This window comes from Panthera tigris, chromosome B1 (assembly GCF_018350195.1).
Source record: "Panthera tigris isolate Pti1 chromosome B1, P.tigris_Pti1_mat1.1, whole genome shotgun sequence".
NCBI lineage: Eukaryota > Metazoa > Chordata > Mammalia > Carnivora > Felidae > Panthera > Panthera tigris.
This window is the reverse complement of record NC_056663.1, coordinates 113,908,563-113,980,651: the sequence shown is the minus strand read 5'-3', so window position 1 is coordinate 113,980,651 and position 72,089 is coordinate 113,908,563. Positions and strand designations below refer to the sequence as shown.

Sequence of the window (72,089 nt, the reverse complement as noted above, 5' to 3'; positions counted from 1 at the left end):
TGGAATTTTTATTGTCTTTGCATTGAAATTATATATTAATTGAGAGAGAATTGAAGTATCTTTTTTTTTTTAAAAAAGGTTTATTTATTTATCTTTGAGAGAGAGAGAGAGAGAGAGAGAGAGAGAGAGAGAATGCGCTTGAGCAGGAAAGGGGCAGAGAGAGTGGGAGAGACAGAATCCAAAGCAGGCTCAGTGCTGGCAGTGCAGAGCGCCCGCGTGGGGCTCAAACCCACAGACTGTGAGATCATGACCTGATCTGAAATCAAGAGTTGGATGCTTAACCAACTGAGCCACCCATGCGCCCCAAGAATTAAAATATCTTTAATATGAAGTCAGTAACCATCAATATGGTACATGTTTCTTTTATTCAATCTTCTGTATTTTAATAAAATTTTAGTATTTTTTCCATAAAAATGTCTTGTATATTCCATGTAAGATTAAGTCACAGATACATTACAGTTTGGCTGCTATTCTGAATGGTACTTATGATACTTATTTTCTAGTCAGTTATTGCTGGGATAGAAAACACTATTGACTTTTGTAAGATGATCTTAAATTAAAGCAAACTTGCTGAACTCTCACTAGTTTTAATGGTTTTGTAAATGCTGTTGGATTTTCTATGCACACAATCATATTGTCAGCAATAAACGACAACTTAATATCTTTTATTCCAATGCTTGTGTAGCAGTTATCAGTTGGAACAAACAAATTATCCCCAAACTTATCAGCTTACAAGAGCAGATTTATTAGCAAATAATCTCTAAGGTCGGGAATCCAGGAATCTGACTTAGTGTTAGAAATCACACAGCATTAATTCACCTTCTTCTATTTGTTAGAAGCAACTCACTAAATCCAGTCCAAACTCAAGGACTGAGAAACTAGGGTCCACTTTTTGAGAATTTATGGACATCTTTTTTTTTTTTTTAATGTTTATTATTTATTTTTGAGTGAGAGAGACAGAGTGAGAGTGGGGGAGCAGTAGAGAGAGAGAGGGAGACACAGAATCCGAAGCAGCTTATGGACATCTTTTAAATCATCGCATCTTATAATCTACTTTTTTTCTTATTTTGTATTTGGAAATTTTTATTGGTGAGGACATCTAACAAAAAGTTAAGTAGGGCAGGGATCATGAGAACTTTGTTTTGTTCCAGACCTTAAAAGAACTGAGCGTTTCTAAGGCTTCTCCATCAACTACCATGTTGCCCTCAGTCTTCTGGCAAAACGCTACCTCAGATTAGAGCAGTTCCCTTCTAGTCCTGGCTACTGAGACTATTATTTTATCATAAGTAAATACTAAACTTCATGAAACACTTTCACATTCAGAGATTTTTCTTTCCTTTATTTTTCTTTTGTTTTCTCTTTTAAGAGAGGCTTCCTGGTATTACACCACTGTTAAATTCCTGAGATAAATCTCACCTGGGTTGTTTTTTTTTTAATGTTTATTTATTTATTTTGACAGAGATAGAGAGTGAGAGGGGGAGAGGCAGACAGAGAGAGAGAAAGAGACAGACAATTTCAAGCAAGCACCGCACTGCACAGAGTCTGGTGCAGGGCTCGAACTCACAAACTATGAGACCATGACCTGGACTGAAACCAAGAGTTCGAGGCTTAACCGACGGAGCCACCCAGGCGCCCATAGGTTTGTTTTTCAAATGTTATTAGATTCACATAGAAAGTAAGTTATACAGGATTTTCCCATTTGCATTCATAGGTTGAAGAGGCCTGTACTTTTTTTCTTGTGCTGTCCATAGTGGTTTTAGAATCAACGTTTCTTTATAAGCCTCCTAAAATGAGTTGGGCAGCTTGCTTCCCTTTCTATTCTTCTCGTCAACTAAGAAGTTTTGCAGCATGCTTCTGTTAGAGGCTGACCTTCTTTTCCTTCCCGTATGTCCATCTACTTATACCTGGTTTGATTTAGTTGCTCCTCTAGCCCCTGACTTACTGCTTCATCTCCAGTATAGGGTTCATGCCTTCATTGCTGGCTCTGTGTTCCATACCTAGCAGGGGGCCAACATTTATAGTGCATGGCTCAGATGTGCAATTAATGGTAGCTACTTTATTTTTCATAACTGGCTCAGACTTCCTCTTGGACACTGCACTGACAATGACAGACGTGGAGAAGGGCATTATTAGGGCATGTGGTGGCACTAAAATTTGCCAAGTATAAAAAAAGCATCAGAGGAGCTTCTAGATTAATACAATCTCATTTGGAAGAAATATCCTTCTGTCTTCCTCTTAGGCTCCAAGATGACTTCCTGGGTTCAAAGGAAACTTAACTGTATGTGTGGTGAAGGGGGGAAGGGAGGCTGCTTACTGGCATGCACAGCTACCTGTAGCTGGAAAGACATCAAAGAACCAGAGAAAAGCCCACCTGTGCTCAAACCAGTCTATCCCTCCAGTCATTACAAAGACGCAGCACGCCCAGATGCCTTCTTGGGGAAGTGGGCACGGGACTGGGGGATTTTTGAAAGAAGACAAAAGGCCCTGGTAGGAAGTGTGGACACTGAATTTGACTGAATATTCATCCGAAAGAAAATAAACGAACCTGAATGAAACTTTTAAACTAGAAACACTGAACTTAACTTTAATTAGGTGTATTTGTTTCCCTTACTACACAGGCATATGTAGCTTGAAAGCATGGTCAGTTACAGAAACAACAAATGGTCCAACTTTTACACATTTAAGCGTAGTGTGTACAAAACCTGACCCTACTGTATTTAGACTAACAGATTTTCGCTTGTTCTTGGAACCTCATCCATTAGCAGACCTCATGTCAGCTGGTCTTCCCCCAATCCTAGCCCCTTCCTGGTTTGGCCCCAGAGAAATGTATTTTAGATAGAAAGCTACAGTCTGGCTCTGGCTGTACTGCTCGCCAGCTATATGGTTGTCCTCTCTCTGAATTTTCTAATCCGTAAAATGGGAAGACAAAAGAAACCTTAAAGTCTTTCCAGCTTTATGATTTTATTTTTCTACAATCCCGGCCCCATCCCAGCACTTCTTCTCACTAGGGCATATTTAAACTGGGCAGACAGAACTTCCTAATCAATTATTCCATCTTATTTGCTCCCTTCATTGATTTCTCTGCCGATTTGACTTTGGAACAGGTCATGCTGGGTCTGCAAAGTGACAACTGTGGTCAGCATCCGCCTAGAGTCTGTGGCTGCCCCATATGGCACACTGCCTCTCTCATCTGACTCTCTTCCCTGCTTCTTTGTGAGGAACCCTACTGGCATTTCATACCCTTCAAGTTCTACATCATACAGCCTGTGTGACTCTAAATGCAGGCTTTAAAAATCAAAAGCACCAAAGCAGAGAGTCTGTTTGGATCGGGAAGGCAAGAGTGCACTTTTCTGATTACACTGTTTCCCCAACAAAACATAAATCTGAACAAATGAATCTACAGAATCACTGGTGCTGGGTGAATTCTTCTTTTCTTTTTTGGTGCCTGGTAGGGTTATTTCCCATCTTCCAAAGCCAGAGCCCTAATGAGCTCCAGGGGGACAGAAGTCTGTCAATCACAAGGTACTTTTCAAGTATAGTCATCTCTGCCCCATCAGAGAACCACAAGGCATGAAATAATTAGAAAGCCCAAAGTAACTGCTCTGTTTTACAAGAGCAAAATCCGTGTGTGGATCATTTACATAAACTTGTCACTTCCCATTACAGTTCTAATGTAGGCTGGGTAATAATCGCAGGCGTGCTGGGGGAGGGGAGGTCAAGGTAGGCTGGGCCTCCACACTGGATGCGTAAGGTGCGCATGTGCCGCGCCTCCCGCCGCCCCCACCTTTGTGGACTACTGAATCCATGTAAAGTATCTTTTCTTTTCCATTAAATAAGAACTATTCGTGCTGCTATGGCAGCAGACCCTGTGCTTAAGAGAAGAAAAAAAAAGCTTTTGCATCAAGCTATTGTTAGGGGAGAATTCACTTTGAGGAGCATTTCAAAGCTGATCCGATTGGGGAAAGAATCGTGTTAAATATTTGCGATGAAATATTTATAAGAAGAGCACAAGAGCAATGGACAAAGTTGCCTGGGAAAATAAGAATTTCTCCACATTTGGAAATTTAAGATTGGGGTAGTTTAAATGTTCTAGGGGGAATTTATAGAAGTGCAAATACATGTGTGATGTGTGTTCACAAACGTGCGCGGGCACGCACGCATACACGCACACTCACACACATGGTTGAATGGGTTGATAGGATTTAGGTCAATCTGCATCTGAATGCAGTTTCCCAAATACAGCAGCAATAAGAGGTCACTGAGGACTGTCTTGATAATTGTGTTTGAAGAAGCACTGTACTGATGCCAACAGAGCAATACTTCCTGGACTTCCCGAGGCGGCCAGGAGAGGTAGAAGGCAGCCATCTTATATTATAGGTGCTCTTCTCATACCCACGCCCTGGCGAAGGGACGCTTGGAGGGGACAGATTTCCCTGAACCCTGCCCTTCACTCCATCAGCATAATGCTAGCAATGCCCAAGTATATGCACTGTAAAAGGAAAAAGATTATTTTCTTGAAGCTAGAATGTATGCTCTTAGAAGATAGTATTTCCATCTGCGTGGCTGGTGGATTTTTCAAAAATATTTAGCACCCAAACCCTGCCCACCTGCACATACAATTATGTAATAGAAAGTGATGAATGATGCATCGACTAACGTAGTTAAGAGAAGCCCTGCATCAAGTATGTATACTTTCAATATCTGTGGGGCTCTTCTCTCCATTGGGAAGAGAGAAATGAAGGTATTCTGTCTTATTCAGTGTGTCCAATAAATAAGTCACATATTTAACACTTAGCATTTACCATCTGAGCTTTGCCATCGTTTTGTGTAGCATTTTAGATGACTAAGAAACTAGTGTAGGGTAGTATGATTAGTGTAAGTAACTGAACAGCTAACCAGGTGACCTATCGACACTGTTACTGATGCTATTTTAACATAGGTGTTCTATAGAGAATTTTACTGTAGGCCAATTTTACTAATCAACAAACATAACACTCTGGCCAAAAGAGCACATGCTCTGAAACCACCCATTGCAATAGTCTCTACAGTATATGACTTTGTCTGAGAGGGCCAAGATTACCTAGCGGCTAGGCGGGCAGAGGGAAGATGCACGGGCATGGTAGGGGTCTGAACCACAGCCAGCCTGTTTCTTATCTGAGAGATCACCAAGTGGGAAAGCATTGTGGATGGATTTCAATCAGCTTTTTTCTCCATCCCCCCTCCCTTGCACACAACAAAAGTCTAAATCCCTTTTCAGTCCAGATTGCCCCATTTCCCTGCATGGGCCAGGCAGATTGGAAACATGTTTGTCATTCAGCTTTTCTCCGGGCTAATCAGGAGACACTGGGGTGGTGGGATTTCTGCCTTTCATCTATGGAGCCTGCCTCTAAAAGCAGCCACGCAGAGGCCGCTGGGCCTGCTCGAGAGCCGGGCTGCCTGTCATCTCTGCAGACAGATATAAAAATATTGTTAACCACGAGCCTAAGCAGAGGGTTTAACAGGGATTTGAATCTAAAATGTGATACTCCACATAGACCAACTTGATTTGGTCCAACAGAGCCGAACCCCTTATTCTGTTCTAACAAAGTGTGTCACATAATGGGGGAGATTTTGATGGGATTTACGACATCTCTGTTTCAGGCCTGCTGCTGAATACATCTACACTGTGAATGAACGTTGCTGCTTCCAGGGCTGTCCTGAGGAGAGGCCCCAGCCATCCTACCTCTCAAGTCAAGGTCTTGTTGATGGGACAGCTTTCAAATTCACCAAGGCGTTGTCCTGAGCATGCAGTAGGATCTGGGTGAGGCAGGGGTGCCAGAGAGATGGTTCCACACAGAGCCTTATGTAGTATCAGAGGGCTCTTGGTACACAGCTATTCGCACACCTCCTCTACTGGCGACTTCATGGGACTTTGAACCTGACATTTCTGGAAAATAGCTCCTTGTAAAGACAATGGATACCAATTATGAGGAGGAGGTATACAGTGGTGGTGATAGCCCAAGAGGGCTTGTTTGATTCTTGGCTTCTCCACTCACCATGCGACCTTGGCCAGATTACTCTCTATGATTTGGTTTTCTCACCTATAAAATGGGAATAGCCATAGTATCTTCTCCCTGGAGTTGTTACAAGCAGTGCAGGGGATGGTTAAGCATGTTAAGCACTCAATTTAACCCATAATAAATGTTTAATACATAATGTTGTCAGCTGCTCCTTAGAGATCCGTGGCAGTTGAGGATGGTTTGCAACTTTATCTCCACCGCATGCTGGCTTATTCTTAGCAATTGCTGTCTGGAAAAGTAATGACCAACATTCTCTGTTGTAAACATTAATGATGCAATGACATCCAGTCATAGCCATCCATCAACACTCATGGATGTTGCACAGAGCTTGACACATACTAATATTCTCTTAAATTTAAATTAATATATTAATCTAATTAATTTAAACTTAAAATTAAATTTCAAATTAATTTCAAATTAATAATTTAATATTAGTTACCCAGATGGTTTTGTAAGAAGTGAGACATGAAAGATTTGGTTGAGTTACCCAGTACCCTCCTTGAGCCCATTCTTCTTCCTGCCTTCCCATCTCTGCTCCACAATAAGCACTATTCTGAATTTGAGCTTTAATTATTTCCAGACACATTTCAAAACTTATGTATAGCTATAAAAATGCTATAATATTCTTAAGCAATACTTAGTTTTGTACATCTTGGTTTTTATATAAATGGTATATTGAACACATAAGTCTACCACTGACTTCTTCATTCAAGATTATGTTTTAATATTTATTCATGCTTATATATTTCTATAAATCAAAATGGATAGATTTTTACTCCAGTACAGCCTTCCATTGCATGAGGTTTTGTTTTTTTGTTTTTGTTTTCGTTCTCTTGTTGGTAGACCTGTAGGCTACTTCCAGTTTTCCCTTCTTAAATGATTCTGCAGTGAACATACCTCTGTACGTGTTCTTGTGTGTATATGTGAGTGCTCCTCTGTGGAGTATATTTAGGAGTAGAATTACTAGGTCCTTAGAGATGTACATCTTCATCCTCACTAGATATCACCAGCTTGCTTTTAACACTATCAGAATATGAGGGTTTGCAATGGCATGTAAATGGAAGGGAATATACTAAATAACATTTACTAGCCAACTTTCTTTGAGTTTCCAGGAACTGATTTAGGAGGTGATATTGCTCCTTTCTTATCAGTAGCTATGGAGTGCAAGTTATTTTTTTTTTTCTTTTCCCTTCCCAGGTCTAATTAACCCCTCTGTACCATGGTCCTGGTATAGCCATTGTTGATAATAGAATGTGCCTGGAGAAAACCAGACACTCAACATGGGTCAAAAGGTTAGGAAACAAATAGTCTCCTGGAGTCTTTAAATACTCTTCTTCCTGCAGAGCCCCACTAAAATGAAGCTCCTAAAAATACAACAGCCAAACTGAAAAGGGTTCATTAAAGAATTTCAGGTCTCTAGACTAAGCTCCCTTTACAATAGGGCACAAATACAGAGGCCAATGGGGTAGACAGGAGTAGATGGACAACGCGGCATCCTGGACACTATTTTTACCCACAGTCACTGCAGAGCTTGTTATGGTGCCATAGGGGACAACATTTTACAGAAACCTGCTGGCTTGGTTAAGATTTAAAAGATGGTTGAACTGCAAATAAAATACCAGTCCAGAAATTATTTTGTCTAATTAACGCTGGCAAGGAAGCAAATGAGTTTATTTTAGTTCTGTGTCAAGTTATCATAGGAATAGAAGATCAACAACAAAAAAGAGATATGGACCATTTGCTCTCAATTCTGTGGGGAGGGGGCAAGTCTCCGTGTAGATGACAAAATGGTGGGTATACGTGTAGATGCTACGTGCACACAATGCCAAAGCCAAATAAAATTATTTTCTCAGTACTCGCTATTTTAAATCATGAGTGCCATTACTTCCCTTCATTATTATGCCTAATTGTAAGTTGACTGTACTAGGAAATGAACTATAGTTAATTTGACTGTCAACTAGTGACCAAACTGAAGCTGTAAAGGGCAGATTGCTGGCATTAATTAAAGACTTCTGTTTGGCTTTTAGATTCTTATCTATTTGACCTTGTGCCTTCTATAATCTGGCTGGAGGTTTTCTGGGTCAAATGAGGGCTCTGAGTCACTGGACTTAGCACTCTGCGATAGTTTTCTTTCCCTGCAAGAAAGGAACCAGCCTCATAGTGATAACGCAGAGAACTCCTAGCTTTGCCCTCCAGTTTTCTCAGGCAGATCCTGAATAGGAAGGAGACTTCTCATTTCTTTCTCTCCCCACTATAAAACATCTCTCAGTTTAAATGTGTTTTTTTTTAAACATTTTAAAATGTTTATTTATTTTTGAGAGAGAGAGAGAGAGAGCATGAGTGGGGGAGGAGCAGAGAGAAAGGGAGACACAGAATCTGAAGCAGGCTTCAGGTTCTGAGCTGTTAGCACAGAGCTCAATGCGGGGCTCAAGCTCATGAACTGCGAGACCATGATCTGAGCCGAAGTTGGACGCTTAACCGACTGAGCCACCCGGCCACCCCAAACATCTCTCAGTTTAAAGAGGTTTTAAAGAAATACAGCCAGAACTTGAACACACACTCTGGGGGAAAAACTCCCATTTTTAACCACTATACTGTCTTCTCACATTAGTAGCTGATGCTCAGTAATGCTAAAGGCACGTGCATTATCTTTTCCAATCCTATAACTGTTGTACGATTTAGGTACTGTTATTCTACAAATACCCCAAAACGTAATGACTCTAACAGGGTAGAAGTCTCTCTCACATATCCCGTAGATATATACTTATGTTCCGTATAGTCATCTAAGGACCCAGGATAGTGGGGTGGCTCCTCATGATTGTTGCAGCTGTTAGCATTTCTAGCAGGAGGAAGGGGAAGGAATGAATGGAGGAGTGTTCCTTCAGTATCCCTGTGTCCTGACCTAGAAGTGACCCACCTAATTTCCATTCATATTCCATTAAGATAACTTAGTTATGGCCACACCTGGTTACGGGGGAAACAAGGAAATACAGTCAAGCTGGTAGTCATGTTCTCAGCTATTATTCTACTACTGTGGGAAAAGAGGAGAAAGGATTTCAGCACTGACAATAGTATTTTATTTACAGATGTTCAGGCTTCTTTGAAATCCTAACTAAACTAAACCCACTGGGTCCCTGGGCAACTTGCAGTCTCTACCAGTTATCATCTATATATTACTAATGAGGCAAGTCAGATTCAGCAAGTTGAAATAACCCACCCAATGTCACATTCTTACTAAGTAGAGGCAATGGGATACAAACTCAGGCAGTTTGAGGCTAAAAGTTGAACAGTCAAGTATCATCCTTGCTGGTGGCTATCCAGAATAACTAATTCAATGGCAAGTCATTTTTCTTTAAGTGAATATCTGTTGTGAGGACTCTACTTTATTCTCCTGGAAGAGTGAGGTAATCAAGAATTTCTCATTATGAGAAAAGTGGGGATGAGTCCTGAAGTTTCCATTGTCTGAGTTCAGAAGGCTAAAGCCTACAGAGTGATTATCCTGCCCTTGGAAGTGAGGTTTCTGTGGTACAGGTAAAAACCTCTGGATTTTCGTGGTTAGAGGATATTAAGTGACAAAGAAAGGTATTACTCTAAGTCATCTCTAATTAAGTGCTTTGGTTTAACACACCCAGTCAAGGATATTTTGAGCTGAAGCTTTAAAAGAAATGCTGCCTCTTTAAGTATAAATCACCATTAATGCTTGGATGAAAGGTATGCTGAACTTGTGGGACCATCGTCCATCGTCTCGACTACGGAGCCCATAACATGGCATGCAGAAAGTTATTTTTATCTACATTTATATTCAGAGAGTATGGGGAGAGGGGAAGTGTAGGGGTTGCTGAGAGAGAAGGGAAAAATTTACAGGAAAGGTCAATGGTAATTTTATTTAATTAAATGAACATTGTTAATTCTGAGCCACAAAATGAAAGCTAATGTATAACTCAACATACATGTGACCAAAATGACTAATACCCTCATTAATTCAAACATGGATTGCTCTCAAAATAACACCGTATTCTATCTGTGTGAACTCTTGGGCAAGTTACTTTATCCCTCTAAACACCTTCATCTGTAAAATGGGCATATAAGTATTGTTGACTTGTAGATTTTGTTGTGAGAAATGAATGCGATGATTCGTGTAACAACACTGGCAAAGTAAATGGCGAGTGCTGAATAAATATTAGGGATTACGGACACTCTCCATAGTTCATTTCCCTAGCTGGTAGGGTGGGGGTGTGGATAACTATTTCTGTAAGATGATGCAAACATAGCACTGTGGAGGGGGGCTTGTCCTCACTTCACCGCCTCATTGCGAGTATTAATCCAGAACTTTGCTAATGCCAGCTCTCAAAATCTTGTGATGAACCAAAGATTTCAGTTAAAGTATTTTTTAATCATCCCAGGCAAAAGTAATCACTCTCCTCCCTGTGATGCCTTTGCTTTTTGTTCATACTTCTGTCCTCACGCTTAGCACATTGCGTCACAGATATTTGTTCGCCTCTTTCGACTATTTGCAAACATTACTGGTGATCAGGTGAAATACGAAATCCTCTAGTTTAGGGACGTATTGGCTGGGTCCTGACATGGTGCTGGGCAGAAGGCAGGGTCTCCACGAATGTTTCTTTAATAAGTGGTTAAATGGCCTGGTGGAGGTCGCAGGCACTGTAGAAGAGGAGTCTGGAAATACATGGGGTTTTATTTTTCTGGCTTACCGGTAATCAAGCTATTTCACACTCAGTTTCCTCATTTGAGAAATATTCCTTCCAATGTGCTTCCCTTGCAGAGATGCTGCGATAATTAATGAGGCTCCTTGCAAAGGAGTGATATTCTCTCTCCCTTTGAAGTTTGGTTTTACAAGGAGATCTTTATATACAAGGCTGTAAAAATTCTGTTCTCCTTCCTGCCCTTTTCTTTCTCAAACCCAGAGGTCCAGGAGAGATTATCTGCCTATGAAACTTCCATTTCCTAAATGCCAGCCTCCCTGGAGTCCTACCTGTAGGGTATCTGGGCTGGTCGATCCAAGCCCTCAGGCCTTCCCTTTTCACAAAACAATTTGTGAGCATGCAGACTGGAAAACCCTAACAGCTTGAGGGGTGTCAGCAAATGGGCCAAGGAAAGCACTGGTTCTTCACAGATGCTCTTTACCTTCCCTGTTCTTTCCAGAATTGTCCATTTCTTCACTGAAGAAATGTTTAGGAGGGCTTGTCGGGAGCCATGCTCTGTGCTAGGTGCTGGGCCTTCTGTGATGGCTTGGTGTGATGCACGCACAAGTGAGTTAATATATCACGATGGAGTGTCATACGTCCAACAGAAAGAGGTGAGGGCAGAGTATGTGCAGGTCAAGAGGGTACATAGAGGGGGAGCCGAGGCAGAGGCGATGGTACCTGGGTCAGGTGTGAGGGATAAAGAGGATAGACTAGCTTGGTGAATGTGGACTTGACTTCACCGAGCCTCTATTTTCCTCACCTGTAAAATAGGTATGGTAATGACATGGGGGTTGATAAAATAGGTGAATAAAACAATTTCGCAAAGTATAAAATGCTTTATATATATTATTACTTGTATCTTCCGGATGTCTTCCATAAGGTAGGCAGCGAGGATGTGGTGTGTAGGACACGCAAGGGCTGATGCAATGTTGCCAACATTTTATTCTTCTCCTGGCTGGGTTTTAATTATTTTTAATGTTTGTTTGTTTATTTATTTATTTATTTATTTATTTATTTATTTCTGAGAGAGAGAGAGCACAAGCAGGGGAAGAGCAGCGAGAAAGAGGGAGACACAGAATCAGAAGCAGGCTCCAGACTCTGAGCTGTCAGCCCAGAGCTCCACGCTGGGGCTCAAACTCATGAACCAGGAGATCATGACCTGAGTGGAAGTCACGCTTAACTGACTGAGCCACCCAGGCTCCGCCCCCCAGCTTTGTTTTCAAGATCCCTTCTTGCAGTGAGGACAAGGAGTTCTGGTGGGGAGCTGTCAGAAGGCCGGGGACATGGAACCTGAGGTATAGCCTTTTCGGGCTGGCAGCGATCAGCCAGGGTCGTTTACAGAGGAATTCTAACAGGAATGCAAAAAGAATAATGCACTAGGTTTTAGGTGACTTCTAGTATTTGTAACCTAGTTTGGAGAGCAGCAAAATGTTTTTCTGCACACTTGGGCATGTCCCCATTGGAGCTGAACTTCCATAAACTGTGTCATCTCTAAAATGACAAATACAAGTATGTCACTCACTCCTACTCAACTACAATCAAGTTATCTCCAAATTTACCTAAGCTTCCAGCCCCTTGACCCTTACGTCTCCTCCAGCCCCTTTCTGACTTCACTTTTCCCATTATCCAGTGATCGCTGTCTTGTCAATAGTGTCAACTGTTTGTCCCTTGTCTTTTCAAAGAACTTGTCTCTCCACAACGCAGCCTAAGTCTGTCCAACTGTCTGCTTAAAGTCAGTCTTTTGAATGTCGCTAGAGGAACGCATACGGCTGTGAGATTAGCAATACTACACATTCAGGGTTTCTAACCTCAGCTGCTGCCGAATGGTCTTCTATAACGGAACAATATTTAAAAATATTATTGGATGTATTTTTCCTTCCCTGTAATTCCTGCTGCCACGCACTGAAGCCGGGGCATCCCTTGTTTAAGGGGGAAGGCGGTAGTAACCAGCCATAACAAAGAAGTCAGTGTTGAGCTTCTCCAAAATAGGCTCTTGAAGCTCATTTCAGGGAAAATAGACATGAGAGCCAAGATTTTCATTTGAAAGAGCAGGCTTTGTTGAGAGAAGAGAGGATTTGTGGGTTCCAAGGAAACAAAATAGAGAACTAGAGCATAGTTGATAGAGATAACCATAGAGTAAGGAGGATGACTGATATACTCTGATGTATGGTGGTTTCCTGTCATACCAGAGGGCAACGAGAAAAAGCAAAGCAAAACAAAACAGAAACCCATTCTGGGCTGTGGGGTATGACCTGGTGAGAGAGGCAGAGGAACCCCTGGGAGCTGAGACCCGAGTATGGACTGAACCCAAGTGGGGGAGGGGCGGAGGCCAAGGGAGGGCCAGTGGAGATTTCCTTGGGGAGATTTGGGAACCCTGAAGTGAAATAATTTGCGTAATCCTTCTCAACCAGGACTCTGAAAGAAGCCTGTTCCTGGCACAGTGGTCCTGGCAGAGTGAAGTGGCCACAGTCAAGAAAAGATGCCATCTTTAAGTAGAGAGAAGCCCTGACACAGCCTGGGTCCCTGCCTTGTTCCCTCCCCATGCATGGAAGATATCCCGATGGCCCACGTGCCCCCACTGGGAAGATGAAGGGCAGAGGGTAGCTGGAGGCAGGATGTGAAGGACACTCTTCTCCAGCTACTTTTGCAGTCCTGGGGGCACTCCTGTGCACAGTCCTTGAACACCTGTGTTTTCTCCAGGCCTCGCTCTTCTGGCCCTGCTCATGTCTGACACAGATGAACCTCATATATGTGTTCTGAGTTGAGAGAATAGACTGCTTTATCATTTTACCCCCACAGCCTGACTCGTAATTGAATCTCTGAAAATGTTTCTCAGTTGAATGAATTAACTTCTGTGGGTCCTGCACTGAATCGAACTTTTGCAGCATCTGTGCCACTTTAAGATAACACGGTGTCTTGGGGCACCTGGGTGGCTCAGCCGGTTGACTGTCTGACTTCAGCTCAGGTCATGATCTCGCAGTCTGTGAGTTCGAGCCCCGTGTCGGACTCTGCTCACAGCTCAGAGCCTGGAGCCTGCTTTGGATTCTGGGTCTCTCCCTCTCTCTGCCCCTCCCCTGCCCATGCTCTGTCTCTGTCTCTCTCAAAAATAAATAAACATTAAAAAAAAAAAAAAAGATAACACAGTGTCCTGTATCTTTGGCTTGGAAGTCTTTACAAGATACTTCTACCTGGAAGTATCTCTGTACCTTTTGTTGGGATATTATTGCCCCATAGAATAGTACATTTAAAAACAATTTTTTCAATGTTTATTTGTTTTTGAGATGGAGAGAGACAGAGCGTGAGCTGGGGAGGGGCAGAGAGAGAGAGGGAGACACAGAATCCAAAGCAGGCTCCAGGCTCCGAGCTGTCAGCACAGAGTCCGATGCAGGCTCCAACCCACAGACCTCGAGATCATGACCTGAGCTGAAATTGGATGCTTAACCAACTGAGCCACCCAGGCACCCCAGAATAGTTACATTTTATATTTTAGACAATAACTACTATATTTTCCATCTGGCGGAGGAAATTGAGGAATAAGTAATATAGTTTTTTGGAGTAATACAACATAACTCAAATGTCAGTTAGCTCAAAGCCCCCACCCTTGTGACAGTAGGTTTCTAGCCCTTCCTTGGAGTGTCCATAGGGTATTTGTGGAAATCCCTAGGGGATGCCTTACCTGTGCCCACAGGTCAGGCTGTCAGATATTGTTTCTTCGTAATACCCACTCCACTCTTCTCTGCATTTGGCTCCAAAGTGTCCACACCTGCTAACCACGAAGCCATTTTGAAAGAGTGCTTCTGCCACTGCCCATGATGGGGACGGCAACACTCATGACAAAGCCACGAAATGTTCCATGTTTGGGATATCACAGCAATGCTAGATCCTGTGCAAAAGCAGACAGAATAGCTTTCTTCATAGTTCTGGGCCCCATTTGATCACTGGGCTCCTATGCCTGTGGCCTCACACTTTTATAAGCCTCTGGTTATCTCCTTTCATGAAAAAGAGCTTCATGGAAAAGGTGGGAAACAAACACTACCCCACCCTTTCACACCCCTTTTTGGCCAAGCCCTCACCAAAACTGTCTCTTTTCCAGGAATCAAGCAACAACAGCAACGTTGAGACACTAGTGTATAATAACAGGAGCAAAAAGATGAGTTTAATGGAACAGGGGAGAGAAAGAAGAAAGGAGAATTCTGTCTGCCTATGAGGAATTGAGGTACCAGTTCTTCCAATCCCAAATGCTCTGTTTTCAAAATGCTTTGGGGGGTACCCGGGTGGCTCAGTCAGTTAAGCATCTGACCTTGGCTCAGATCATGATCTTGTGGTTCGTGAATTTTAATCCCATGTCAGGCTGTGTGCTGACAGTTCAGAGCCTGGAGCTTCCTTTGGATTCTGTGTCTCCCTCTCTCTCTGGTCCTCCCCCACTCACACTTTGTCTCTCTCTCTCTCTCTCTCAAAGATAAAAATAAACATTAAAAAACAAAAAGAAAAACAAAAAAAACCCAAAATACTTTGAATATGGTGAGATATAGAATCATGACTGGTGGAAAAGGAGTTTATTCCCTCCCTAGTAAACATAGGAAGAAATGGGAGTCAAAAGAGCGAAGCAGGAAAATAGGAAACACCACCTATTGAAAGATCCCCGTGTCCCGCAGTTCCACAAAGCATGACAGTGGGACTCCTGGGTGCCGAGTTGCTGAAGCTACCTTCACAACTTCCTGATCCTATCGCACCACACACTTGTTCATCTCCCTAGAGATTTTTGCCACTGGCTCCACCATCTATTCTCCCATTACGGTTTGCTGTGTCCTTGGGACTTAACACATTTTATTCATCTGCTAGGTAGAGAGACTTGGCCGGGTCTGCCCACATGTCTCTTCCCTTTGCCCAAGACAGGTTTCTGCCAGGAGGGCCCAGAGTCCAACCAGCCCCAACCAGTCCCGGCCCTCCACCAAGCCTCCTAGATCCAGTAACTCCCAGTCTTGTACCAGGAGTAGGAACAATTCTTTTGGGTTATAGTTTTGAAATTTGATGTTTAAAAGAAAATGGCATGCTAGAGATGGATGGTGGTGATTGTTGTGTAACACTGAACCAAGTGCTTAAAAATGGTTGAAGTGAAAAGAAAAGAAAGAAAGAAAGAAAGAAAGAAAGAAAGAAAGAAAGAAAAAGAAAAGAAAGAAGAGAAAAGGAAAGAAAGAAAGAAAGAAAGAAAGAAAGAAAGAAAGAAAGAAAAGTAAATGAGTTAATTCTTTCAATTCAGGATGTTTAAAATGAAAATTGTAAACATTTACATAATTTCAAAGAGTTTTTGTAACTGCATAAAGATTAAGGAGAGAAATAGAACATAGGAAGATAAATAAGGAAGTATTTGTAAAATCTGTCAGAATTAATAGGTGAATCGGGGCAGATGCACTTTGAGTCCCTTGGCAGTGTACCCTTGGATTTTCAGAGACAACTTCTACTTTTATTAGTATGAGTTTAAGTATTTCTTCCCTTGGTGGAGGCCTATTGCCTGTCAAGAGAGAGAAAAGTTATAGAAACAAAACAAGGCTTTGTGTATCATTCACAAGGGCTGATTTGTTTTTGAAGGAATTTCAAGGAAATGAGGATTCCTAACACTGTGTTTTATATAGGATTTAGATAAGCTTTCTCCTATCACTCCGGTCCCACTTTTAGCAGATGCATACATAATTCTTATTAAAGTTGATGAATCTGCGAGAAAAGGAGAATTTCAGGTCATTTAGAAAAATCACAGGATCCACATGATTCTCAGCTTATTCAAAGGCTCATTTCCAGTGGCCAAATACAAATTCTTCATTTACCACAAACCCCAAAATGTGGGAAGAAGATAGCTGAGTCAACAGGAAATAAAGGAGACAACTCTCAAACTGTGTAGAGAATTAAAATGCTACTGTTCCTACATACAGACATAGACAAGCCCTTGCTTTTAGGAGTGGAGACTGCCTAGCTTCTTAGAAGCTCGGGTAGTGCACAAAGACACTATGGGTCGCTATTAAAGACATTTATTTTCAGTGAATAAAAAATTTAAAACACTACTCCAACACACTATGTGCACAAACCTCTTTGAATTGAGAACAACACTGAGATGCAGTTTTGGTTCCTCATACGAGTGGATTGCAATCAAAGAAACAATAATCTCACCTCCCAATCAAACAAACAGCCTCACCCGAGGCACTGCAGGCCCTTTAATGATAACTCACTTATCATTCTCTGTCTCTGGGAATGGCTACAGAATTATTAGTCTTTACGGATCCAGACGTCAAACCACAAAGGTTTCCATGATTTACCCAAGATCAGCAAAATACGCTCTTCCCCGGGCAAAACAGAGATATTACAGTTTTTCAAGAGATCCCCACCGCTGCTCACGTTGTTCCGGTAGCCCTTCCTAAGAAGGAATTCAGTTCCCAGTCTTGGAAGCTAAATTCCAAGACTGTTCTGATAAGATACTTTTCCAAGTGAGATTCCTCTTTTACTGAAATCTTTCCTGACTGCACTTCAGACAGTTTTACCAGACGACAAAGGCTGCCCACCCCCCCACACCCCACCATGTGTCTCGGGATGCGTCTTGCATACATCCTTCATTCCTTTCCTTAGCTTAATTTTTTAAACTGCTGCACCCTTTCGCTAGCCTAATATAAACAATAATACCTCGTTAGCAAAGTGTTTGACAGCATCATCCTGAGGCAGAGTGACTTCAGACAAGGAAGAATGTTGAACATGAATGACATCCATGCTACGCGTGATTATAGTAATGTTCTTAATTGTGAGATGTGGACAAAGGAACATCCTAGCAGGTAACCCACCAACAAGCATGTTAAGACAAAGGCACCTTGGGGGCGCTTGGGTGGCTCAGTCGGTTGAGTTTCTGGCTTGGGCTCAGGTCATGATCTCATGGTTCATGAGTTTGAGCCCTGCATTGGGCTTTGTGCTGAGGGTGCAGGGCCTGCTTGGGATTCTCTCTCCTTCTCTCTCTGCCCCTCCCCCACTTGTGCTCTGTCTCTCAAGGTGAGTAAATAAACTTAAAAAGAATTAAAAAGAAAAAGGCACCTTGAACTGCATTTAAACCAATTAAGAAGACAGACATCTTAGGGACATTTTTCTTCAGACTCATGTATTGAATTATTTAATGGTGAATACACTAGAACGGTATTCAATGATACGGTGAAATTCTGTCCCTACAAAAAGCTAGTACCTCAAAAGTTTTGGTTGGAAGCTGTGTATGTGAGGTCTGTCAGACTCTAAAACTCATCTATCCATTTAACAATTATTTATTTAGCTCCTACGCTATGCAATATGGGTTTATATGGCTCTTGACATTCCAAAGAGTGATGAATTTTCAAAAATCATTCTGAAAGGAATCTAGACTGTCTATTTGACTCCTGCGATCCTTTCAAATATTGGCAAAAAGGACACAACTTCTATTTCTGCTGGGGTAGAGCAGCATTCTACCATGATATTATAGCTACCATCTCTAAAGGCAAGAAAGATTTATTTGAAAACACATAGGTAGTAAATTCCTAGATCTGTCATATGTTTTTCCTATTACTCCTGGCAATAGATACAAGAGCGAACGGCACCTATGTGAGAATACACCCATGCGAGTGCAGGTCTCTGGCTTAAAAAGGGATAGAGTCCTGATAGGTGCCTTTAAAAGACACTAACTCTTTTAGAACCTTGAGATTTCAATACTGGAGATAAATATTTTTCCTCCTAAGTGCCCAAAGGGAAAATGTTACGTATTTTACTTTGTTCAGGATCCCTACTCAGTTGCAGGCAGAACTCCTTCTAAAAGTTTCAACAGAAAGGCGAGCCAAAATGTGCAGGCATACCATCAAGTGTCTCTAACTTTTCCACGTCATGGGCATTGAGACAGAGCAAAGGGGGCCCACAGAAAGAGGGACAGAGAGTTGGCAAGGCCAGTGCTGAACCGACTAGATTTTTCTTCCAAGACTGCATGCTCTGGTTCACCTTGCCACCCTGTATTTAAGTAAGTTGAAAGGATGATACACAAATGATAAAAAGCTGATAATATTCTGATTCCATACACTTAAACACAGGTGAGGATATTGTCTGTGCAAAATTATAAATCAGATGAGATTTATAAGATAGTTCACAGGCTCTTATTCATATTTTATTTAAATATCTTAGTCCATCTGGGGTGCCTGGGTGGCTTAGTTGGTTAAGCATCCAACTTCAGCTCAGGTCCTGATCTTACGGTTTGTGGTTTGAGCTCTGCATTGAGCTCTGTGCTGATAGCTCAGAGCCTGGAGCCTGCTTCAGAGTCTGTGCCTTTCTCTCTCTCTCTCTCTCTCTCTCTCTCTCTCTCTGCCCTTTCCTTGCTAGTGCTCTCTCTCTCTCTCAAAAATAAATAAATAAAAATTAAAATTTTTTTTTCAAATCTTAGTCTATGACCATTAGAAACTTTAAATTTGATATGCTAACCAAAATAACTAATACCTTGATTTGAAAACGCCAACACTATATATAATGAAAGGTGGATTCAGAAATGCCATTGTAATGAGTAAATCATATTTATCAAGTGAATGTACAGAAACCGATCATGTAGAAATGGACAAATCTTTCTGATTAAACTAAAAATGGTTCATCCAATGGCTATGCATAAAAACCCAGGATTAACAAATTCCTATGCTAACATTCAGTGTTCTTAGGAAACTTATCAGAAAATTAACCAGGAGTGAGGGAAAAGTAATTTACACTGGTAAAATTAAGCCAAACAGTGCTCATAGGATATTTGCACACTCATAGGGTAATGCATAATAACCTCTTTGGCAATGTCAGAGTCACCAATGAAATTCACTTACACTTCTTTTGGTGTAATTTCGGATGGCATTTTGGGGTTATAAGGAAGGTGAGACCAGACATGCTGGCCCTCACTCTGTCACCCTCTGCTGCTGCTGCTCCTGAGTATAGGGTTTGTTTAACACACTCTGGAGCCTGTGCTTTCACGTGGGAGGGTTGGCTGGGCACAGTTCCCCACCCCCCCCCCAATCCAAGATCTTACCCTGTCTAAACTTCTCCACCAGAAAAATTGGGGAGTTAGGCAGAGGAAGAGAAGAAAGAACGGTATGTTCGTGACATCTCAATTAACAGAGAAAACAGCTGTGCGTTGATCTGAAACAATGTGCCATATGTTACAACCTCCCTTTATTTCTGTCAAATTGCACCATTAAGGAGTATATTCTGCTTAACTGCTCTCTCTCTTTTTATCAAAGGATGTGGGTGTCCTGGAAAGGTGGGAAGAAGAGTCCTCCTTTTTCTGGCCATGTCCTTCTCTCAAGTGGGGGGATGCCAGGCTCAAGGGGAGAAAAGAGCTATCATCCCTGGAGGATGCTTCAATTCTGGAAGTGCCTACACCTTGTCGGCTCGGATGCACACCCTTTAGGAGGCGGAGGTGAAGGGGCCCGTGTGAGCCCACCAGACAACATGGCCGTACGCCCAGCTCCACTGCTCTACTCTACCTTTGCCTAAATCCTGCTCCAGGGCTCCTTTGAGGGCCAAAGAAGTGCAAGCCCACCGCGAAGATACAGGATCCCACATGCTTGGCCCTGGCCTTTCCTGGACCGGGCCAGAGTGGGAGCTAGCGCTGTGGAAACATTCAGGCGCCCAGTCATTGCCTGGCCTCTGCCAAGTGTGCCCGGCCTCCAACCTCCTCGCCTCTCACCATCCCTGACTCTCACTGCTCTGTCACCCCTTTGTTCACTTCCTATATTTTCACTCAGATGTGGTTTAGTGTTTTCTTTCCAAGCCATATTTTGCACGGAAGAATGCTTTCAGTGAGCTGAAGCCCTAATTGCCAAATAATGGTTGCCAAAACATGTTATTTGGCTTCAAGCTGGTACAGAGCAAGAGGCGTTTTCTCCTTATGGAAAAAAGAAAAAACCCCACCAAAAAACACCCTTCTTCAGCAGCAGCCCAAGGGCCATTCGCAAACGCACAAACTCCTTGGCCCTTCCTCTAGCGGAAGACGGTGGCTGGGCTCGGGTCGCCGTCTCGCGGCGGGGGGCCAGGCCCCGGGCGGGTGGAAGCCGGGGAGGGGCGGGGCTCCGGGCGGAGGGCTCCAGGCTGAGTGGCGGCCGCCGGCCGGGACTTGCCTCCCACCGCCCCGCCGCACTGGGACGCGCCTGCCAGATAACTGCTAACACAAGCCGCCCAGCGAGCACGGGAATTCCAAATAGAGACAAATCTGGGGCCCCCGGGGGGAAGCTGGATGGAACCGATCAGTACGAGATATATCACTGCTAATTAAGTCCTGATCCCCTGGCTCCACTTGAAACAAACCAGGGAGGGATCAAGTTTTAAGAGCAGGTGCTAACTGGTTGCAAAAGACAAGTCCGTCACTCCAGGAGAAGGTTTTGCAGGTAGCTCCTCGAGGACACAGCGCGGGAGCCCAGGGCTTTGTCGAGAAAATCGGTTACTGGACAGAGCCACGGGCTCCTATTTGTCTTAGGACACCACACCGGGAGCACGGAAGAACCCTCTCGGCTGTAACAGAGAACTATTTTCTTATCCTCTGTTTCCCCCTTGAAAGCTGATTGACTGTCTCCTCAGATGGACAATGGCCTAATTTACAGGCAAGTAAACACTCTCCTGGAGATGCCAGTAGCAGTTTCTTTTCCGCATGGACAATATGGTATTTGTTGGGGCTCAAATGCCAGTCCAGAGTGGGCCTCACATAACCTCCCACCCTGCTCACTCCTTTCCCAGATTGTTTAAGTAAAACACATTCTGAGCACAAATGTGTAAATAAACTTAATTGCAAATATTTACGTCAAGAAGGTCTGAGAGTCCTATGAGGATTGTGTGTGTATGAAGAGCGAATAGGTGCTGAGTGTTAAGGATCTTGGATGGACACCTTATCTAACTTTCTTCTTCTTCAGAGACCTGCCCATACTCTAGAAGTCTTGGTTTTAAATGCTGGCTAACAGGGACTGGGAACTTCTGTGTGCCAGGGGCTCTGCCAAGTGTCTTATGTGCAGCAGCATTATCTTTTCATCTTTACAACCATCCCCTGAAGTAGGTAGGTGTGGCCTGGAGAGGGTAAGTAGCACATCTAGTAAGTGACCAGCCTGAGATTGGAATTCCATCAGAGTCTGTTTAAACACGATGTCATCGTGTGTCCCAGCTTTGGCTCCTGCACAGAAATAGCAAAATGCATTTGCACACTGTAGGTGCCCAACAAATAGAGTCAATGAATGAGTGAACCAAAGTCTCAGGTGATATTAAGGATTAGCCCCAGGTTCACATTAAAACAGTAACCTGGGATGTTGTTCTAATATGTGTCAAGCCTAGCAGCCTGGAGATCTCCTATTTAGGGGACAATATTTGTATTGAATAATAAAAAAAAAAATCATTCTGAGGGTCTTCCTTTGATCTGCGTGAAGAATGTTCTTAATCCTGACAGCGTTGGACTACATTTGGCACATTTTGATGAAGCTGCAGGCAAGTTGGCTGAAGTTGCTGGCAGTGACTCCAGGAATCATTATCAACATAATTTCCTTTTTCTTATGACATGTAATCCCTTTCCTAGCCTAACACCCCAATCTTCCGACGACTCTTGATATTGGGAGCCTGCTGCTTTGAGTCATGCATCTAACCTCTGAGCGCAGGCTTTCTCTGGAATGCATTCTGTGTTCATTGCACTATTTATTCGTTTTATAGCAACAGAGCTGGAGTGCTTCTTTGGTGTCTGTCTTTGGATTGTGCACATCAGTCGGCCCCATGCAAAGAGTGGTTTGGATTCTTGTTAGCACCTGAACTGACTTGAAGGATAATTTAGAGTTAAAACGTGGATGTTTATGAGAAACATTGTTCTGTGAATGTGAAAAGAGAAAACGATTTCACATGCTGGTGTTTGGAATTAGTATGAGATGAGAGGGGTTGAGCTCAACAGTAAAAGCACAGAAGTGAAAATGCTAAGAGGAGTTTTAATGGCTGGATTAGCTCTGATGGGGGCAGGAGGGCCATGGTCTGCTTGCATTTTCCAGCGTTTCCACTGTCCTCTTGCTTCCTCCCTCCAAGTAGCCAGCAGTCCTTGGGTTCCATTTCACTGTTGCCTTTAGGAAGAAAGAGTACTACTGTTGGCCAGTGCGTTTGTTTTGCCAGAAGGTTTAGTTATAAAAGAGGTAACACAAGTAGAGTGATTGATTAAGGAAACTCCAGATCTGTAGACTCTCACTCACCTCCCGCCATCATTTTCTGGAACGTGGGTTTGCCAGCACAGCTTGCTTAACTGTCCCGCGACTGCTTTCGTGCTTTCCCTGTGTGGGTTCTTGTCTATGCAAACGGATTTCCCCAACTCTAAGAACTATGACCTTTAAAGTCTGCCCGAGGAATGTAAAAGAACTGCCCATTTCACGAAGCTGATGTAGGATTTGTGTAGAACTTAAGGGAAAAAAAACTGGAGGGGGGGGGTCGCACTGCATTTGTACAAGAGGCCCATTCAACAACACAGGATATGGCGAAAATAAAACAGGATTGGGTGGGATGCATGTTTGGGTTCTCAGGGGGCTGAAATCAAAGAGGTGTGCAAACTCTTCTGCATAAATCCCTGCCATCCGCTTTGATAAAGGAGATTATGGACTTGAAAGGTCGATTATATATTCTTAAGGAGAAATGCCAGGTTCTTGTTAATGTTTGTGCCTGACAGGATCTTAAAATAGACTCGAATGAGCTAATCACATTGATGACCACGTACGGCAGTGGGGTGAGAGCTTAATACAATTTTATTACCTCCTATGGTCAAATATTTGCCTCATGAGACCCACCTACTCCCCCTACCCCCCCAGAATAGTCTATTGTAAACAAATGGCTCCCCTTTTACAAGAGCTGAAATCTTTATGATGTTTGGGAACGCTGGAACCAAAGGGTAAACAGCTTATTTGAATCTTGTCTTTCATCCAGGAATGCTCACCAGTTGATTTCCCCCCTTTCTTTATCACTAACTATGCCCAAGGCATGTTCTAGAAAACTAACATTGGCAGGAGTTCTGTTCACGCTTCCCAGTGTTATTCCTGGGAATGACAAATGGTGGGTCTTTGAGAATTTCCCATGTAGTTCCAGCAGACAAGTACCCTTCTAACTTCAGCTCCCTTCTTGAAGCTGGAGCATTACTTCAAAGGCTTAAATCTCTGATAGAAAGAGGTGGGAGTCGTTTCTGATCATTTTGCTGCCAGGATTTAAGCCTACAAGATTTAAGCCTGACTGTTTACATGGCTCATGGAGATGAAACGAGTCTCTACCCACAAAGTGCGTTGTTTACCATCAGGTGGACACTAGGTTGATATCATTGCTCCGAATTTGTGCAGGTTGTGGGGCCGTGTGACTCATTCAATTTCAGGTATCTTCATTTGACTCTTTTGGCAGAGATATACATATTTAAAGAGTGAGATTTTTAAAAATGGAGAGACCATAGTATATATATATTTTTCCCATTAATACGTGGTTAGATGTGTTTGTGTGCATATTCATGTCAAGGCTCACTTACAGGGTTGCATTTTGGAATTATTTAGGACCGCTTAATATCACTCCCATTGTCAAAACTGACTTAGTCTAAGCAGATGAAAACAATTGTGGCCTAAACGGGAATCATCTGTGTTCCAGCTAGCTTTCAGAATTAGGAAGACCTAGTTGATTCATATGTAACTTCTAAAATTTTGTTTGGCTTGTTAATCATGCTTAAATTCTATCAAAGGAAACATTGCTTTTGCACCATTATAAGCCTCCTTTCAAATTGTTCTCATACTTTTGGAGCCATATTAGTCACCATTGTGCTATACTGACAGTCGGACTTAGAGTCACGTATCGTGGTAGGTCTAAGAAGTAATAGAAGCTGCTTCCTTCACTCAGGACCCTGAATCCACATGAACAAATAAGTAGAGTAAAATGTGGAAAGTACCTTAGAGTATGTATGTATAGGGCTACGTGGGTCACAAAAGAACAGTCAGTGCTAACTGGGCTGGAGATGACCAGGAAGGTCTGTAGGAGGTGAGGCTTGAGCTGAGCTTTGGGAAGATACGTAGATGTTCACCGGTAAGCAGAGGGAAAGAGCTTTAGAGAGAGAGAGATCTGGATCTAGGCCCTCCATAAAACTCTTTCTCTTACTGGCTGTGTGACTTTGTAAGAGCCACTTCACCATTTTGGCCAAATTTTCTCACCTGTAAACCGTAATACCTGCCTTGCAAAATTGCCAGAAAGATTATATGAGAGGTATACGGCAAAGTGCTTTGACAACTGGAAAATAGTCTTCAGATGTAATATATTCTTAGGGCACTGAATGTTTTTCTAACTTTCAAAAGATCTTTGAAGATAACTGTGCTTATATGATGGGTGTGTGTGTGTGTGTGTGTGTGTGTGTGTGTGTGTTTATATAAAGTGTGACTGAGGCTGTGTTTGTTAAGTTAGGTTAAAACTGTTGTCGAAAGTAGACCCAAATATGTATTATGGTTTCACACAATAGGAGTTAACTTCACACTCACGTAAGGGTCCAAGGCCAGTGTTCCTGGTCAGCGAGTGGCTTTCCTCCAAAGTGTTTCTGGCTGTGTATCCAAAAAGAAAAGGAAAGAGATTCGGGGTAAATGTCTAGCAGTGTTTATCACTGCGGGTAGATGCCTATGTCTAATATATGTGCACACTTCAAGAAGCATGTGGACGTCTACCCAGAGCAGAAATCAGTACAAACAAAAATAATAAAAGCTCCTCTTTTACAAAAACAGCAATGCGTATTGGGTTTAGGAAAGATGAAAACCAGAGAAAATGGCCCCAGCAGAGAATGTCTTTTCCTATTTTGTATGTCATGGCACTGAATCAGCCGGTGAAAGAGATGGATGCCAAGAGGGAGAGAATGGTAGGTGGGAGGCTTTCCGCAACCTCATCTTTCCGAGTTTTATCACCATCCTCTCTCCGCTTTCATGTGCCCTCCTAACATCTATTTCTGTTGGTCCATTGCTACTTGAGAAAGTCTCTCCTGTCTCCCCCTCCTTCAGGAGGCCCTGACCACCCAGGGCTTTAATGGCAAGAAAAGATCATGTCTCTTCCTCTCCACATGATGAATATACCAGATGAGCACAATTCCCAGGAATATCAGTTGTTTAAAAGGCTCACTAGATTACTCCATCTAAGACAAAGGAAAGAATGGGTAGAGTTCTTGTATCTGCTTACATTGTGATACACCTACTACCTTTAGCATGCAGAGATCTCTGAAAGAGACTCCAGATTCTTGTACTGCTCAATGCCTCACCCCATATTGAGAGTGGAAAAGAAGACAAAAGCTACAACTTGCAGAAGGAAGGGGGAAACCCACAAAGAAGCCAACCTGACATTTATCAGTATGAGCTCTTTTGTTTTGGTGACATAACACACCATGTCAGTTCCTGGCACGCTTATTTTCTGGCTTGCCTCGAGTAGCAACAATGCCAGTTACTAGAAATACAGAAGCTATAAATGGCAACTGATAATATTATGCATATTTTTAATGACTTGAAAAAGTGTTTTCGGAAAGCTGCCTTGAAGGCTCTAGTTTCAGTTCTGTAAATCAAGGGGTGATAAGATTAAGCCGTGTAAATCTATGCCTTCTTGGGCTGGGATACCTCCAGCATCTGCCCAAGATTCTGGCTGAGTGCTAGGCAGCCTCTGGCCTTGTCTTTGAAACAGAAATTTGGGGGAATCCCCAGAGGTGGGGGAAGGGCTGGACTAGTCCCGAACTGCCACCAGGATTCAGTCGCCATGGGTATTGGCCTCCACAGACTGGATCAGTTTGGAGGCCATTTGGCACTGTGGGCTGGGATGAATTCAGCATTGGAATGTCATTGTTGACCCTGACTATACACGAAGATGAGAATTAATCAAGAGTGCTTGCCTTCAAATATTACATATCAAACCCTGGTCAAAATGTGGCTAATGGTGGCATCAATGTCTTCATTTATGTTTGATATCTTGGTTTTTCTCCAGAACCCAGAAATATGTATTTCCGTAGTAAACTTTTTGATGTGGAGAACCTTCTCAAAGCATATGAGAGCCCAAATCTCTGTTTTGAGAGTTAGTGGGAAGTATGAAAAAGTTCTGGCCTTGACCAAAGTAGCCTCTTACTATCTTGAAAGTGAATCTGTGGCCTAAATGCCACCTTTGATTAAGTTGATACAGTAGGTTGTGTTAGTTAGGGTTTCCAACCAACTGACATTCTTACTCTGCTTCTATGTGACCACCTCTGAGAGCATTGATAGGATTTCTTTTTTAAAGGATCGTTAGGATACCACTCCTCAGCGTGCTGGGTGGCCCAGTGGGTTAGGTGTCTGACTTCGGCTCAGGTCATGATCTCATGGTTTGTGAGTTCGAGCTCCACATCAGGCTCACTGCTGTCAGCACTGAGCCCACTTGGATCCTCTGTCCTCCTCTCTCTCTGCCCCTCCCCCTCTCATGCTAGCTCTCTCTCTCTCTCAAAAATAAATAAAACTTAAAAAAAAAAAAGGAAAAAAGGATACCACTCCTCTTTCTTGTCACCGTTCCTACATGTGTTACAAAGGAATAAGCAACTATTTGGATTTGCCATGGTTTGAGATTATCAACTTTTCCATTAATTAGTAGAATGGAGAATCTAGAAATTTCGGACACAAATAAAATTTCCATCTGGGTCAAATTGGTGTGGTTTTTTTTGCATTGTAAATGAGGTAAATTTGAATATCTTGACACTAAATTCCACTAAGATGCTTTGCTGAGACTATAGGAATTTTTGGTTAGAACAAAGTAGAGGATTAAATTACTTATATTAGCTTTGAGAAAATCAGATAAATTTCCTAGTTAGAAACAATACAGGAAAAGCTTAATTTCCATAAAATTTACCCAGAATTGAAAATATTTTAGCATTAAAAAAAATCAAATTTTGTAACCCTTAATGGTCTGTGAGGGGAAAAATCCGGTTGAGGATGTTCAGACCTACGTCCTTTTGCCTTCTGCTACTTGCCTTTTTGACATTTTACTGTTGGGCAACCAAAAGTTGTTGGAATTCACACTCAAGCTATTTTGCTACTTGCTGGCAACTCTGGACAAAGAGTGGGTGGGGGAAACATTGGAAATCAATGATTTAAATAAAAATGTTGGATTGAATGGATTTAATTTAATCCTTCCATCCCTGACTTCCAAAATCACATGAGAATCAGCATGGCCAGGAAGCCATCTTGCCTTTAAGGAACACTCAGGCCCGCCTCTTTGTGAACCCATTCCCCAGCATGGTGGCCACACCAGAACCCCACAGGCAGCTCTTGCTGTGGAAATCACTCCCCTCCTCTCCCCCTCTGCCGCTCCCCTGCACCACTACTCTCACTCCCCAAGTAAATATTAAGTCTCCTGAGGGCAGGACCTGTTTTATATCTGTTTTCTCCTGTAGTATTTATCACAGCCTCCTCGTTTTTATTTAGTCGTTCTAAAAATATCTGCTGGGTGAATAAAAGTAGTTGGAAATTCATGAAATTCTCCTTCACCCCTTGATTTTTATTTTTTACCCCTATTCATACCTCACCATCTGCCCTTTAAAAAAGAGCATATTAATTTTTGTTTTCTTAATTAGTAAAAAGGGGAAAATTTTTTTAAAAATGAAGAGAAGCAATAAAATATCAGGTACAGACTTATGCCCCAATAACCTTCACTGTTATTATTTGGTATATTTCCTAGTAGTGCTTTCTCTATGTGTGTGTGTATATGCGTGTGTGTGTGTGTGTGTGTGTGTGTGTGTGTGGTACACACTTGTTTTGGGGGGGGCAGTCTGTTTTATTGCTTTAACAGTTTTCATGTCACTTTTTTCACTTAGTTACAAATTAACATTTTCCTCATGTCTTAAGACATTCTTGGTTATATTATATTCCATCATAAGAATATACCATAATTTATTAATGTTTATTTTTGAGAGAGAGAGAGAGAGAGTTGGGGAGGGATAGAGAGAGAGAGAGAGAGACAGAGGATCCAAAGCAGGCTCCAGGCTTGCTGACAGCAGGGAGCCCGATGGAGGGCTTGAACTCACAAACTGCGAGATCATGACCTGAGCCAAAGTCGGACACTTAACCCACTGAGCCATGCAGGTGCCCCTATGCAATAATTTATTATTTAGACTCGCTTTCAAGTTGCAGGGTCAACTCAGCCTAACTGAAGCAAAACGAGAAGGAGGAATATTTATTATCAGGTGACATTTAAAACATACCATAAATGAAAATAATCCAAGGTATATAGTCGTACATGCTAAAGTCAGGCTGGCTATATGGAGCTGTAAGGAGGGATTATCTCTGTCTGGACAATCAGATAAGGGGAATGGTTTTGGATCTGGGCTCCAAGGAGAGGTAAGAGTGATAATGACTTACATATTTTAAGTACTGACTGTGTGATACATTATGTTAATAATTTTACATAAATTTTATGTAAACATACATAAAAACATACATACATTATGTTAAAAAATATACATTATGTTAATAATTTTACATAAATTTTACATCATTTATTCTTCTGAAACTTTGCTCTTTCCACTTAACAATCACAGTGTAATATTTTCCTGGTGTCTTAAGACATTTTCGGTTGTATCGTATTCCCACATTTGAATTCTGTGCATTCCATCCTGTGAAGACATCATAATTTATTCATCATCAGGCTCCTTTTAAGTTGCAGAACCAACTCAACCTCACTGAAGCAAAGCAAACGTATTGCATTTATCATAAAGTATTTTCATTCCCATTTCACAGATGAGAAAGCCGAGGCTCGGAGAGCTTATGTAAACTTGCCCACGTTCTGTCAGGATTTTGACACGCACAAAGGAGTGATTGGGCTAAGCTGGGTGGTGGGGCCAAGGGAGGCAATTTACCAAAATAAATAGCCTTGCCAAAGCATCAATAGCCACATATATCCGTATAATGTCATAGTGAGTCTGTTCCTTGGGGTGTATTTCGTTAGGACCTGCCAGATGGAGAAGACAGGAAATGACTACCTTTCACGGTGGCTCTTTCATGTGGTTCCTTAAACAGCCATCTGTGCTACCCATTGCAAGGAACCGAAGATTTCAAGTCACCTCTGGAATCTTCTGTGTGACAGTTCTCCCGTAACGGCTCCTAAGTCAAAGATCAACGGCCACCAGACATTTTAACATAAAACCAACTTTTAATAAGTGATTTCTGCAAAAGTGGGTAATTTAGGTGACATCAGAGAAAGGGATACACACACACACACACACACACACACACACATAAACATTTTAGCTCAATTCTGTCTTCTAAAATGTGATGCATAATCTATTATAAAAGGAAGAGTGTTGGCCAGACTAACATGCTATCTATGATGAGCCTGTCTTCTCCACTATCTGTCTACCTAGGACAAAAACATCTGTCTAGGACAAATGTGTTTAGGACTTTGCAGAAAGCCCTCGACACCTCTCCTGCCTCACTCTTGCCTCCTTGCATCATAACTCACAGTGCACGTGGGAAAGGTCTAATTTCTTAGTTTCCCTTGGCTCACTTGTTGCATGCGGAGAGCCACCAACTGGAGGCGGCAGCCCCCGGGCTGCTGGAATGGCCACAGTGGGTCTGCCTTTGAAGTCCTACCCTGCAGTTATATCTCTCATTGCACCAGGCGGGCTGTGAGCAAGCCCGTTGCATGCAGCTGTCACCATTTAAGCCAGCGGGCGTTTGAAGATGTGCCGCCCCCCACCCCTTGTGAGGGAAGCCAGAATAGAACAAAGTGTGGTGTTCCCATGAAATCGTTTGAATGCTTGATAAGAGTGTGAGTCTGCACCTTTTCTCCCTGACCGGGGTAGGTGGGGGGAGGGCGGCCGAGATGAGACTACATCCTCTCTGCAAACGTGGAACACAGGTAGCTGGAAGTGCCCCATGTGTCGACTATGGGTCCCGATGACAAAACAGTTCGCATCTGGTAGGGATGGTGGTGAGGGCACCGGGAGGAAGAAGGGAGGGGAAGGCGGGTCTCAGCATTTCTGCAGGATTTGTCACAGGGGCCTCTCCCACGCAATGTTTCTCTCCTCTTCCCCTCTGCGTTCAGAGCACAGTTGAGACCCCAAATCCTCACCCTGCTGTTGAACATATGTTCCAAATGAGTGGTGAGATAATGTCGCAGCCGTTGAGGCAATAAGCTTCGGCTGTGGTTTTTGATTTCCTCACCGTGTCTTTATCACTTGACAAGTGCGTTGGTTTGTTTCATCCCTGGAGTGTGAGCTAGGACAAATTTTTGCCACCTCTTTTCCCTCACTCCCAGGTCTCATCCCTCCAAAGAAGAAGACAGTCTTTCAGAAGAAAGTGGCTGGCCCGAAGGGCGCTGCATTTGCCCAGACCTCCCAGACATCTCGCCAAAAAAACAAAACAAAACAAAAAAAAACAACGACCGACAACAAAAAACGCTTCCTTCTGGGTTGGTTTCTCTGTCGCTGCAAATACCACACACGGAGAGCTGGCGCTCGGCTTCTGGAGAGCAACCCTGTGTAACAAAACTACTTACGGGATCCAGGCGGGGGCAAGGCTTGGGCGATGAGCTTGACGGTCTGACTCTTGCTTTCACTGACCATCTGTCCCCCTCAGTGAGCCGTCCTTTCTGCCGACTTCACAGAGGAGCCAAGCGACCAACAGCAAATTGCTCATTTTCCAAACAAAAATGCAGACAGTAAGAGAGCCTGTGTAAGCGGGGGTTACAAATTGCTGTCAGGCCTGGGTGGGAAGTTGGGAGTCAGGAGCGAAGCCTCAGGTTCTCTGCCGCTGGAAGGAAAGGAGGCGATCTGTAATTGATGCTGGAAGGACAGCGGAGGAATTCCTGGTATGAGAATTGCCAGCCCCTCTCTGCATCTGCCGACACCATGTGGCTGGCCCCTTAGTGGCCTGGGAGATTACAGAAGGGGCTGGAAAGCTTGCTGTCTTTGTGAAGGGTAAACATCTTCCTTCTGCCACCAAAGTGGTAGCAATTGTGGCTCCGGGATGGGAGGTTTCAAAACAAAAGTAGGCCAGTGCTGTTGGCCTTGCATGGCCTCCAAGAAGATACCGTCAGCTCTCATCAGACACCAATTTTCTAGTTTGTGGATTACCCAGACTTTCATTCTTCCCTTCTTCTTTGGCAGAATCAATCAAACAGAATTAGAACCGGACAATTTTTCTATTTGTAAACACTTCATAGAGAAGGTTTGGTTGTGGTAATGATTCAGGCCACTTACCAAAATTGAGTTTTCAGAGTGTGGGTGCCTGTGAGTGGCTTTGCCCTTTTGAAGGGAAGTCTGAGGGGGATGGAAAGCCTTGACCAACCAGGTCCCAGGTCTCCCCACTCCTTTCAGCTTAAGTCACGGTGAGGCCAGGAGGAAGATTAGGCCTGTTCCTATTTTAGCATTTTTGGTCCCCAGGGGGATCGTGGGTCCTCTCTCAAAGCTCTGGGCAGCATGATGGACTGGTGGGATGCTCTTGGTGAAATAACCTTTAGAGTTAAGAGGTAGGTTGAGGATAAGGACCCCCCAGGGTATATGACCATCTGAACGTGTTGACTTCATTTTTTATACAAGGGATTGACGAGGCTCCCAGGCTGTTTCTCAGGAGAAATGCCCCCGCAGACTATGTGTCATCCTGGAGCCCCATACCCTATTGACATGGTGAAGTGAATTCAGAAGGGGACTGTGGGCTTCAGTGGGCTCCATGCTCTAATCTCTCCCTCCCACGCTTCAGCTCCATGGGCCACGGCAGCGCAGGGCCAGGAGAGTTTGGAGGGAAATAAACCTGCATTTGAATTCTAGACTTGCCACTTGATGGGTGTTGTTTATCTTTCCTGAGACGCAGTTGCCTGGTCTGTAAAATTGTGACAATCACGTCTATCACAGAGAGCTGGTGCATAAGACAAATTAGACAAAGCTTGTAAGGTATCTAGCACCACGCTGGGTATATGATAAGCATCCAACAAGTGTAATCTCCTCCTTTTTATTCCTTATTCCCCCATGCCCAAGACCAATTAAGAAAAGGTGCTGACACACGTTTCAGTTATTTGAGACATAAACCTAAAGTTCAAGATGAACTGGAAGACCAGTTTGAGAGGAAAAGAACGGGTGCCATGCCTAAAGCCACCCAATTACCTCCCGGGACTGACACCCAGCGTGTGCGTGTGAAACAGGGGCCGAGCAAGTGACTGCGCGGTGGCCTTGCTAACAGGTGGTTTTCATGGGGGATGCTCAGCTGCACAACCTGACGACTCAGTATTGGAGAATGTGACATTCAGGGCACGCTCTCCAGTCCACTTGGAAGAGGGTGGATTTGGAAATGGGGACAGCCAGAAACTCACTGGGGAAATGGGGTATGAAGGAGGACTCATTCATAGGAGAAAAGGGGCAGGGACCTAACTATTGGGGAATTTGAAATCCCCCGAGCGGAGCAATTCTGACCCTGTGAATGACCAGGACTTGCAAATTAATCCTCCCCCCACCATACACACGCAACTATGAAATGAGGGAGATATGGCTAACTATAACATGTAGAAAAAGAATTGGGGATTTTATCTGACTCAGTACAGGTGAACAGTGTAATGTGGCTAGGATCCGAGGTAGCATTAACATTAATAGACGATCCTGTCTAGATCTAGAAAGAGGGAGAATAGCGCTTCTAGTCCTGCCTCCCTGGGGTGCGTGGAGACAACCGGGCATGTCAATAGGTGAGCAATAAGGGTGGTGAGGGGACAGGAAAGAGAGCCATCTAGAAAATTGTTGGAGGAAGTAGGGAGGCTTCAAAGGGAAAAAAAGTGCATGATAACTAAAAAGAGTGCATGATAACTATATCCTCAAATATTTGAAAGACTGTCTCAGTCAGGGCTGGTGGTTGCTAACAACAGAAAATGCCTCTGGCTGTCTTAGTCAAAAAAAGGAATTTGTTGGAAGGTTACTGGGTGACCTGTAGGATCATCAGAAGACCGGAAAGCCTGGTGGGGAAAACACTCAGGAACCAAGTGAGGCTGGCAGCAGAGGACTGAGCCGCGGTCACGCTGTCAGAGCCATCTAGCTAGGGTGCCACCTGGTACCAGCACTCCACGCTGTGGCCACTGCTGCTGGACCCGCCTCCTTCCACCGATGGTTCTGGCCCGCGCCTGCCCTTCCCATCCTCTCTCTTATTAAAAATCCTACTCAGAGCTTCCAATTGGCTATCTGACTGTATGTTGGCTGTCTGGGAGTGAGTAGAGGGAATGCGCAGTCCCCTCCACATCCACGGTGGGATGGAGGGCCCTGCCTCCCTCTAAGATGCACACAATGGAGAATAATTCCCAAAAAAGAAGACTTGAGGTCCTGGGCAGGCATGAGCAAATAAAAAGAAAGATAAGCAAATGGACGCTACAAAGTAGCAATGTGTGATTACTTACATAAAACCCTAAGGGGCACCTGGGCGGCTCAGTCAGTTAAGGGTCCCACCTCAGCTCAGGCCATGGTCTCATGGTTCCTGAGTTCAAGCCCCACACTGGGCTCGCTGCTGTCAGCACAGAGCCTACTTTGGATCCCCTGTCTCCCTCTCTCTCTGTCCCTCCCCTGCTTGCGCTTGCTCAAAAGTAAATAAAACATTAAAAAAAATTATAAAACCCTAAGATGTAGGGAAAAGATCAGTAAATATATGCCATTAAGAAGCAATTCAAAATATTTCAAGATATATTGCTAATGAACAAAACTGGGCCAACATGACAGAGTTGCCTTTGGTGGTAGTGAGTTCCCCATTCCTGGCAGAGGGCAAGAAGGGGCTCGTGGCCCCTTCAGTAGAAGTTTTCTGCTGTAAATAATAAATGTCTAGTAATAAGTCATCAAGTCATAAGCCAATGTATTCATTTCTAAATTATTCTGTCTACACTGTAATAAAGACGGAGAACATTGTCGAAACTCTCCTGTGGATTTTGACATTTCCAGTCTTAAACCCTAGACCTCGAAACAATTCACATGTGCTTGGGCACAGGTGTGGAAAAAGCTATGAATCCCTTGACATCTTCTAACAGATTTGGAGGCTGGGGGTTGGGGGAGCAGAGGGTGAGCATCTGTTTCCTCCTTCCGCACAAGTGTAAGTCAGTCATGGAAGCCAGGCACAGGCAGGCTGGAGGGTGGGAAGTTTCTGACTACTAGATTGGTCCCTAAAACCTCCAGCAGACTGCTAGTTAGAAATGGGCTGGGGGTAGAGGAAAGGGAGAGAGAATGCTTCTGATGCCAGGATAGACTTCCCACCTTCCTGCCACTTCCCATCCCCAAAGAGAGGCACTGGTGGCTAATTGCACCTGGCGCCCAGGGAGCGACATCTGGGGTCACTGATGTTTGGCCATTCCTCTGCCCAGTTCCTTTACTTTGTGTGCTTGGGTCAATTTCTCCTCTGTTGCCCATAAATATTTACAGCTCCCACATGCCCTTGCAAATTGGATTAATCTTAGCATATTTCTGGGACAGAGACGCCCCTGTCCAGCCTTGGTACTGAGGAACAGGCTGAAGGATTTTTAAAATTTCTTTACACTGAGTGAGTTCAAGGAGAGAAGGAGAAGAAGGGAGGGAGACGGATGGAAAGCAAATATTAAACATTTCTAAATGCAGGCCAAATATCAAAGGAGATGAGAGCTGAACATTTGGGGAGCAAACTAGGAAAGTGGGGCTTGCTGAAGGATGGGATCAATGCTCAGGTCAGGGTGTGAAGGGATTGGGTGAGTCCAAAAATTGATTGTACCATAATCTCAGTTCTGGAGAATGATGTCAATTAACTTAAACCTTCTTCCCCAGGTAAGGGAAAGAAGGAGATGCCTGGCAGTCTTTACAACGTTCAGGAAGTGAAACCCCAGATAAGGAAGTTTCTGAGCAAGATTATTAGTGTGGATAATTACCATAATCATTCAGGTTTTATTTAGATTCATATGGTATCTTTGGTAAAGGAATTTTAAAGCAGTTGAACTGCCAGGCACTTCTTTCTTGCAAATTTTAAACTGCCTGAGGTTTCTATCTTTTCAGATATTCACCATTTTCTGTTAAGAAAATGCCTTCCCTGAAATGTTGCCTGTTAAGGAAATTTATCTTTTCCTCAGTCTTCGCAGGAATGCAGGCGATTAGCCACGGAGCCCTTCTCTGTCTAGCACCCGGGATCAGTCGCCCAGCCACGCAGAGGCCATTTGAATGGAACCACAGAATAATCTTCAGAAGAAAAAGCAAGCTCACGTGAGTAGCGGCGGCTCATTGTGCTGAGTTAAACACACCGGACGGAGTCTGGCTGCGGGGCGGCGTGGTGTTACTGACAATGGTGGGGCAGTGGCAGTGGCTGAGACATTGGTATCAGTCTACTGGAGCCCTGGTAATTAGTATTCCCTGTTGCATCCTAATTAAATACCCTGAGTGCTTTAAAATTTTTAAGTAGTTTTTGTTTTGTTGGCAGAAGACCTTTAAACCCTTTAAACCTAAACATTATGGGGAACTCCATTATATGAAACAGACAATAATATCTAAAATTTATATAGCATTTTTGGTGCCCCTGGGTGGCTCAGTCAGTTAAGTGTCTGACTCTCGATTCCGGCTCTGGTCATGACCTCACGGTTCATGAGTTCAAGCCCCGCATCAGGTTCTGCACTGACAGTGCACAGCCTGCTTGGGATTCTCCCCCTCTCTCTCTCCCCGCCCCTGTCTCTCTCTGTCCCTCCTCTGCTTGTGCTCTCTCTCCCTCTCTCTCAAAAATAAATAAATAAAAGTTAGAATTTATATAGCATTTTTCACGTACCAAGTTTTATATATTGATCTATTTAATCCTCGTAATACCCTATAAAGAAATATTATTGTCATCCCTATTTACAGGCGAGGAAACTGAGGCACAGAAAAGGAAAGTAACTTGTCTAACATCACACAGCTGGTAATTAGTAGGGCTGCTATTTGAACTTGGACAGTCTGCTTCAGAATCGTCTCGTGCTCATGTGGGAGTGGAGGACTGTCCGGGCTCTGGCCTTCTCCCTTTCTCTTTCTTCTCTACAAAATTCCTTGGGCTCTATGAAACACAGCTCCAAAAGCTGCTCATACAGGAAACTGTAAAGAGAAGAGAACTCTCTTCTTTTAGGGATGAGTAAATTGAAACCCAGAGAGGGAAAGTGACTTTCCTACGATCTCACTGCCGGCAAACGAATGGTCACTTCCATCCTCTTCTTCATGCTAAAGATTCACTAGATTTTCTCCTTAGAGGCACATTTGGCGCATTTTCCATTGAGAAAAATGCCTTGAGTGCATGTGACAGTATCTTGAAGAGAGTTTAGATGGATGAAGGAACCTGATGAGAATCAAAATGATCAAAGAGCAGCTTGGGGAAAAACCTAAATTAATTAAATTGTGTCTTTCACGTCCTCCTACTTACATGAAGCCCAGAATAAGATGAAGGAAGATGAGGCGTGAGGGAAAATGAGATGCAAGTCATAAACTGTCATCATTCATTTACTCCACAAATAATGACTGAGAGCCTATTACGTGTCATGGGCTGATCACATGTAGGCGTGTATCGTATGTCGCATACTAGGTGTGGAGACAGTGGAGAATAAGTCAAGTTCCTGCCCTGTTAGGCCTCACTTCTAGGATTGGTGGGGGCACCAATTAACTTTGCATGGCAATGGTATTTGGAGGGCTTAGAGCCAGTTATCTTATAGCTGTGAGCCATCGGTCACTGGAAGACCAGGCGAGAGGATGGATGGTCTAGAACAAATCCATCACTATTTCTGAGATGTTCTTGTTTTCCTCATGGTGAACCATTAGGGGGTTTGTTTAAAAGATTTCTACCTTAACAATTTTAAGCTCTGTGGGGCGCCTGGGTGGCTCAGTCGGTTAAGCGTCTGACTTCAGCTCGGGTCACGATCTCGCGGTCCGTGAGTTCGAGCCCCACGTCGGGCTCTGGGCTGATGGCTCAGAGCCTGGAGCCTGCTTCCGATTCTGTGTCTCCCTCTCTCTCTGCCCCTCCCCCGTTCATGCTCTGTCTCTCTCTGTCCCAAAAATAAATAAACGTTAAGCTCTGTGGTTCACTTCATATTTCTATAGTGAGCACATGTAACATCTTTTATGTCTATGGAAGCAAATAGAAACCTTTCAGGAACCCATAGCATCTTTTTCTGTCTACTAACTCGTCAGGCAGTGGTTTATTCCATGGATGAAAAACACAATACTTCGGAATTCTCAAATCATTTCTAGAGCTTGCGGATGATAGGAACTTTAGTAACAGAAATGTGGTGGTTAATAATGTTATATTTTTATGTGGACAAAGTGATAGTATATGTAACTATGCAATCACTCAACAAATATTTATTGAGCCATCTTGTGTTAATTTGGAAGCTTCTGATTGTACATAACTGAAGCTCAAGGTAGCTTAAGCAATAAAGATAAGTTGTTGGATTATATGACTCACAAAGGGTTATTTCAAGCTTTAGGATGGGCTGATCAGGGCTCTGGTTCTTTAAACTTCTCTCAGTGCTGGCTCCCCTCTGGGTACTGTCTTTATTCTCAGACTGGTTTTTCTCCTAGTAGAAAAATGGCTGTTTTACTTTAAGGCTCACCACTGTGTCTTGAGTAAAAAAGAATTTCTCTCCTAATTAGCAAACAAAAGTCTGGGCTTCACTCATTAGACTAACTTGGGTCACGTGCCTTCTCTAAACTTCTCTAAACTAATCACCGTGGATAGGAAATTGGTCTAGGCTATTTAGTGTCTGCCCCTGGAGTTGGAGGAGAGATAGACAATCCCATACAAACTGCACAGCTGCTACCCAACGGAGGAGAGGCAGGAGGGATGCCGCAAGGCAGCTCAGTTGTGCTTCAACCTACCATGTACTGTGCATACACTGTGCTGGGCTTTGAGGGTTTCACCGCGAACCGTCCAGTCTAGCCAAACACCCATCAGCAGATCTTTAAAACCTTCATAGCACAGCTTTGAGATTCTTAAAATATGAGGTGGGCCCAAACTCCAAACTACTGTCCTGATATTTCTAGGGATTGCCTAGTCTACAGTGCACAGTGAAGGAACTGCATCAGGAGTCAGAGGGCTCATTCATTTACATCCCCAACAAGTCAATTTTGTGTAAGAAATCCAGAATCAGGGGAAGAGCAGCCAATAGGTTCACAATGAGGATTTATAGTCTTCTTATTAGACTCTGCTTTAGATTTTCAGGGGCAAGCAATGAAGTTCCCACAATCGGAAGAATATATTTAAGTATTTAGGTAAAGTTAACTGAAATAACCGATCTGGGTGATTACATTGTGTGCCCAACCCAAGTCTTAAGCAAGATGGTGTGTGGGAAAGAGGAGAAGGAAAGTTGTCTGCAAATACTCTTAGCCGTCTCTACAGAGTTTGCTGGCCTAGCAGCCCGCACGTGTGATAGGACAGTCATTCGTGGGTGCACCGTGACACTGAGGCTGGAAGTGGGGATGAGAGCTAACGGAGGCATCCTATAAGTTTCGTTCTTCATACTTGGGGGTATGCAAATTCTCTCTCTTCAACAGGAACGAATTGTATACTTCCCTGAAGTGCTCTCTCTCTCTGCAAATCTTTAAATTGCTACCTGAGTAAGACTTGTGAGCTGTATTTTATAGATTTTGAAATTACATGATGCTGTAACATAAACAGTGATCTTTGTCTTATTCACAGTTTGAGCTAAGACCCATAGAAAGCTAGGATGCTAATATCAAACCTTATTCGATGAATCTCAGTACAATCCAGTCCTCTGACTTCAGCCTACTACTGTTACAATCAATATCACCAACGAGACACACACCAATTGTTCCATTACCTTATGTTGAGATTCTTGGTCGACTTTGAGAGAACTGCAAGAATGTGAAAAATTAGGTATTGAGGTTGCAAGAGAAGAATAAAAGTTTAAGCTATATACATTTCATTGAGCTCGGTTGAGAGCAAATTGTACATTTTCCCAAAGAACCATAATTATAAAATAGGTAACGTGGAACAATGTTTCCCTTTTTCTCTGTCTGCCATAACGTCGGGAGTGGGTAGGTAATTTTGGATCTCAGATGACTCAGTGAGCTAAAAGATAAATCTTCTTACAGAGGGCAATAGGGTGCATTTCACTGTGAGGGTCAGATCTCATAATCCTTTAGTTAAGAGAACTATGGATGCCCTCAAAGGCACAAAGGGATATAGCATTCTGCCTATTAAATGTGGTTCTGCATTAACCTAGAAATTCTTTGTTGATAACCAAATGTGTAGCAACCACATTTAAATTTCAGAACACTACAATTAGATGTGTTTGAATGAAGAAGGAAAAAAGGGAACCAAAATCTATTAAGTGGAACTTTTAAAGTCATGGGTAGGTGCTATTTCAAAACAAACATGTCAAGTCTATCCCAGTTAAAGTAGATAGAACCCTCTAGTCTCTTCAGGAGTTGTACTTGGAATATGAAAGAGGAATTTTGTTTAGGGTTCTCCAGGTGTGATGTTTTAAAAAATTTTTGCAAATAATATTTTCAACGCAGTTGCCTTTGAACAGGGCAGTGGGGGAAGCCAAGTTAGGTTAACAGATCGACCATAGAGAATTCAAGAGGGTCCTTTGCAAGGTGAGAGGGAGTCTGTGGCTTTACCATGTGGTCGTGCGGCTCCCCCCGAGGTGCTCTGCCTGTTTTGCAGGGGTTTGTGGTGTATTCACTGACACTTAGGTGGCTGCGGGCTGAGGATGGCTCTTCTGTGGGCTCAGCCAGCTTGGCACGCTCTCAGCTCTGGGAAGTCCACGCTGGTTTACAAAGAGCAGGTGGGCGAGAAAGCCCAACACTGCAGGGCACATTGTGCAGCTGTGAGAGGTGGAATTCACCTCAAAAGGACCGGCACGGCTTTGAAAATAAATTCATCATTAAAACAGAAGGATTTCTGAGGCGGTAGACGAACACAGGGCTTGATTGGCTTCAAATTAACTCTTTGTACTCATCTTTCATTCATCCTTTAAGAGAACGTCTCTGCTTCTTGCAGAGAGGTAACACAAATAATCCTTGACATCTTTTCAAGGAGGAGAGTGCAATGTTGGAGCACTTAGGCTGCATCTGCTTTCGATTCCCCTGCGTCTTGCTGCTCTAATGTGTGGCAGGGAGGGACCCTGGCTGGGATTCCAGCACCCTGCTTTACTTCACGTGCAGGATTTAGAAAACACTCAGGGATGTGTTTCTCCCTGGAAGGAGGTTCTGTGCTCTTCTGCAGGCTAGGGGAAGGTGGCGGGTGTTGACGGTGGCCCCTCCTTCCTCCTTTCCCTTTCTGCCCCCCTTTTCTGGCTCTGTGCTCTTCCCTGGGCTCTCTCCCTCCCTCCCCACTCCCAGTGAGGTAAGAATGGCCTTGCTTCTGTTCCTCTTGCTACTAACTTAAAGCCTGTCCTTTCCCTCTCGGAAAGCTTCTGATAACACGGTTTTCTCTGAGGGAGACTCTCTGTATATCTGTTAAAGGTATCTTGCACCCACGAATCCCATAAACAATTAACTGCAGAGCAGGCTAGCCCGTGGAAACCTTTCTGGCTACTTAAGTGAAGTTTCCTAATCCTTTTCTGCAGCAACCCAGACCGGAGCGCTGGGGCCCATTCATCTGCCGTTACTCCTCAAGCACTTTGATCTCAGGCCTTCATTACAGCTCATTTCAGCATTAAGGATGATCTGAATTCATGAGCTCTTCCCTTTCTAATAAGTGCCATTCACATCCATCCTCAGGAGCCACCACAGCTCACGGAAAACTGGTTCAAACCACACGCAAGAGAATAATGGGCCAGCTTCAAACACCAGTGAAAAACGGGGTTTTATTAGCCAAATGAACCTTTGAATGAGATGCTTCATTAAACAGGGGCGTCTCGTTTTCAGGGCACTGTTAAATCCACCAATTGCCACTCTGAGATTAGTAAGTGTGAGTCTTTCACTTTTTTCAGGTGGGAATCCTGATCCTGAGGTAGAGAAGAGGCTATGCCCGCTGTATCCAGGCAGGACTACAGTTGATTGGGGGTTTCTTCGGCTTCATAGATTTTGAAAACCACAGCTGCTTTTACATGTCTTTCCTGTTTGATTCGTCTGGAGTGAATTGTGCTGCCCCTAAAAAGAACTTTCTCTTCTTTGCATTTTCTTAAAAAAAAAGAAAAGAAAAAAGAAAAGAAAAATTTAATTTGGATTCAGATAATACCCTTATAACTTCTAACGCTGTCAAGCAAAAAGAGGAACAGATCATTTAGAAGACGATAGGAGCCAGCACAGAGGCGATCGGAGGAAAAGGCAGGCACACAGTAAGGAGGCAAAAGCCACCACCTAATCCATCAACAGCCTTTGGCATGATTGTGTTTTGCTCTGGCTCTAAATTGGTGAAAGCACAAAAGAGGCACCATTAAAGCCTTAATTCCTGCAAGGGGAAGCTCATCCTGTATAACAGCAAGCCGTGTGTACCAAAGTGGTCCCACAATTAGCACTATGGCAAACTTTAATTTAGCACTTAGTAGGGGCATTCAACACCGCAAAAACCAAGGCGGGGGTTGGGGGGTGGGCGGCCTTCGTTAAAAGCCCGTTGAAGGTCCTAAATGGCATTCCTTGCTACCCCTCTGCTGGTTCATTTCCTCCCCACCTCCCAATCTTGTCGAACCTTCCCCACCCCCCCACCCCTTTCTCTGCGCCCCTCCCCCACTCCCCTCCCCCACGCCCCACTCCTACCCGTGATTTATGAATGTGGCTTTTTCAGGGAAGGTGGCAGAGGGGGTGCCACAGGCCAAGTCTTCCTCCTCTGGCAGAAGGAGGCTCGGTGTGGCAGCGAGCACGCACAGGTGGCAGACTTAAGGCCCTTGAGAGAAACAGGCTGGAGGGGACGGAACCTCCACGTACGTTTGTGGACCTGGCTCCACAGGGGGTTTTGCAGGTTTCGGTGGGTTCCAGGGCACCTCACCCATCCCCGTCACTCCTGTCAATACACGGCGAGAGAGCTAAAATTACAATTAGTGGCAGGAAGAGGAGCTTCAAGATCCCCTTCACTGAGCCTTTCAATTAAGGCTACTGATTAGATCCTCGATTTCCTTACCACATAAAAAGGAGTGAGGGCTCGCTCACACGAGCGGTTGTCCCCCACATCCCCCCCAACACTTGGTCCAGCCTGATGTTTTTAATTTTGCCGGGCTGCATGGCCAAGTGTCGCTGCTCAGCTGCTGCTGAAGCACATGCAGGGCCTTCAGGATGAGCCTTCCCTCTGGGGCCCTGCTCCTCAGTTGGGTCCGCCAAGGACACTTGACCTCTGAACAACTCAGGGGTTAGGAACCCCCTGCACCATCGGCAATCCAGGTATAACTTGGACTGCCCCAAACTTAACTACTAATAGCCTACTGTTGACCGGAGGACTGGCTGATAACATAAACAGTCGATTAGCACACATTTTGTATGTTATACGTATTTCATACTGCCCTATACATATATCACGCACTCTTCCAATGAAGTAAGCTAGAGAGAACGTGTGAGGAAAATCAGAAGGATAGCACTATGCTGTATCGATTGAACAAAATCTGCATGCATGTGGATGGCACAGTTCAAACTTCTGTTGTTCGAGGATCAACTGTAGCATGACGTGAACACATTTTGTCTCTGCCTGTGAATTGAGGGAATTACAGCCAGTCCCCCTCAGACAGGGCCCTCACTCATCTGGAGCTCACTCTCACTTCCTGCCCCGTGGAGACTGAGCAGCCAACCTGATCACGAGTCACACAGCTTTGTCCTCCTCTTAGTTAAGGGTGCAAATAATTTCTCTTTTTTCCAGCTGGTTTAAAGGAAGACTACTAAGACATCGGTGTCTCACAAGTAACAATCACAAAGAACAATTGTTATTTCTCCTTCTTTCTGGTTAGGTCTTATAATAAGACTTCTTTGCTTCTGGGACATTCTCCGGCTAAATGCATGTGTCTGTAGTCCTTACAGGGCAGACATGTTAGAAATAGGGTCGTCACTGGGACCAAATATTAGACCAGAACCGTGGAGCACCAACTAGTGAGTGTGACCCGCGAATAGAAAGTCGATGTTAATAACCTAACTTTTTAACTGTTGCTCTGACAACTAAATACTTTGGTTTGATTCCACACGGTTTATACTCATGAAAAATTACCAGAATTTTTCTATTTTTGCTAGGTAGACCTGTTACACTAAACCTGAATGACGAGTGTTTTCAATTGACCACAACGGACTATGAGGGTTTAGGAGCAAAGGAACCCGTATACCCAGGTCTTTGTAATGCATGATGCTGAAGAAATTAGAAGGGCCACTTTGTCCAGATCCCTCTGGTTCCACCACATATAGAAAGACAATTACAATTTGCCATTCATTTCTTCCTCTTCTCTTGACTTTTATGTGCCAGATATACTAAGTTCAGGATATAAGGTGGGCAGGTACTATCATTATTATTAATTTAGAGACCAGAGAGCTGAAACGTAGAGTGAATCAACTTAGCCAGGGTTGTATAAATGAAGTTATACCTGAGAACTCCTATCAGCCCTAAGAAAATCATGGTTAAGAATGGTGCCTTGGTAGCTCGGTTGGTTAAGCATCTGACTTTGACTGAGGTCATGATCTCATGGTTCATGAGTTCAAGCCCCACCCTGGGTGCTCTGCTGTCAGGGTGGAGCCTGCTTCAGATCTTCTGTGCCCCCTCTCTCCCTGCCCCTCCCCCACTCCTGCTCTCTCTCTCCTTCTCTCAAAAATAAACATTAAAAAAAAGAAAAAAAAGTATGATGACTCTGGAAATAGCACGCTTCACTGAAAATGCCAGCTTTCACATTCTTAGAAACACAGGTGAGTCACTACACCTCTCTGAGCCTCAGTTTCCCCATCTATAAAAAGGGGCATAATAGAACCACCTCAGGGCGGTTCTGTTGTGAGAGTTTCAAAGAGATAAGTGTATGAGCTTGGTAGAACACAGAGTTAAAAGAGATAAGTGTATGAACTTGTTAGAACACAGTCAGTCTAATAATACATAGTGAATACCAATAAATGTACTTGTATTATTATTATCATTACTACTACTACTGATGAGGAAACCAAGGATCAGACCACACAATTAGAGACAGAGTTAGGACCAGAGGCAAGGCCTTTTTGAAACGTTTGTTTATTTACTTTATGAGAGAGAGAAGGAGATAGAGCATGTACGTGCCTTGCACATGAGTTGGGGAGGGGCAGAGAAAGAGAGACGGAAAGAAGGAATCCCAAGCAGGCTCCGCACTCTCAGCAGAGCCCAACGGGAGGCTCGATCTCATGAACCGTGAGATCATAACCTCAGCCAAAATCAAGAGTCAGACCTTTAACTGACTGAGCCTCCCAGGTGCCTCAAGACCATGTTTTTTCATAGCTTTCGTGTCCATTCTCTAACTAGAGCTCTTATTTCTTTTCCAAATAGAATTGTGAATTTCCTCTGACCATTGTTGTTATTCAGTGTGGTCAGTTTCCTAAGAATATACATATTTTAAAACAGGATTAGTTTGCAGAAGCAGCCAGATGGAGAGCTGGTCGAAGGATTCGTTCTAATACTGATTCAAACGTAAATTTTAACGCGGCCGAATGCCTCCAGCACAAGGGCTCTGTTTAGTTGGGTACCAAGTAGTTCCAACGAGTATTTTTCCTCAGGGGCACCCGGCCTGACGTAACTTCTATCGCTCGAAAATGCTATACCACTTGGAAACGAGCGAGCAGTCACATTCGCCAACAGACATGTCTGCAATTCTAAATCCTTCATTCTAGCAGCGCCCATAAAACAAGGTCCAGACTTATTTTCCACTTGCTGTTTGTTCTGCTCATTAATTATATTCATATCTGCTTCTTTGAAGTGATTGAGACTATTGGGAAATGTAAAAGAAAGCTGTATTGATTTCAGTCTTAATATCACTCCATCTCTACTTCCTTCATCTCGGAGCGCTCAGGCCTGGTGAGTGACGGGTGGTGGTGGGTATAGTGTGTCGGGCACAGAGTAGGGCATTATCAACAGAGCCCAGGCTCTCCAGATCCGCAGTCTTTTTGGTGCGAGGGTTTAGATTTAGAACGTCTGGATTGTATTCTATGAAAATCTCCACAGCCTTTCCTTTCAAAATCAATTTCAGTTGTCAAGAAAGGGGAGGGGGGTGGTGAGTCACTTTGAAATCATATAGCTTATTATGATCATCGTTTTTTAAAAGCTTATTACTCTAATTTTTCTCCCAAGGGAGTTGAGTTGATTTATAACCCCACCCTCCTTATCTCAACATGTGGCTGAGTTCAGAAGGGAATTAAAATTGGGGGATTTTTTTCCCTCCAGGAAAAACTGATAGAACACACCCCAACCGCATTTTCAAGTTCAGCGGGAACTTTTTTTAGCCCCTTGACTTTACTTTAAAAATGCATGTATAGCAACTAAGCTCATACCTCACCCCCAAATTTACATATTTGTCTTCACAACTGCAGAATACAGACCCAACAACACTGCGGTATAACACTGGGTCAGATGTAACTTCTTTGAGGGCGGGGATTCTTATGTGATTTGTTCATTGTTGTATCCCAAGCACTTAGGACCAGTGCCTGGTTTATAGTGGGTGCTCAGCAAATGTTTGTGAAGTGAATGAATGGGGAAGTAACAGAGTGATAGCTGGGGGCCAGGGCTTTAGGGTCAGACCTGGGTTCAAATTGTAACCTGTGGCTCATGAACTTGGTGGCTTTGCTCAGCCTGCTTGGCTGCAGCATTCCCATCTATAAAATGGGCATAAGGATAGTGCCCACCTCTTTGGACTGTTGGGAGGCCATGCATGGAAGACTTCGTAGGCTTCTGAATATGTAAATTCTCGATACTTGGTTCATATTCTTATTCTGGTCCAGAACAGGGTCTGAAGGTCCGTCTTGAGTCCAGATATTTGGGGGTCATAAAGCACAGTCTGTCTTCCCAAACCATGCTTCACCTAAGCACATAGGAAATAACCTTCACCCGGTCCCCTGTCTTCTTGGCGTTTCAGCAATGGTGGGAGCAGCTCTCCTGTGTCCCTGACCAGGGCTCATATCACTCACGGGCTAAGGGTCTATGTCATGCCATCCCAGGCACAGCAAAGAGAGAGGAAGAAACTGTTTTAAGCTTGGATGACTGATGGCCTGGAATTATTATTCTTCAGCTTCCAGGACACAGTGCTCCTATTATTTCCAGAGAGAGTTCATTTATTTTTTCAATGTTGAAAGCTCATGCCAGTGCCGTCGTCTGAAACCTCATGGCAGCATATATATGAGACGATCATATTCCATTCTTGATTCCCCTGAACAGGGTGCTACTGTTGCAGAAAGGAAGTTCCAGAGGTAACTATTCCCCTGTGACTCGAATGTGGTCAGCGGAACCGTCTTATGCAAAGTAGGCTTTGAAAAGGTGTTTGCTGGCTGAAATATAGGGCCTGCCATTCCCAGCTGGCTGGTTAGCCCCTCCTGGACAGTCTCCTGCCTCTCACCAGTGCCCACACATGGCATGCCAGAAGACGACGCATCTTTCCTTCAGCTCCCTTTCCGTGAAACAAAAGAAACATCCTTCTCCCACCTCCTTGGACCTTTCAGAAGACGGGTATGGTATAAACTGGCCGATGGAAAACCACGGGAGCACACATGTGCTGGGAATGGCGATCACAAGTCCAGGAGGACCCGTCACCTGGTGATCGGGGGTGCAATATGCCTAACAAGGGTGACGTGGGTTTCATAAGTGAGTGAGGTGGGCAGAACATGAGGCACAAGCACTGAGGGAGGGGCAGAGACCGGGGCAAACTGCAAAGTGGAGGCCTTGCCCCATGGGGACAGCCACAAGTCATTCATTTTTTCTTCTGTGAAAACTCTGAAGTGGTCAACATGAACAACATTTTTATTATTATTTTTAAGCGGTGTGCCTAAGAAAGCAAACATGTATCTTGGACTTCAGATTTCTCGGAGACGAACATTCATTCTACAGTCATTTGCTGATTACCTACAGTGAGCCTGGCTCTGCGGGGAGCTGGCAGATGTAAACGTGCAAAAGACATGGTTCCTGTTTTCAGATATTTTGTGAAATGAAGGGGAGAGATGCAGAAGTAGATATAATAGATAACAAGTGCTGGAATGGAGAGTGAGATGATAAAGATCAACTGAGTTTCTGAGGTTGGAGGTCGTCAGATATCACGAGGGAGGTTTTACTCACTAGAGACACGGCGGAGGGTGGTGGTGGTGAAAAGGGCATTCGTGGCAGAGGGAAAAGCATTGCCAGAGGCATGTGGGCGACACCCTGCACAGCACATGTGAAAAGTCACGAGTGGGCTTGCTGGACTGGTGTGCAGGGCAGGTGGCAGGCGAGGAGGTTGGCTCTGGCCAGTGCGGTCTGACTTTTCTGGGTCTCAGGTTGATCAAAAAATGTCAGAACACACTTCCACGTACTCCAACACTCCCTGGGGCACCACAGCAGCCTGCGGGACTGTCGGGGAGCCCACGTGGATATGTTTGCCTTTATCCACATCCAGCCCACATCTGTAGCCATTCTGTCTCTATTCACCATCTGCATTTCTGGTCCCATTGTAACTCTATCCATTCAGCATGTGCACACTTCAATGCCCATCCATACCCGGCATCTGTTTATAGTTGTGTACCAGAGCTGAATGGCAGCAACACTGATTTCACCATCAGCGAAACTTCCAATATTAGGTAATTGGTTATCTTCCTCCAGACTTTGTTTTTAATACACATCTGCACATTTCTATGGATAGCTTTAATGATCTTTGACTATGATTCAATTTTTCTGGTCCTGTCTACTAAGAAGTTTGTTGTTTGTTTTTTCAATGTCTTGCCTGTATCTTCCTACCTGACTTGTGCAGGTCATTGTAGGAAATAAACATATAGGTATTGCCTTTTTTCACACCAGCTGTAACTACGGGATAATGCAGCATGATGATTAGGCATCTAACTTTGGGGCCTGGGTTCAAATCCCGGGTCCACGTCTGATGTTGTGACAGCATGGTGTGGTTACTTTACTGTCACAGGTTGAATTGTGTTCCCCCGTCCCTCCCTGAAAAGTCCTTACGTTGAAGTTCTAATCCCTGGTGCCTAAGACTGTGACGTATTTGGAGGTGGGCCCATAAAGAGGGTGATTAACTTAAAATGAAGCCAGTAGGGCGGGCCCTTATCTAGCGTGACTGGTGTCCTTATAAAAGGAGGAAATCTGGACATACAAAGGGACACCAGGGATGTGCATGCACAAGGAAAGACTGTGTGAGGACACAGAGAGAAGGTAGCTATCCATCTGCAAGGTGAGAAAAGAGGCTTCAGGAGAACCTGATCTTGTTCTTGACCTTCCAGCCTCCAGAACTGTGAGAAAATACATTTTGGTTGTTTATGCCACCTTGTCTGTGGTATTTTGTTTTGGGAAACTAATATGTTTACATGTAACCCCCCACAGGGCTTTTATAAAGATTAAATGAGCTAACATAAGAAAACCACTCAGTACCCAAATCACAGATGTATATAAACATTAGCTATTGTTTTTTTTTTTTAATTTTTTCTTTAACGTTTATATATTTTTGAGACAGAGAGAGACAGAGCATGAACGGGGGAGGGGCAGAGAGAGAGGGAGACACAGAATCGGAAACAGGCTCCAGGCTCTGAGCTGTCAGCACAGAGCCCGACGCGGGGCTCGAACCCACGGACCGTGAGATCATGACCTGAGCCGAAGTCGGACGCTTAACCGACTGAGCCACCCAGGCGCCCCAAACATTAGCTATTGTTAACAGCAATGTTATTATTTCTAATGGCCCAAAGTCGAAGAACAGTATAATAACAAAACTCTATCTTCAGCTGATCCATACGCTTCTCCAGCTCTATATTTGAAATGTGCAGTTTTTGTAGGTGGATGGAATAGATCAGTTGAAAAAGGTTAAGAAATATTTTAGCACGTAGACATTGGTGAGGATGGTGCATATATATATATATATATATATATATACATATTTTACTTCTTTGTATTAACTACTCTGTATAATTCTAGAATTTACTCTCAAATTGGTTAGACTAGGTTTCCTCTCTAGATTGAAGTAATAATAATCTCATTTGCCCCAACTCTGAAGCCCTTTGAAGTTAAACACTGAGAGAGAGGATGGCGGGCCCACTCAGCAGAGATTAGATCTTGTTTTAAACACTAGCTGCTCTGAGAATAATTTCCTTAATTAATATTCACAAGATATCATACACTTGAGACTGTATTTTCATGTAACCTACTTGCATGTAATTGTTCTTCACTAAGGCTCTTCACTGCGTTTGTATCTTCCTTTTGTGTCAGTATTCAACAAAATCATTTCCATCTAAAAGCAGTGCTGAAGGGGGTGGGAGGTTGGTTGGGTCTCCCTTCTGTGTGAAAGCTAGCACACATGGGCTTTCATCTCATTTCTAAAGTTAATATTGTTTTGTGCTTATTCCTATTCTTAACTGGATGCACATGGCTCCCAGACCCCCTCTCCCTTCTGGACTCAAGGCCCGGACATTTTCAGGGGCTGCCCTCTTGTCGTCTCACACCACATGGCAAAGCGTTCATCAAAGCACCCTACGGCATCAGCTAACCCAAGGGTCTTCAAGCCTCCAAGGAGCCACATCTGCGATCGGTAACAGCTTCTGAGGTTATCAATGCCCATCTGTGTCGGGCAATCAAATACCCTCAACTGAGGAACTTAAGGTTATTTAAGAGTCGGCTTGCCCAAGGATCCGTGAAAGGAGCTAAAATGACTGGGAAAGAAATCTCCCTGCATGTCTAATTTCAAAGCCTTGCAAGTATTGCATACATCTCTGAGTAAATTGAAAAATTAAAAGTCTGCCTTTTAAATACATTTTTTAAAAACTTTAAATGAATTTGCTCGCTGCTTAGGATCTTCAACTGGTGACTTCTCTACGTTTGCAAGCAAATGCCTCTTACAGTGAAAGAGCACCCCTCCACACACACAGACACTAACTGGCAAAAATATTTTTTGTTTGTTTTGTTTTCGCAGCTGTTTGTTACATATAATTTTTAAAATGGTTGATGATTCTGCCATCAAACAGTCAATGGCTGAGCTAACTCTTAGGACAAATTAACATTTACTGTTATAAAGGTGCAAAATACTGAATACTTATACAGATAATGTGTTTGTGATTATATATATTAAATATAGTATATCCTATATATGTATTCATATTCATCTATCTATTTTTCTATCTCTATATATATTTCCCTCCCTAGATTTAGTAACCGCAAGACCAAATTTCTTTAGTGCTGATAGATATGAAGTCTTACATGGCGGGGCGGGGTGGGGGGTGGTACCAAGTATTTTCATATTTTCAGAATTTTCAAGAATTTTTGCTTGTCTTGCAATTTCCTTTTTTTTCTTTAATTTTATTTTTAGTAGGCTCCATGCCCAACATGGGGCTTGAACTCACGACCCCGAGACCAAGAGTCACATGCTCTACTGACTGAGCCAGCCAGGCGTTCCTTGTCTTGTAATTTCCTGATTACTATGTTCAGCTGGAGCATAATATCTGCTAATAATTCTCTCTTTGAAATCATCACCCATCTATAAATTTGCCTGCATCAGGGACATGATCTAAGAACTGTTTCTGTGCCCAGCTGCAGTTCACCACTGAGTTTGCCTTGTGCTCTGGCAAATAGTCCATACCTCTTGCTGCAGGGGCCCCAGAAGCTTCACCATGTTAAGCGCTGGTCCCTTCTCTGTGACAGGATCTCCTACCATTCACCTGTGTGGCCACTGAGGTAACTGCCCCCCTATTTTCACACCTGTCCAGGTAGGTATTCAAATATCATGTGCAAGACAGTTCACAAAATAAAAATACAGGTGACTGAAATGTATGAACATTATTTGCTCAGCCTCACTCAACTGCGATCCAATATGGCACCAGATTGTCAAAGATTAAAAAGTCTGATAGCGTTGCATATGGTGCAGAGTCTGAGGAATGGACGCTCTCCTGTACTGCTGGGGAGAGCAACTGTTACAACTCTGGAAAGCAATTTGGCAACATCATTGGAATAATAACTGCACACGGACTGGCAATTTATCCTGTGGGTGTATTCGCACATGAGCTAAATGATGTATTTAGATCATTCATTGCAGCATTATTTGTCATAAAGTTTGGAATGTTCAAGAATAAGGGACTGGTTGAATAAACTGTGGGGCATCTAGCCGAGGGACTATCATGAGCTAACAGAAGAGAGTGAAGAAGTTCTTTTCTAATCTGGAGGATCTCAAAGATATTCTTATGGGGGTAGGGGGAAGCAAGAGGAAAAGTATTCACTATTTATGTGAAAAAGATGAAAACAAGAGGGTGAGTGGCAGTACAGAATATAAACACACAATTGCTTGTACATACACAGAATATCACTGGAAGGATTCTTAAGGAACTACTTACACTCACTCATTCCTGGGGGTGATGGATGGTGCTGGGTGTCTTTGGGACAAGAATGGAAAAGAACTGTCACCATGTACCTTTTTGTAACTTCTGGATTTTGACGCATATAAAAGTATTCTCTACCAAAAATAGTAACTGAAATAAAAAAAAACCATAAAAACCATGCTTGTGTCATGCATGTTCATTTCTCTGATGCACAAATTATTTGAAGTACGATAAAACCAGAGAAATTAGAGGGAAAACCCAAAGTTATTAAAAGCCCTGGTTCAATGGTTCTAAAAGTTGGGATCACTTAGCTTCTGAAAGAATAAGCCAGAGGCAGATTTCCTAACAGTCCTCAAATACCTGCTAATTAGCTGGGGGACAAAAAGTTGCTGTTCCCCTGTGCTGGGTGTTAACATTAAAGTTTTGAATGAGAAAAACATAGCTGTGAGATTCCAAAGTGAGTTACCGGATCATCACTTGCAAATTCTCTAAAGGCAAACAAAAACAAAAAACAATAAAACAAGAATTGGCCTTACAATTATCGAACCCTTTAGGCAGATTGTCGCCCCAAAGGGGTCAGACTGTGTAGGAGAGGGCCAGGAAGTATTTGTAAGGGAGCTGTTGGTACACTGTGATCCCCACTCGCTCCAAAACTAGGGGGCTCTTCCCTTCACTGGATTTTAGGAGAGGTTGCCAGGGGACCAGAGGACCTGGAGACTAAAGATGGGCTGGGCCTGGGCCTGGTCTTGGGCAGACATAGGGGACAGGGGAAGTGAAGGGCTTTGATGGCAGACTCGGGAGAGCAAAGCTCAGTCAGGAATGGTCTGCACACCGGATTTCTTGGAGTAAAGGATGCACGGATGTTTCCCTGGGACTAGATGTGGGCCGTGCTGAGAGGAGAACACATAGCCTCTCAAGTCCTACACAAGAGGACCCCAGTTGCAGGCCCACAATGGGAAGGCTGCCAGAGGGGCTGCAAGTGGGAGGTTCCAGGGATGAGAATCTTGGAAAGGATGAGTGTCAAACATCTGCCACTGCCAGAGTGCACAAAGTCAGCGACCAGAGGACTGTCCCACCCACTCGGCTGGCCTGTCTTGCCTCTTGTCACATAGTTGGGGTTAACATAAGTGGCTAGAAGTAGGGGTGCAGGTGATCAGGGTGGTGGACAGAAGCTGCCCACATTCCCCTTTCCTCCAGGAAAGCAGCCTCCAACTAGATGCCTCAAGGAAAAGGAAGAGGAGGAACAGTCTGTTCAACTGAAAATTGAAGAGTTGATTGTCATCTTTTATTTTTTTAAGTTTACTTATTTATTCTGAGAGAGAGAAAGAGAGAGAGAGTACATGAGCAAGGGGCAGACAGACAATCCTAAGCAGGCTCTGTGCTGTTAGCTCAGAGCCCAATGTGGGGCTTGACCTCACGAACTGTGAGATCATGACCTGAGCTGAAATCCAGAGTGGGACACTAAACTGAGTCACCCAGGCGACCCTGATTATCAGCTTTGACTGGCTATGTGCTGCTTGCTGATTTGAGCAAACAGGATGGTTTGTTATCCCAGAATGAGCAGAAAAGCCACAGGGCCTGCTTAGTTTTCATCGAGTGCAGGAGAAAAAGTTGAAAGGAGACGAGGGTTAAAGGAGACAGAAATTTTAAAGGAGAGATAAGAACGAAGTTAGGTTTTGGTCCTCTACCATGTAGAGGTGAGAGGTCCTCTACCAGTGCGTTGGTAAGATTTTTTTTTCATGAAACCAACAGAACTGAACTTAAAGTGTAGCCGGGGATAGGGAGATTGGACACCATGGAAAACATTCTTGCTCTAAAATTAGCAAGATACGAACTCGCTTGCTATGGGGAATTGTAGTACCTTTCTATTTTTTTTAAGGCCAACACAATTTCACTTCTTTTCTCTTTCTATTTTCTCCTTCTTTCTCTTCTTCCTCTTCCCACCGCCCCTCCATCCTCCTCCTCCTCCTCCTCTTTCAATTCTCTTTTTAAACAAGGGTAAACAAATTGACTTAAGAAAAATTTTAAATGAAAACTAGAAAAAGTAGAATGAAAATTTGGCTCAATCCATGAAGATGGGATGTAAGTGAAATTTGGAAAATACTCTTCTAAACAGGGTTTGTAGAAAAGTCAGAAAGTAAAATGCTGTGGAGTGCTAGTCCAAGTTAGCACTCAAAAGAAGTCTGTAGCATTATCCTTAGCTAAAGTTTTCCCATGATTAGTCTAAAACAGTCCGTAGATTTATGACATTCTTCTAAATGATAGTTCCGATGAGTTGGGTCTAGTGGCAGACTCAGAATAAAGGCAGGAAGCAGCAGAATAGGGCTCAAAAAAAAAAAAAAAAAAAGACCAAAAATCATCTTAAAATAAAAAAGAGAAAAGTGAAAGAACATAGGGAAGGAAGGGTGGAAAGGAAAGAAAAGGAAAGGGGAAAGAAAGATGGGCTCCAAGCAATGGAATCCGTAGATAATGAACACTTTAGGTCCTTAATTTCATTTTGATGGTTCTGATATCTCATAAGACACTCTGATTTGCACTCTTGGTTTAAAATATTAATTAAGCTCTCCTGACTCCATAATTCTGGGCCTATAATACACAGGCATTATTCAGTTTTCCCCCATTATACATTAAAATGTACAGACACTATGATTTTATTTAGCTAATTTCAAGATTAAAGATTTCCTTAATTGTAGTCTTCCGTTAGTTCTTTGTAGTTGCTAAAACTGCATGCTTTATAGCTTAAGGGAAAATTTCTACTATTTGAGTCCTTGTTAAAAGTAAACCATGGGCTTCCGCTTCCAGGAAGATAGAGTAGACACATTTCTCCCTATTCCTCCCACTAAGTACAGCTAAAACCCCTGGCATTATATGTAAAGCAAACATAAGAAGACTCTGAAGGGTAGAGACAAGAGGGCAATCCAACTAAGGAGTTCAGGACCCTAGAAACAATACAGTGGTGAGTTATCTGGATTTTCTTTTTTGCCTCATATGTCCTAGACTTGGAGCTGAAGAAGTTGACAACTGGAAATACCAATGGGCACAGACCAAAAAAAAAAAAAAAAAAAATGGCTCTCTCTAACCAGTGGACCAGAAATGGGGCAACGTAGCAAAGCAGAAAACTTTTAAACAATAACTGCTCTACTCCAGCCAAAAACTACAGGAAAAAAATTGTGGTCCCACTCCCTCCGGTAACGGTCTAGGCTGAATGGAGCCTAGACATCTACTCTCACCAGGAGTTAATGAGGTGCCCCAAGCCCTGTGCCAGGACAGTGCCAGAAAAGGCCAAGTAGAGAGTCAGACATTTCCCCACTGCTGAACAAGACCATTACCCCTAGTGGTGTCAGTGGATGGAGGCCACATGAAGAACAGGAGGAGGCATCCCTACCCCTCCCAGCCGGGGACTTAGTGACTAACACACCTCTTACCACTGTCCAGCAGTAATGAAGAACACCCCCATCTCAGGTGTCCAATAGAGGCCAAGAGGGGAGTGTGGATGTGTACTTCCTCCTGGTTGTAATAAGGCAATGCTCCCTCCCTCATCCCCTACCAGAGTGGTATCACAGGCAGTTAAAACAAACATTTAAATAAGATCCAGAGTCTCATAACATAACATCCTAAACGTCTGAGCTTTAATAGAAAATCATTCACCATATCAAGAACCAGGAAGACTTCAAACAGAGTAATAAAAAGAAATCAATAGATGCCAGCACTGAGATGACAGAGATGTTCAACTTATCTCACAAAGTTTTTAAAGAAGCCATCACAAGAATGCCTTACTGAGCAAATATGAACATACTTAAAGCAAATAAAAAATAGAAGGTCTCCACAAAGAAATAGAAAATAGAAAGATGAACTAAATGGAGATTCAGAAATGAAAAATACAATAGCCAATAACAACAATCGAACCCAAAGGATAGCCTCAACAGCAGAATGGAGGAGACAGAGGAAAGAATCTGTGAACTTAAAATTAAACAATAGAAAGTATATAATCTGAACAACATGGATAGAATAGACTGGGCGGGGGGGAACAGAACCTCTAGAACTATAAATGAAAATCTAATATTCCTGTCATCGGTGTTCCAAAGAAGAGCGAGAGGATGCGACTGCAAAAGACTCCGGAAAAAAAATCATAAAAACTTACCAAATGTGTTAAGAGACATACATTTGTAGATTCAAGAAGCTGAGTGAACCTCAGCTTGAATCCCCAAAGAAATCTACACCAAGACACATCATAGTCAAACTTCTGAAAACAAAGCAAAGAAAAAAACCTTGAAAATAGCAAAAGAAAAACAAAACCTCTTCCATAAGGGAAAAACAATTCCAATGACAGCAGATTTTTTGTCAGAAACCATGGAAACCAGAAGGAAAAAAGGATGCTATAATAAAAGAATGAATCTTGGAACATTAGGAACAAAGAAAAAAATCATAAGCAAAAATACAGGTAAATGTATCTCTTCTTCTCTTGAGTTTTTTAAATCATGTTTTAGTGGAAGCAAACAGGATAACACTCTCTGATGCGGTTCTCAAAATATGCAAAGGAAATATTTAAGATAAATATAATATAAATGTAGGCAAGTAAAGGGACATGAAGGGAGGCAATGTTTCTCTACTTCACTCATGCTGGTAAAAACACCAGTAGACTGCGAGAAAATACCTAGAACAACCACTAAAAAGGCTATGTAAAAATATGAATTTAAAAACATAGATATATAACATATAGCATATGTTTGGTTACATGTGTGTATATCCTAGTGGCTCTGTTTTGTCTCTCTTTTTGAACCAGATTTATCATATGAAATATATTCTCTAACAATAATGGAATTTATGTGGAAATCAATAATAGGAAGATAATAAAAAATTACCAAACAGTTGGAAAATAAAAAACAATTATAAGGAATGAAAAAGAGGATAACACTAAAACCCCTATAAACATCAAAAGATAATAACACAATACTACAAATATCTCTACGCATTTAGATTTGACTTGGATGAAATGGGCAGTTTCTTGAAAAATATAAACTATTACAACTCACCCAATATTAAACAGAGAATTTGAATGGCTCTCTGTTAAAGAAATTAAATTTGTCATTTTAAAACTTCCAATAAATAAATCTCCAGGCCCATATGGTTTTACTTGGAGAATTCTACCAAATATTTTAAAAAGAATTAAGACAAATTCTATACAGTATCTTCCAGAAAATAGAAGAAAGAACAGTTCCCAGTTTATTTTATGAAGTTAGTGTTACCCTGATACCAAAACTAGACAAAGTTAGTACCACAAACAAAAACCCAAGAAAACAACACGCCCATCTCCTTCATAAGTATAAATGCAAAAGTCCTTAACAAAATATTGGCAAATAGAATTCAGCAATATAAAAAAGAATTACACATGATGACAAGTGGGATTTATTCCAGGGATGCAAGGCTCATTTGATATTTGAAAATCTATTATAATCCAACATATTGACAAGCTAAAGAAGAAAAATTGTGACTATATCAATCGATAGAGAAAAAGCATTTGACAAAATTCAATACTCACCCATGATAAAAACTCTCTGAAAAATAGGAATATGAGGAACTTCCTCAACTTGATATAGAGCATCTACGAAAAAACAGTTGGCGTTGTGGTTGATGGTGAAAACCTGAATACTTGCCCTAAGATCTGAAACAAGGCAAAGATGTACACTCTCACAACTCTTCTTCAGTATAGTATTGGAAGTGCTAGCCAGTGTAATAAGTCAAAGAAGGAAATAAAAGGCATACAGATCAGAGAGGAAGAAATGAAATTGTCCCTGATTTCACGTGACATGATTTTTGATGTAGAAAATATCAAAGAATCTACAAAGACTGCCTAGAATGAATAAGTGAGCTCAGCAAGAATGCAGCTAAGCATAAAAGAGATGCTTAAAGATAAACATAAAAAACCTATTTTATTTCTCTATACTAACAATCAACCTATGAACACCAAAATTTCAACTATAATACCATTTACAACTAGCATAAAAACAGGCACATAGACCAATAGAACAGAATCAAGAGCACAGAAGTAAAAATAAGCATATTCAGTCAACAAATACTTGACAAGGGGGCCAGGAATATTCAATGGGCAAGGAATATTCTTTTCAATAAATGGTACTGGGAAAACTGTATGTTCACACGCCAAAGAATCAAATTGAACCCCTGTCTTACACCATTCACAAAATTAACTCAGAATGGATTAAACATTTAAATGTAAGACCTGAAACTGTAAAACACATAGTAGAATATATAGGGTAGAGTCTCTTTGACATTGGTCTTGGCAATTGGTTTTTGGATATGGCACCCAAAGCATAAGCAACAGAAGCAAAAACAAACAAGTAGGACTACACCAAACTAAAAAGCTTTGCACAACAAAAGAAACAATCAACAAAATTAAGAGGCAACCTACAGTATAGGAGAAAATATTGGGAAACCATATGTCAGGTAATGAGTTAACATCCAAAATGTATAAGGAACTCATACAACTCAATACCAAAACTCCCGAATAATCCAATTAAAAATTGGGCAGAGGACCTGAATAGATGTTTCCAAAGAAGACACACAAATGGCCATCAGGTACATGAAAAGATGTTTAACATTACTAATCAGCAGGGAAATGCAAATCAAAACTACAATGAGGTATCACCTCATACCTGCTACAATAGCTTTTATCAAAAAGAAATAACAAGTGTTAGGAAGGATGTAGAGAAAAGGGGGCTCTTGTGTACTGTTGGTAGGAATGTAAATTGGTACAGTCACTATGGAAAACCATATGGAGGTTCTTCAGGAAATTAAAAGTAGAACTACCATATGATCTAGCAATCCCACTTCTGGGTATTTTTTCAAAGAAAATGAAATCACTATATTGAAGAGATATCTGCACCTCCCCCTCCACGTTCATTGCAGCATTATTCACAGTAGCCAAGACATGAAAACAACCCAAGTGCCCATCAGTGGATGAACGAATGGATAAAAAAAATGTGTGTGTATATGTGTGTGTATACACACACACACACACACACACACACACACACAATGCAACATTATTCAGCAATGAGAAAAAAGGAAATCCTGTCTTTTGTGACAACATGAATGAATGAATCTTGAGGGCATTATGCTAAGTAAAAAAAGACAGAGAAAGACAAACACTGTATCATCTTGCTTATATGTGGAATCTAAAAAAAAGCTGAACTCATAAAAACAGAGAGTGGAATGGTGGTTACCAGGGGCTGTGGAAGGTGGGAGAAACGTGCAGATGTTGGTCAAAGTTATAACAAAGTTATAACAAAGTTATAACATAACATATAACATAACTAACAAAGTTAGTTATAACATAAACTGGAGTGAGTTCTAGGGATCTAATATACAGCATGGTGACTAGAGTTAACACCACTGTATTAGGTGCTTGAACGTTTCTAAGGTAGTAGATTTCTTTTTAATGTTTATTTATTTTTGAGAGACCGAGTGCAAGTTGGGGAGGGGCAGAGAGAGAGAGGGAGACGCAGAATCCGAAGCAGGCTCCAGGCTCCGAGCTGTCAGCATAGAGCCTGATGCGGGGCTTGAACTCACAAACCATGAGATCGTGACTTGAGCCGGAGTCAGATGTTTAACCGACTGAGCCACCCAGGCGCCCTAGAGAGTAGATTTTAAATGCTCTCGTTACACACACACACACACACACACACACACACACACACAATCACAATTATGTGAGGGGATAGATGTGTTAACTAACCTGACTGTGGGAATCACATTGCAATATGCATGTGTATCAAATCATCACACTGTACACCTTAAACTTACGCAATGTTATACGTCACTTATATCTGAATAAAGCTGGGAAATTCTCAAAAATATAATATAAAAGTATATAATGCTGTTTACAGTCACAAAATTATGAAATACTTAGGTGAAGTCTAACAAACCATGTATAAGACTTGTCTGATGAAAACTCCAAAATGCTGATAAAAGAAATCAAAGGCAATCCTCATAAATGGAGAGACGTACTGTATTCAGAGATTGAAAGACCCAGTATGGTGAAGACATCAGTTTTCCTCAAATTGATATACAGGTTTAATGCAATTCCTATCAAAATCCCAGCAAGATTTTTTCGTAAATATAGATGAGGTTATTCTAAAAATTTACATGGTAAGGCAAAGGAAGAAGAATTGCTAAAACAGTTATGAAAAGAATAATATAATAGGAGGAAACGGTCTACCTCCTTCAAGACGTATTATATAGCTACAATAACAAGGACTGTGTGGTCCTGGCATACCGATTAGCCACATAAATAAATGGACAGAACAGAGAACCCAGAAATAGATCTCCAACTGATTTTTGACAAAAGTGCACAAGCGATTCAATGGAGGCAGAAGAGCCTTTCCAACCAAAGGAGCTGTGGAGCCCAGAAATTGGATATCATGGCGGGGGGTGGGGGGTACTCTCAACCTAAGTTGCCTGCCTCTTATGGAAAGTAATACTTTAAAGTGGACCACAGATAAATCCAAAATAAAACGTTATAAAGCTTCTAGAATATAGTAAGAGAAAATCATTGGGATCTAGGGTTAGGCAGAACTCTTAGATTTAACACCAAAAAAGAAAAAAATTGATAACCTGGATTTCACTAAAATTAAAAACTTCACTCTATGAAAAACCCATTAAGAGAAGAAAATAAAATAAAAAAAAGATTGGGAGAAAAATATTTGTCAACTACACACCCAACATCTAGCATCTAGAATATATCATGAAATCTCAAAACTCAACAATGAAACAATAATCTACTTAGAAAATGGCCAAAAGATGTGAAGAGACATTTTACTGAAGAGGATATACAGATGGTAAACAAGCACATAAAAGGATGTTCAACATCACTCGCCATTAGGGGAATGCAAATTTTGACCACAATGAGATATTACTACACACCTATCAGAATGAAGAAAATAAAAAATAGCAAAACACCAAATGCTAGTGAGGATGTGGAGAAACTGGATCTCTCATACACTGCTGGCGGAAACGTAAAATGGTATAGCCACTCGGGAAAACAGTTTGGCAGTTTCTTAAAAAAATAAACACGAAACTACCATATGATCTAGCAATCGTGTGCACTTCTGGGCATTTATCCCAGAGAAGTGAAAACTTGTGTTCACACAAAAACCCGTACAAGAATGTTTATAGGAACTTCATTTGTAAAGGCCCCGAACTCAGATGTCCTCCAACAGATAATTTAGCCAACTGTGGTACAACCATACCATGGAACACCATTCAACAATAAAAAAGGAACAATCTATTGATACATGGAACAACCTGGATGAATCGCTAGGGAATTATACTGAGTGAAAAAAAAAAAAAGCCAATCCCCAAATGTTACATACTATATGATTCCATTTATATGACACTTTTGAAATGACAAAATTGTATAGATGGAAAATGCACTGGTTGCTGGGGTTAATGTGAAAGGGAAGTGAATGTAGCTATAAAAGGGGCATGTGACAGGGGCGCCTGGGTGGCTCAGTCGATTGAGTGTCCGACTTCGGCTCAGGTCATGACCTCACAGTTCCTGAGTTCGAGCCCTGCGTAGGGCTCTGTGCTGACATCTCAGAGCCTGGAGCATGCTTCCGATTCTCTCTCCCTCTCTGCCACTCCCCTGCTCGAGCTCTGTCTCTCTCTCTCTCTCTCTTTCTCAAAGATAAAAATAAACGTAAAAAAAATAAAATAAAAGGGGAGGGGTATGTGAGGGATTCTTGCAGATATGGAAATGTCCTGTCTCTTCACAGAACTGTATTAATGTCAATATCCTGGCCATGGTATTGTACTATAGTTTTGTAAGATGTTACCTTTGGAGGAAACTAGGTAAAGGGTATGTAGGATCTTCCAGTATTATTTCATATTTAATATATCATATTTAATACAATGGTATTATTCGCTTGCATGGTATATAAGCCCCCAAACTGCTGGTGGGTATATATCCAGCTTTAACAGAGATAACCTCTGGGGAGGTAGATGAGTGGATCCGAGGTCAGGTGGGGATGAAGAGAGGACTTTTTCCATTTTATTTCCTTAGGAATTGTGTGAAAATAAATTCTTAACAAAAGCATGTATTACTTTTATAATAAAAGGAAACAAGTTAATAATTTTTGTAAAAAGTAAATCACATTGGGGCGCCTGGGTGGCTCAGTCAGTTAAGCGTCCGACTTTGGCTCAGGTCATGATCTCACGGTTTGTAAGTTCAAGCCCCGCGCCAGACTCTGTGCTGACAGCTCAGAGCCTGGAGCCTGCTTCAGATTCTGTGTCTCCCTCTCTCTCTGCCCCTCCTCCACTCACACTCTGTCTCTCTCTCTCTCAAAAATAAATAAATTTAAGAAAAATTAAAACAAAAAGTAAATCACATTCACTTATTATTAAAGAGGATCGTTTTCACATTTCTCCATATTAAAAAAAAAGTTTCTTGGCAGAAATAGCCCTGGTATTTAGGAAATGTATTAAGTTCAATCTTTTACAGAAGGAAAAATCTTTAACTTAGTTTTTTCTTAAGAGAAACCCACGCCAAAACCGTTAGCTTGCAAGATCCACCCATTATGAAGTCCTTCTCAAATATTTCAATGCAATCTCCAACACAAAGTGCCAAAGGTGATTTAATATATGCCAGGGGCCTTTCTCTTGTTCACTCATGGCAGTGGCATACCAAGATTCCCACATATTGTGGTGCCAAGGGGCTGGGTGCCCAGCTGTGCCTGAGAAAACCTAACCATTGGGAACAGCCTGCTAAGGGACAGGAAAGGAAGCTGATATTGTCATCCTGGTCCCAAGCAATCAGGAGACCCTGACTGTTCTCCTCTGAAGAAAACTGTTCTTATCCCATGGTAGGCCAACCACTTTTGGGAGTAGGTAACATGGTAAAACACATAACAACTTCACTTACCAATACCAGTGACATCATATTCTGTCTTTATACTTTAGGCCACTGACTACAACTTTCTGTCATGGTTCTCCACTCGATTCACAGCTTTGGGAAAAGGAATGAGGGCAGAATTTGATTCACTGTTTAGTGTTCGTGGCCACAGGTTTAGAATTTCCACATCCGCATATTTGTGAGAAAGCTCAAATGGGAAGATCGTTGGGAGCTCCAGAAAACATCTTCAAGTGGACAGAAATCGACTTATGCCTATTGGAATTGCTTTAAAGCCACGTGGTATTTTAACATGCTCTTTCCTCCCAGATTTGGAATTTGATGGTTGAATACTTGAGTGCGGTCAGTGACTAAAAAGCTGACCTGGAAATCGTGGATATCACCAAAAGATAGTTGGACCATGACAAGCTTACATCCTGGATGGTGATATCACTCTGTTGACCCAGGAGAAATGAAGAACCAGGTCAAATGAAGAATATTCTCAGATTGCTTTATTCCAATGAACTCCAAATAATAATGAAGGTTACCCGTTATGAACGTCTATGTATCAGTCGCTTTACTAGTTCCTGATTCTCCCCAAATCACGTAAGGTAAGGGTCATGAGATTTACAGATAAAGAGACAAGGCTCGGAAAGATGAAATAACTTGCCAACATCATGCAGGTGTTAAGTCCAAGTCAGGATGTGGATCAGACCCAGGCCAGTCTGATGCCAGAGCCCACATCCTTTTTATTCTCAAATGCCACCATTCACACCAATGTGGCAGGGCTTTGGAAGTTTTGCTATGACATTGCCTTCAATCTTTCCTCTCTCAGGAAGGTAACCAGCTGGGATAACAATGTCCTGAAAGCGGAAAGCCCTAACTCCTATTTCCTCCATTTCGATTGTCCTTCTTTGCTTATGCTCTACCCTTGAAAGCACTCTCCCCAGGTCATAGAATATTCGACTGGCAAAAGCCTTAGAGATCCTCAGTTTCTTGGTAGGAACAGTCCTGGGAGAAAACGTGGACACCTAATAATAATGCTTACCTTTTGTTAGGAAACTGAAGTCAGAGAGGTAACCAATGTCCTCAAGACCATGCATTAACTACCGTTAATGTTAAGAGACACATATGCTCAAAGTGAACCCAAACAATCAAGTGAGATTATAATTGAGTGTGGTGTTGTGAAGAAAATCCCTCCGCAGAATAACATTCAATGACATCTTTAACCACAAAGATCTTTCCTCCTATCTCTCTGTGTATGATGTATCTTATTTAGTTTGTCAAAGGGAAAAATACTTCCTTACGCTTTACAATTTGGCAAGCACTTTCCTTTCAAGGTTAGTGAGATTAAGTGATTTGCTTGAGGTAACAGAGCTACCCACTAGGAGGGCCATGACCCAAAGTTGTCTCTAATACTGAGTTGCAAAGTAGAAATTTTTGAGATGGCTTTCAATATACCCTTTGTTTCTAATATTTGATTATGAAAACTTAGGTATTTAAAATTAACATTTTTCTTATTATAAAAGTGGTAGACGTGTATGGCAGACCATTTAGAAAATATAATAAGGCAAAATAAAAATCACATCTAATCTCATTCTCTGAAGATTTCATTGTTACAACTTGGTGTAAATTTTTCCGGTCATTTATCCATGTCTATCTATATCTGCTACAACAGAACAAAGCAAAGGCGAAATGGAATCACATAATAGGTACTGTTGTATGCCCTGTTTCCCTCTTTTTAGCATTATATAGTAAACATCTCTCCATGTATTTCAATATTTTCCTACATGATATTCAAAAATGTCATCATACTCTCGTGCATGAATGCATTGTAGCCTTATCAAAATAAGACCTGATTGTAAAACAATAGGCTATTTGCAGCTTAGGGTTTTTTGTGTTGCAATTGCAAGCAATGCTGTGGTTAACAATTCTTGTAACTGAATCTTTGCACACATCCATGAAAATTTTCTTTGAATAATTTCCTAGAATTGGAATTTCTTGGTCAAAGGGTGTGCAAAATATTAAAACTTTTAAGATGTATTTGGACAGTCCGAATTCAAAGTTACGGTTAACTAGGCATGGACTTGCGTTAGCAAATTTTTATAGTACCTCCAAGCTTTTACTAATTGCAGTGTCTGTGGATGTTAATGCTAATTTTCTGAGCCAGACGGTAAAAGATTCACAAGACTCTTCCTATCATTTTATTCTTTTTTTTTTTTAATTTTTTTTTTTAACGTTTATTTATTTTTGAGACAGAGAGAGACAGAGCATGAATGGGAGAGGAGCAGAGAGAAAGGGAGACACAGAATCGGAAGCAGGCTCCAGGCTCTGGGCCATCAGGCCAGAGCCCGACGTGGGGCTCGAACTCACGGACCGTGAGATCGTGACCTGAGCCGAAGTCGGACACTCAACCGACTGAGCCACCCAGGCGCCCCTCATTTTATTCTTTAGTGAGTCCTCCGAAAAGTCCAAATCTGCAGAAAAAATCAGAACCAAGGTACACAGAGCTACAGTGTGGGATGTGCTGTCACACACGGACCCTAGGTGCCCCCAGTGGTCCCCACCTCTAGTGTTCATGCCTTTGGGTAATCCCTTTCCGTGAGTACAGGCATGACTTGGGACTTGCTCCTAACCAATACAATGTGGCAAAGACGATGGGGTGTGATGCACGTGACTGAGTTATGTGAGCTCGACTCTCTCTTAGCAGACTGGAGCTAGGGCTCCTTCTCAGGGGCTTACTGAAGTAAGCGGATATGTTGCAGAAATCAGTTCAGCTATGAACTGTGGGCAGCTCTAGCATCTAAGGATGGCCTCCAGCTGACGACTAGCAAAACACTGGGCCCTCAGTTGTGCAGCCACGAAGAAGGGGATTCTTCCAATAGTTTGAGTGAGCTTTGAGGCAAACATTCCCCCGGTCGAGCCTCCACATGAAAAGGCAGCTCAGCCGACACCTTGACTGCGGCCTCCTGAGACCCTGCACAAGAACTCAGTTAAGTCATACCCAGATTCCTGACCCATAGAAACTAGAGATAATAGATGTGTATTGTTTTATGTCACTAAACCCGTGGTAATCTGTTACACAGCAATAGATAACTAACCCACAGACCTGCCCTGAAACCAGTGAGCTTATATGACTTTGACTTTTCACCCCTTCGGCCCATTCTCAGCCTGGCCTTGAATCCCCTTCAAAGTAGCATTCGTCCCTTCTGAGCCATTTCCTACCCTCCCCAGGCTCTGCTCCATATTAGAGGGGACTGGTCCTGCAGGAGGGACTTTCTAGCTCCTGCCCCAGGTGCCCTGTAGCTGGGATAGGCTAATGGGGCACTGGCCAGAGACTAGAAGGTGTAAGAAGAAGCCTCTGTTTCCCCACGCTCTCTGTGTCCAGCCCTGACTGGGTCTCCTTGGTGGTACCCACCCCTCGGATAGACCCTCTCTGGTTCTGCCCCCCATTGGGCTGTCTCTGCTCTCAGGCTCTGGGAACCCCCACCCCCTGTCTTTGTCTCTCCAGCCCATGCATGGTAGTGGCTCCCATCTGCTGCTAATTTCTGGCTTTTCTTTTCTTCTTCTTTGGCTTCTAGAGTCCTCTGACACCTGTGAAACTAATTCTCTGCATTGAATTCCCTTTGCTGTAACACTTCAAGTGGTTTCTATTTTCTGTGCAGACCCTGGTGATATACACATGCCCCAACCCTATGTCTCATTCTGCTCTGTACCAGGAGCAAATTACCTCCTGTCAGTGCCACCAACACTGCATGTGTTGCATCAACAAATGATTGGTCTGTGCCATGTTCTGGTGATGCTTTCTCACCAGGTGCTCTTGCCAGGTGTCAGGGAAACCACAGTGAATGGAGCAGGGCACCTGTCCTTGGGCACGCACAATCGCAGAAATAGAAACAGATCAACGTGCTAAAAACTGTAAGGGAAGTATATTCAAAGTGGAATGGGAGAGGGGCACCTAGGTGGCTCAGTGGGTTAAGCGTCCAACTTTAGCTAGGGTCATGGTCTCATGGTTCATGAGTTCGCGCCCCGCTTCGGGCCCTGTGCTGCTAGCTCAGAGCCTGGAGCCTGCTTTGGATTCTGTGTCTCCTCTTTCTGCCCCTCCCCAGTTCATGCTCTGTCTGTCTGCCTCTCTCTCTCTCTCTCTGTCTCAAAAATAAATAGACATTAAAACAAATTTTTTTAAATGGGATGGGAGAAGAGAATTGGGTGGTACAGGTGGTGGTTGGGAAGGAGATGGAAGGGTATTCCTTTCAGAAGTAACAGCCTGTGCAAAGCCATGAAGGCCTGAAAAACAATGGGCTCTGATACGAGTGAGGGTAGTCGTGGTACCTAGCTAACAGGTTTGTTTTCACTCAGTATAAATTTTCCACCCCAAAAATGCCATGTAGAATTCTACCAATCTATAAATACAGGGCAGGGCATTTTCCAGCTTGTACTGAAGGAGATAATCTCATTTTCCCAGTCCATGGCACTTTCTTCTTTCTTCCAAGACTCCTTCCTAAACTATTTTCAGGATGACAGTGTCTGTGGAACTCTGCGGTTTCCCGTGGAGAGTTCTCTGAAGGCTGTAAGGGTGGACAGCTTGGTGTGGTAGAAATGGAAGTCAAAGAATGTCGCCAAGCAGTCTGTAAGCAGGACAGACTTGGGTAGACAGGCAGGCCCACCACTGGTTAGCTGTGTGATGACAGGTTAATTGCTTTACCTGTCCAAGCCTACTTCTATGTGGGTATAATACCCACCCAGGGGAATCGGGGAATTATCTTGTAAAGCACATGTGCTGCTTACTCTGTGCTAGGCACTGTGCTGGAGTTTACAATTCATTAGCTCATTTAATCCTCAGATAATCATATGAAAGGGGTACTACTATTAGCTCTAGTTTAGAGACTTGAAAACACTGGGGCTCAGAGAAGTTAAGGAATTTGTCCAAGGTCACACAGCAGTTGATAGGCAGAAACTTAAAAGTCCATTAACCATCGCTTGAATACTGTCCCGTGGCAGAGCATCGGCCTGGTGTCTTAGGAGAAGAACTTAGGTTCTTCTCCTTCCTACTGAATTTATGTTCCCTCCCTCCCCACTCCCAGAAAGCAGGAAGTGGAGTTACTGCCCCTAGGCCTCACAGCACCACCCACAAGTGCTAGAAACAGAAAATAAAAATAAGAGCAAGCCACAGGTCTTGATCTCAGGGTTGTGAGTTCAAGCCTCATGCTGGGCTCTGTGCTGACCGTGAAACCTACTTAAAAAGAGAGAGAGAGAGAGAGAGAGAGAGAGAGAGAATGAGCTATCGGCCATATTACTTGGCAATCAGTTCTGACCTTTGGAGATGGGTATTTTTAGGTATGAGGTGCATACCAAAAACTTCCAAAGCCAAAAGAAAACCAAAGAATCTCAATTCTGGAGAAAACTCACATCCCCATTGAAGATGAGGGACCCACAGTGCAGTGTTTTATGTGTTTTATGTGTTTTATGTGCAGCAACCCACAGTACAGTGTTATTTTATGAAACTCTCATACCAGAAGGAACACGTTGCACATATGTTTTGTAGATGTCAAAACTGGGGGCCTAACTCATACATCCACATCACCGGGGAGGGTCAAGGGTGAGGCCTGAACCCAGAGCTCAGGTCGGGCAGAAGTCCTCTGCAGACGGCATCATGAGCTCCTACTCCTGTGCTGTCTGAACTCCCACAAACAGGACCCGTGTTCTGCAATGCAGCCCGAGGGGCCGGCAGAGTCTTGGTGGTGTCCCAGTTAGACATCCTTCACTTCAAGCCCTTCCCCGAGGGGCCCCAGGGTGTGGTGCTCTGGCAGCGCTTTCTTTTTTCCTGCCCTGGGATTTAGCGCTCAGAGCGGGATTGTTGGGACACAGGGCCAGCTGCACCACGAGGCCTCCGTGCTAACATCAAAGAGTTAAGGGCAGGCCTGTCTGCACAAGCGCTTGCCCGCAGAGCCTGCACACATGTCACACGCGTACTCTTACAGCCCCTCCCCCCCCCGCTTCTATCCCACGCATCATACACACACGCATCCATACGTACCCATGTAACAGCCCCCACACTCACACACCCCACACCACACCCACTCATGCCTACCACGTGTCACACCCACACACCGCATCTCCTAGCCTTGCGTCACACATGCAAACCACGCACATAATGCACCACGCACATAATGCACCACGCACGCCTTCTGTACACATACTCATAACTCTATACCCTACAGAATGCACACGCCAAACCTCACACCCGTAATCATGTACGTGTGCCTCACACGCATAAATGCTCTACACGTGCATCTGACACGCATAAGTGCAACACACACACTACAGCGCATTGTCGTACCTCACAGCCTTACACACACATGCTCACCCACCCCACACATATATCCTTCGCATACACATGCCTAGCACACACGAGATGCATACGTACACCACGTGCAACCTCACGCTTTCCCGTAGCACACACATGCCATGCTTCACACTCCCACATCACACATACCACATACATATGTACCTCACACACCACACGTAATACCACAGTCACACACACACCACAGATAGATACCCACATCACACCAGACCACATACACAGGACACCACAATCATATCACACGCATCCCCCTTCACACACACCATGTGTACCATATACAAGCCACACACACACACACACACACACACACACACACACAGACCTTTGAGTTCATTCACGTCTAGGCTACGGCCTCAACCCGACAATACCCAATCATTCTGAGGAAAAGCCACAGACAGACCACCCCCAGGGGTTCTTTTTCTCTTCCCGCCATCATTATAGCCTTGTTGCTGGATGAATTAATTACAGAGTTGAAGAAACAGAAATTCAACTCCCACCCACCATCTCCCCGAAGTATCAACATTATGGACCTATTCATGAACTTCCAAATCCAAGGTGTGACCCACTTTGTCACTGTGCAGCAGGCACTCTGGCGGCCAGCCGGATTCTGTCTCTTTCATGTGGTGAGAAGTTACGCCTCCTGGCTCGGCCCTCCTCTCCAACGTCCACCTGGAGCGTGTCGCTCCAGAGGGAACCAATGTGTGTGTGGTGTCTGCATCTGGAGTCCCTGGTAGGGACGTCTGTGTGGAAGGGGAAGTGGGGTCCATTCAGGGTGGGCAGAGAATTCTTCCCATGGGTTTAGTTTACTCTATGGTCAGATGGGGGGATGTTGCCTGCCGGGAACCAAAGGGCCAAGGCATTATGGTAACCATGTTGTTGAGCCTTTTTTGGTTATCTTTAGGATGGTTCCATTTTTGCAGTCATGTGCCATGGGGAGGCCACTCCTGACCTTGGTGCTGTCTTGTCTGCTTAGTGTCATCTACCTATTCATGAAACGGGCCTTATTCCACTTCGGGTGCTCTTCCCCCACAGGTCTGCTGCCTGGAGGTACTTCACTCCCCTTGGAAGGTCGTGCACAAACCGTATTAACCTACCTGTTTCAACAGCAGGTTAGAAGTGAATGACGTGGGCGGAACAAACGCTGTCATCCGTGGTCAGCCAGTGAGATGCCACAGGAGCTCCCCGACCAAGGCAATCCGCTGGGCTGTGCCTGTTGCCGACAGCAGGCCGTCCCACTGCTTTCCTGGGTGGGAACGAAGTTCTCTGGGCCAAAACTTCTCCAAGAGACCTTCTAAATTTCCCTAGGTGTGCCTCCCCACAGATTCAGGGAAGGCAGTACGAGAAAGTTCTGCTTTCTCCACAGCCCCGTAGGGCGCGTGCTGTCACATGGGAGGCAAAATGTGGAGCCAAAGTAGGAGAACCAAGCTGAATGGTATAACTATTTGTTATGTTTGGTTCAGCACTTCAAAGGCTATTAGCTTTCATTAGGGGCCAAGTCAAGACGCTCTAGATAATGCTTAAAGCAGCAGTTTCTAGATTTGCCATAAATGTGAAGTGGGTGGTCGTGGCAACCTTCAGGCTGTTGAGGGAAATTTGAAGTGGTGGGAGGAGAAATGCAGGGTAGGAAATAGGTAGCAACACTTCTTAGCAGGTGAAAAAAAAAAATGGGAGAACGGCGTCTGAGAGGTCGTTGGGGCCGGTGAGGGATGGAAATGACCGCCATCCAGGAGGGTGGCCTGGGTATTATTCAGGTCTGCAGTGGTGAGGTAGTTTTGGTAGTGACCTTCACTTCCTTGAGACTAGGTCCCTCCTTGATAAGCCAATTTCATTTCGTTTCAACACCTTCCACATTTTCTCCTGACCCACCTCTGTCAGCGTTCATATAAAGTTTCAGTCTAATTGCCAGCTAGTTGACGTGCGTCCGTCTTGAACTCAGGGCCCCCAGGCCCACAGTGAGGAGGCAGCCAGATGGCTCTTAAATGTCTTGTGAAGGAGCTCGGCCAGAAACTCGTAGGAGAAGGTTCCTGCAGTGCGGCCTGGCCTGTGGTCACATTTCTGAATGTAGCCTCCCAAGAATTGTAGGGTGGGCTGAATAATCCTGCTTCCTGAGGGCGTGTATGTACCATGCACCCCCTGATTTCAAGGAAAAACTCAGGAAATATGTGGTCCGAGGAGAAAGGAGCCTCAATAGGGTTTTTGTTGTTGTTATTTTGCAAGGATCTTGAAGTGAATGCCCACAAACTGCCCACACGATGAATAGCAGCATTCATTTCCCAGGGCAGTGAGGCCAGAGCTGTGCCTGCTGGGAGATCCTGCCTTCCTTCGGCCTCCGGCTACCTTCAACTCCACCGCCGCTTTTCCCTGACAGGGGCCTGGGGTGGTGTGAGCTGGAGCGGATGAGCAGATACCAGGAGCTTCTTCCCCCTGATCCCTGCTCCGACACTGGCTCCTTTTGGCCGTGGGCCATTTGCTTGGCTACTTCACCTCAGTTTCTCCATCTATAAAATGGGGATAATGGTGTTTACTTTCTTACCTCATGAGTATTATGGGAATTAATTACTGTTTGTAAAGTGCTTTGAAGATGAAAAGTGTAAGGTGGCATCATCATTATTATTACGAAATATCTTCCACTGTTACCGATCAAGTTCTGCCAGATTCAAGGGAGCATCTCAGTCTG

The 72,089-nt window shown here is 43.2% G+C and overlaps 1 long non-coding RNA gene across 2 annotated transcripts; it reads left to right on the top strand.

Moving 5' to 3' along the window:
• The first annotated feature begins 21,687 nt into the window (after positions 1 to 21,687).
• Positions 21,688 to 32,533, top strand: LOC122237699. Of its 2 annotated transcripts, none has more exons than XR_006216306.1 (3): positions 21,688 to 21,824; positions 29,806 to 29,960; positions 31,046 to 32,533. It is a non-coding gene; the product is annotated as an uncharacterized LOC122237699 (long non-coding RNA). The 2 variants fall into 2 exon arrangements; XR_006216305.1 differs by having other exon boundaries at positions 29,735 to 29,960.
• Positions 32,534 to 72,089: the final 39,556 nt, after the last annotated feature.